The following is a 72,089-nucleotide window of genomic DNA, read 5'->3' as shown; positions in this document are numbered from 1 at the left end:
TTAAAGATCTTCCTTCCGGTTAATTAACAAAATCTATTTTGGCCGTTTATGCGCCCCCTAATTAGTGTATAAAAATTCCCTTTGGTACGATTGTATGGTATATAAAACTCTAATTTCTTGCAGAGTTTGAAAATTATATGCTAATATTATAGGGAGTTACGGAGTGAGTCGTGTGCGTAGGTCCGGAGTCGAAATTCATCCGTTTTTCAGCTATTATTCCCTCTCTCCCAAAGAAAAATAATTATTTTTATATATATAACACTTTATTCACGTATAAATATCGAAAAAAAATTTAAAAAAATAAAATAAATTAGGTAGAAAAAAAATTAAAAATTAATCTGTGACCAGTACCGAACCCCTGATCACCGAGTCTACAAACTTCTTTACCCATAGCGCTAACAACCACACCGCGACTCACAATTTGCTTCTACGAATATATAGCTAAAAGAACGTCCTTCCGGTTAATTAACAAAATCTTCTTTGGCCGTTTATGCGCCCCCTAATTAGTGTATAAAAAATTCCCTTTGGTACGATTGTCTGGTTTATAAAGCTCTAATTTCTGGCAGAGATTGAAAATTATAAGTTAATATTAAAGGGAGTTACGGAGTGAGTCGTGTGCGTAGGTCCGGAGTCGAAATTCATCCGTTTTTCAGCTATTATTCCCTCTCTCCCAAAGAAAAATAATTATTTTTATATATATAACACTTTATTCACGTATAAATATCGAAAAAAAATTTAAAAAAATAAAATCAATTAGGTAGAAAAAAAAAATAAAAATTAATCTGTGACCAGTACCGAACCCCTGATCACCGAGTCTACAAACTTCTTTACCCATAGCGCTAACAACCACACCGCGACTCACAATTTGCTTCTACGAATATATAGCTAAAAGAACGTCCTTCCGGTTCATTAACAAAATCTTCTTTGGCCGTTTATGCGCCCCCTAATTAGTGTATAAAAAATTCCCTTTGGTACGATTGTCTGGTTTATAAAGCTCTAATTTCTGGCAGAGATTGAAAATTATAAGTTAATATTAAAGGGAGTTACGGAGTGTGTCAATTGCGTAGCTCAGGAGTCGAAATTCATCCGTTTTTCAGCTATTATTCCCTCTCTCCCAAAGAAAAATAATTATTTTTATAAATATAACACTTTATTCACGTTTAAATATCGAAAAAAAATTTTAAAAAATAAAATCAATTAAGTAGAAAAAAAAATTAAAAATTAATCCGTAACCAGGACCGAACCCCTGATCACCGAGTCTACAAACTTCTTTACCCATACCGCTAACAACCACACCACGACTCACACGTTGTTTCCTCGAATATATAGCTTAAAGATCTTCCTTCCGGTTAATTAACAAAATCTATTTTGGCCGTTTATGCGCCCCCTAATTAGTGTATAAAAATTCCCTTTGGTACGATTGTATGGTATATAAAACTCTAATTTCTTGCAGAGTTTGAAAATTATATGCTAATATTATAGGGAGTTACGGAGTGAGTCGTGTGCGTAGGTCCGAAGTCGAAATTCATCCGTTTTTCAGCTATTATTCCCTCTCTCCCAAAGAAAAATAATTATTTTTATATATATAACACTTTATTCACGTATAAATATCGAAAAAAAATTTAAAAAAATAAAATCAATTAGGTAGAAAAAAAAATTAAAAATTAATCTGTGACCAGTACCGAACCCCTGATCACCGAGTCTACAAACTTCTTTACCCATAGCGCTACTAACCACACCGCGACTCACAATTTGCTTCTACGAATATATAGCTAAAAGAACGTCCATCCGGTTCATTAACAAAATCTTCTTTGGCCGTTTATGCGCCCCCTAATTAGTGTATAAAAAATTCCCTTTGGTACGATTGTCTGGTTTATAAAGCTCTAATTTCTGGCAGAGATTGAAAATTATAAGTTAATATTAAAGGGAGTTACGGAGTGTGTCAATTGCGTAGCTCAGGAGTCGAAATTCATCCGTTTTTCAGCTATTATTCCCTCTCTCCCAAAGAAAAATAATTATTTTTATAAATATAACACTTTATTCACGTTTAAATATCGAAAAAAAATTTTAAAAAATAAAATCAATTAAGTAGAAAAAAAAATTAAAAATTAATCCGTAACCAGGACCGAACCCCTGATCACCGAGTCTACAAACTTCTTTACCCATACCGCTAACAACCACACCACGACTCACACGTTGTTTCCTCGAATATATAGCTTAAAGATCTTCCTTCCGGTTAATTAACAAAATCTATTTTGGCCGTTTATGCGCCCCCTAATTAGTGTATAAAAATTCCCTTTGGTACGATTGTATGGTATATAAAACTCTAATTTCTTGCAGAGTTTGAAAATTATATGTTAATATTATAGGGAGTTACGGAGTGAGTCGTGTGCGTAGCTCCGGAGTTGAAATTCATCCGTTTTTCAGCTATTATTCCCTCTCTCCCAAAGAAAAATAATTATTTTTATATATATAACACTTTATTCACGTTTAAATATCGAAAAAAAATTTTTAAAAATAAAATCAATTATGTAGAAAAAAAAATTAAAAATTAATCCGTGACCAGGACCGAACCTCTGATCGCCGAGTCTACAAACTTCTTTACCCATAGCGCTAACAACCACACCACGACTCACACGTTGCTTCTACGAATATATAGCTAAAAGAACGTCCTTTCGGTTAATTAACAAAATCTATTTTGGCCGTTTATGCGCCCCCTAATTAGTGTATAAAAATTCCCTTTGGTACGATTGTCTGGTTTATAAAACTCTAATTTCTGGCAGAGATTGAAAATTATAAGTTAATATTAAAGGGAGTTACGGAGTGAGTCAATTGCGTAGCTCAGGAGTCGAAATTCATCCGTTTTTCAGCTAGTATTCCCTCTCTCCCAAAGAAAAATAATTTTTTTTATGTATATAACACTTTATTCACGTTTAAATATCGAAAAAAAATTTTAAAAAATAAAATCAATTAAGTAGAAAAAAAAATTAAAAATTAATCCGTGACCAGGACCGAACCCCTGATCACCGAGTCAACAAACTTCTTTACCCATACCGCTAACAACCACACCACGACTCACACGTTGTTTCCTCGAATATATAGCTTAAAGATCTTCCTTCCGGTTAATTAACAAAATCTATTTTGGCCGTTTATGCGCCCCCTAATTAGTGTATAAAAATTCCCTTTGGTACGATTGTATGGTATATAAAACTCTAATTTCTTGCAGAGTTTGAAAATTATATGCTAATATTATAGGGAGTTACGGAGTGAGTCGTGTGCGTAGGTCCGGAGTCGAAATTCATCCGTTTTTCAGCTATTATTCCCTCTCTCCCAAAGAAAAATAATTATTTTTATATATATAACACTTTATTCACGTATAAATATCGAAAAAAAATTTAAAAAAATAAAATAAATTAGGTAGAAAAAAAATTAAAAATTAATCTGTGACCAGTACCGAACCCCTGATCACCGAGTCTACAAACTTCTTTACCCATAGCGCTAACAACCACACCGCGACTCACAATTTGCTTCTACGAATATATAGCTAAAAGAACGTCCTTCCGGTTAATTAACAAAATCTTCTTTGGCCGTTTATGCGCCCCCTAATTAGTGTATAAAAAATTCCCTTTGGTACGATTGTCTGGTTTATAAAGCTCTAATTTCTGGCAGAGATTGAAAATTATAAGTTAATATTAAAGGGAGTTACGGAGTGTGTCAATTGCGTAGCTCAGGAGTCGAAAATCATCCGTTTTTCAGCTATTATTCCCTCTCTCCCAAAGAAAAATAATTATTTTTATAAATATAGCACTTTATTCACGTTTAAATATCGAAAAAAAATTTTAAAAAATAAAATCAATTAAGTAGAAAAAAAAATTAAAAATTAATCCGTAACCAGGACCGAACCCCTGATCCCCGAGCCTACAAACTTCTTTACCCATACCGCTAACAACCACACCACGACTCACACGTTGTTTCCTCGAATATATAGCTTAAAGATCTTCCTTCCGGTTAATTAACAAAATCTATTTTGGCCGTTTATGCGCCCCCTAATTAGTGTATAAAAATTCCCTTTGTTACGATTGTATGGTATATAAAACTCTAATTTCTTGCAGAGTTTAAAAATTATATGTTAATATTATAGGGAGTTACGGAGTGAGTCGTGTGCGTAGCTCCGGAGTTGAAATTCATCCGTTTTTCAGCTATTATTCCCTCTCTCCCAAAGAAAAATAATTATTTTTATATATATAACACTTTATTCACGTTTAAATATCGAAAAAAAATTTTAAAAAATAAAATCAATTAAGTAGAAAAAAAAATTAAAAATTAATCCGTGACCAGGACCGAACCTCTGATCGCCGAGTCTACAAACTTCTTCACCCATAGCGCTAACAACCACACCACGACTCACACGTTGCTTCAACGGATATATAGCTAAAAGAACGTCCTTCCGGTTAATTAACAAAATCTATTTTGGCCGTTTATGCGCCCCCTAATTAGTGTATAAAAATTCCCTTTGGTACGATTGTCTGGTTTATAAAACTCAAATTTCTGGCAGAGATTGAAAATTATAAGTTAATATTAAAGGGAGTTACGGAGTGAGTCGTGTGCGTAGGTCCGGAGTCGAAATTCATCCGTATTTCAGCTATTATTCCCTCTCTCCCAAAGAAAAATAATTATTTTTATATATATAACACTTTATTCACGTATAAATATCGAAAAAAAATTTAAAAAAATAAAATCAATTAAGTAGAAAAAAAATTTAAAAATTAATCTGTGACCAGTACCGAACCCCTGATCACCGAGTCTACAAACTTCTTTACCCATAGCGCTAACAACCACACCGCGACTCACACATTGCTTCTACGATAATATAGCTAAAAGAACGTCCTTCCGGTTAATTAACAAAATCTTCTTTGGCCGTTTATGCGCCCCCTAATTAATGTATAAAAATTCCCTTTGGAACGATTGTCTGGTTTATAAAACTCTAATTTCTGGCAGAGATTGAAAATTATAAGTTAATATTAAAGGGAGTTACGGTGTGAGTCAATTGCGTAGCTCCGGAGTCGAAATTCATCCGTTTTTCAGCTATTATTCCCTCTCTCCCAAAGAAAAATAATTTTTTTTATATATATAACACTTTATTCACGTTTAAATATCGAAAAAAAATTTTAAAAAATAAAATCAATTAAGTAGAAAAAAAATTAAAAATTAATCCGTGACCAGGACCGAACCCCTGATCACCGAGTCAACAAACTTCTTTACCCATACCGCTAACAACCACACCACGACTCACACGTTGTTTCCTCGAATATATAGCTTAAAGATCTTCCTTCCGGTTAATTAACAAAATCTATTTTGGCCGTTTATGTGCCCCCTAATTAGTGTATAAAAATTCCCTTTGGTACGATTGTATGGTATATAAAACTCTAATTTCTTGCAGAGTTTGAAAATTATATGCTAATATTATAGGGAGTTACGGAGTGAGTCGCGTGCGTAGCTCCGGAGTCGAAATTCTTCCGTTTTTCAGCTATTATTCCCTCTCTCCCAAAGAAAAATAATTATTTATATATATCTAACACTTTATTCACGTTTAAATATCGAAAAAAAAATTAAAAAAAAAAAAATCAATTAAGTAGAAAAAAAAATTAAAAATTAATCCGTGACCAGGACCGAACCCCTGATCACCGAGTCTACAAACTTCTTTACCCATACCGCTAACAACCACACCACGACTCACACGTTGTTTCCTCGAATATATAGCTTAAAGATCTTCCTTCCGGTTAATTAACAAAATCTATTTTGGCCGTTTATTCGCCCCCTAATTAGTGAATAAAAATTCCCTTTGGTACGATTGTATGGTATATAAAACTCTAATTTCTGGCAGAGTTTGAAAATTATATGTTAATATTATAGGGAGTTACACAGTGAGTCGTGTGCGTAGCTCCGGAGTCGAAATTCATCCGTTTTCAGCTATTATTCCCTCACTCCCAAAGAAAAATAATTATTTTTATATATATATCACTTTATTCACCTTTAAATATCGAAAAAAAATTTTAAAAAATAAAATCAATTAAGTGGGAAAAAAAATTAAAAATTAATCCGTAACCAGGACCGAACCCCTGATCATCGAGTCTACAAACTTCTTTACCCATAGCGCTAGCAACTACACCACGACTCACACGTTTCTTCTACGAATATATAGCTAAAAGAACTTCCTTCCGGTTAATTAAAAAAATCTATTTTGGCCGATTATGCGCCCCCTAAATAGTGTATAAAAATTCCCTTTGGTACGATTGTATGGTATATAAAACTCTAACTTCTGGCAGAGTTTGAAAATTATATGTTAATATTAAAGGGAGTTACGGAGTGAGTCGTGTGCGTAGGTTCGGAGTCGAAATTCATCCGTTTTTCAGCTATTATTCCCTCTCTCCCAAAGAAAAATAATTATTTTTATATATAAAACACTTTATTCACGTTTAAATATCGAAAAAAAATTTTAAAAAATAAAATCAATTAAATAGAAAAAAAAATTTAAAATTAATCCGTGACCAGGACCGAACCCCTGATCCCCGAGTCTACAAACTTCTTTACCCATACCGCTAACAACCACACCACGACTCACACGTTGTTTCCTCGAATATATAGCTTAAAGATCTTCCTTCCGGTTAATTAACAAAATCTATTTTGGCAGTTTATGCGCCCCCTAATTAGTGTATAAAAATTCCCTTTGGTACGATTGTATGGTATATAAAACTCTAATTTCTGGCAGAGTTTGAAAATTATATGTTAATATTATAGGGAGTTACACAGTGAGTCGTGTGCGTAGCTCCGGAGTCGAAATTCATCAGTTTTCAGCTATTATTCCCTCTCTCCCAAAGAAAAATAATTATTTTTATATATCTGTCATTTTATTCACGTTTAAATATCGAAAAAAAATTTTAAAAAATAAAATCAATTAAGTAGAAAAAAAATTAAAAATCAATCCGTGACCAGGACCGAACCCCTGATCATCGAGTCTACAAACTTCTTTACCCATAGCGCTAGCAACCACACCACGACCCACACGTTGCTTCTACGAATATATAGCTAAAAGAACTTCCTTCCGGTTAATTAAAAAAATCTATTTTGGTCGATTACGCGCCCCCTAAATAGTGTATAAAAATTCCCTTTGGTACGATTGTATGGTATATAAAACTCTAATTTCTGGCAGAGTTTGAAAATTATATGTTAATATTAAAGGGAGTTACGGAGTGAGTCGTGTGCGTAGGTCCGGAGTCGAAATTCATCCGTTTTTCAGCTATTATTCCCTCACTCCCAAAGAAAAATAATTATTTTTATATATATAACACTTTATTCACGTATAAATATCGAAAAAAATTAAAAAAAATAAAACCAATAAAGTAGAAAAAAAAATTAAAAATTAATCTGTGACCAGTACCGAACCCCTGATCACCGAGTCTACAAACTTCTTTACCCATAGCGCTAACAACCACACCGCGACTCACACTTTGCTTCTACGAATATATAGCTTAAAGAACGTCCTTCCGGTTAATTAACAAAATCTTCTTTGGCCGTTTATGCGCCCCCTAATTAGTGTATAAAAAATTCCCTTTGGTACGATTGTCTGGTTTATTAAGCTCTAATTTCTGGCAGAGATTGAAAATTATAAGTTAATATTAAAGGGAGTTACGGAGTGAGTCAATTGCGTAGCTCAGGAGTCGAAATTCATCCGTTTTTCAGCTATTATTCCCTCTCTCCCAAAGAAAAATAATTATTTTTATAAATATAACACTTTATTCACGTTTAAATATTGAAAAAAAATTTTAAAAAATAAAATCAATTAAGTAGAAAAAAAAATTTAAAAATAATCCGTGACCAGGACCGAACTTAGAGGAGATATTAGGGTAGAGAGAGTCAGTCTATTGTTTGGGCTCGGAAAACTTGTTCAAAGATGGGGGTTACCTTTTTGGCGAAAAATTCATAGCTGGCGGTCGCATCGTACAGGAATATTTTGAAGAGTACCTAAGGACTTTTCTCTTTTTTTTAATTTTATTTTGCATGCTTTCCCAATTTTATTCGTGATTGTAAGAAATAAGTTTTCTAATAAAAATACATCATAATATGTGCGCTACATATAATTATTTGCTTTTAATTGCTTAATCATAAAAAGCTAATAACATATTAGTTAAGCATGATTTTACCAAGCAATGAAATAAAAATAATGATTTTTTGAATCGAAGATACATTTGAAAGTATGTAAAATATAAAGAAACATTTGCAAATGACTATATGTATTAATTATTTTTGTCAAAAGCTCATAAGAGATAAGAATCTTTGTCCATTAAATGAATCCGCAGTAAAATGCTTAGAGCATAACACACTATTATTGGATGCTGTGAATTCTTCTCTGTGGACATTTACTTCCCATACTTTTCGTTTTATCTCATCTTTAGGAAATCTACGTCAGTTAGCTATTAATACTGGGTGGTTTTAAAATTATTATTATACAAATAAAATAATAAAGAAACATGCTGAAAAATAAGTAAAATGTTTTTTTTTAAATTAAATTAAAGTATTAACTGAAATGATTTGAAAAAATCTCATAATACACTGCACATTTAGTATCTGATTTTTAAAATGCAGAATATGTGTGAATAAAAAATTAGCAATTTTATATTTGAGTTAAATAATTATGTAAATTGTTACTAAAAAACAAAGTAATTTAAAAGAAAATGTGTGTCTTCTATTAGTACAACAAAGAATTATTAATTCAGGTTCAGATCGAATGGTCAGCTTGTCCATGAAGTAAAGGCGGGCGATACGCAGTGCTAGCCACATTATCACTCTTATGACTGTTGATCATTAAATTGTGCTAGCTTAACCTTCATGACTTTCAGGCACTCAACGGGATATCGTGGGAATGCTTTGCTTTAATAATTGTTAACACTTTATCTTTTATTTTTTCTTAATTTTTATTAGAAAAATATTTAGTTAAATTTTTAAAACATATTTCCCTAACATTTATACATACTTTACAATGAAAGCCTTTTATAGTTAATTTTAATCGATGCATAATTTTTCTTATTTAGATTACGTATAATAATTTAAAAAAATTTAACAGGGCAACTGAAATGGCAATTTTTAATTTTTTTATTAATATATATATACACTGGTATGCAATTCATCTTTTACATAACTTTTCTATGGTTTTAGTGTTATTCATAATTTTTCTGATAAAAACAAAATATTTTGTTTTATTTTTAAAATGAATATTAATATTTTTACATGCTGCACAATTTGGAATTCTAGTTTGCCTGCCTATCGATAATAATTTATTTCAACCAATTCATACAATTAAAATTTTAGTGAGTTAACATAACATAATAATTTAAATTAAAATAACAAATTTTGGTTTTGATATTCGTCACTTTATTTTATTTAAAAAAAGTATTACGAAACTCCATATAAGAACATACTATCTACCTGTTGTTTGAAATATTGATAGTTTTCGACTTAATTAACATTTTATATTAAAAGAATTAATTAATGTTCAAAAAAAAAAGAATTATTCACTTTTTATTTCTAGAAATCAAAATAAAATACATATAATAATAATAAATAGCTACTCGTTTGATAATACTATAACAATTATTTAATAATAGGGCCTATTATTAATAATATAACCTATAAAAACCTAGTTAATATTTTCCTGAACAATAAATGTACAGTAATAAATATAAAACTTCCTACATAAATATGAATATCCAAACAATTTTTCCTATATAATAAAAAAAGTGTTCTTCGACTTATAAATTTTATTTAAAAACGTAATTTTTAAAAAATAATTTTATTTTCGATCCAAAAAATTATTTTTTACATGAAATGTACTTTCATATCTTTTTAAGTCTGTACAACTAAAATATGCACTTAAATTCGCTTGAAATTATTAAAAAAAAATTATTTTAACTCAATCATTATAAGTTAAAGAGCGAAAATAAAGTGCGATTTGTTTGTAAACATTGGCGTGAAAAAAATGCGCCAAATCCGATGCGCGTGCTCATCAAAAAAGGAGTAAAAATATCAGAATATTTATATCAATATGAAATTTAATTGTAATGAAAATGCCTATAAATGTTAACTACATTATTATCTATCAATTTAAATAAAAAAATAAAAAAATAATAGTTATTTTGCTAGTTAAAAACCAATTAAATTCATTTCATAACCTGACGTGCTAACATAAAAATCGCAAATAAATGTTTATAAGTGAATATAAAAGAATAAAAATGTTATTTGTGAAATGCAAAATGTCCTCCTTTAATGAATTTTTCGTCACACCCGTATCTACAGCAGTGTACTACCATTATTTTAAAATTTTATAGTTCAAAACGCAGCTCATCAATCCACCTCCATAGTAAAAGACTGGGGATAGGGTTTACTGGAAGAAAAGTTGTCCAGGAATCACGTGACGATGTTCTTTGCAACGAGAGATGGGGGACTGGTTCTCTCTACCTAAATTACTCCTCTAAGGGACCGAACCCCTGATCACCGAGTCTACAAACTTCTTTACCCATACCGCTAACAACCACACCACGACTCACACGTTGTTTCCTCGAATATATAGCTTAAAGATCTTCCTTCCGGTTAATTAACAAAATCTATTTTGGCCGTTTATGCGCCCCCTAATTAGTGTATAAAAATTCCCTTTGGTACGATTGTATGGTATATAAAACTCTAATTTCTTGCAGAGTTTGAAAATTATATGTTAATATTATAGGGAGTTACGCAGTGAGTCGTGTGCGTAGCTCCGGAGTCGAAATTCACCCGTTTTCAGCTATTATTCCCTCTCTCCCAAAGAAAAATAATTATTTTTATAAATATATCACTTTATTCACGTTTAAATATCGAAAAAATTTTAAAAAAATAAAATCAATTAAGTAGAAAAAAAAATTTAAAATTAATCCGTGACCAGGACCGATCCTCTGATCGCCGAGTCTAAAAACTTCTTTACCCATAGCGCTAACAACCACACCACGACTCACACGTTGCTTTTACGAATATATAGCTAAAAGAACGTCCTTCCGGTTAATTAACAAAATCTATTTTGGCGGTTTATGCGCCCCCTAATTAGTGTATAAAAATTCCCTTTGGTACGATTGTCTGGTTTATAAAACTCTAATTTCTGGCAGAGATTGAAAATTATAAGTTAATATTAAAGGGAGTTACGGAGTGAGTCAATTGCGTAGCTCAGGAGTCGAAATTCATCCGTTTTTCAGCTATTATTCCCTCTATCCCAAAGAAAAATAATTATTTATATATATATAACACTTTATTCACGCTTAAATATCGAAAAAAAATTTTAAAAAATAAAATCAATTAAGTAGAAAAAAAAATTAAAAATTAATCCGTGACCAGGACCGAACCTCTGATCACCGAGTCTACAAACTTCTTTACCCATAGCGCTAACAACCACACCACGACTCACACGTTGCGTCTACGAATATATAGCTAAAAGAACGTCCTTCCGGTTAATTAACAAAATCTTCTTTGGCCGTTTATGCGCCCCCTAATTAGTGTATAAAAAATTCCCTTTGGTACGATTGTCTGGTTTATAAAACTCTAATTTCTGGCAGAGATTGAAAATTATAAGTTAATATTAAAGGGAGTTACGGAGTGATTCAATTGCGTAGCTCAGGAGTCGAAATTCATCCGTTTTTCAGCTATTATTCTCTCTCTCCCAAAGAAAAATAATTTTTTTTATATATATAACACTTTATTCACGTTTAAATATCGAAAAAAAATTTTAAAAAATAAAATCAATTAAGTAGAAAAAAAAATTAAAAATTAATCCGTGACCAGTACCGAACCCCTGATCACCGAGTCTACAAACTTCTTTACCTATAGCGCTAACAACCACACCGCGACTCACACGTTGCTTCTACGAATATATAGCTAAAAGAACGTCCTTCCGGTTAATTAATAAAATCTTGGGGACCCCCCCCCCCTGCTCCGCCTAATTCACCTATAAAAATTACCTCGTACTGTATTGTTAGGACCATGGACCTTTACTTAGTGTCCGAGTTTGAAAATTATAACTTTATATTAAAAGGAGTTAGATGGCTTCGAAATTCGAACCGCACCACACCTTTTTATTTTATTTTTCATTTTTTTTATTATAATCCATTTTCTGTTGTTTTACAAAGAAAGATGCACGATTTTAATCATAGATCACCTTACGCATGATAAACGTTCAAGTATATTGTAAAAATAATTTAAAACAGTGGGGAAAAAACCCAAATTTCCTGGATTTTTCCTGTTTTTACCCATTATTCGCTGTTTTCCCTATTTAAAAAAATTATTTCGTACATGTAGAATCCACTAAAATACAGAAAAACACAATAAAAAAATAATATAATGCAAAATAAGCAAAAGAAAATTTTTCGAGAAGTTGCCGCAGCAGGGATTCGAACCCCTGCCCTCTCACCCCTGCCGTGAATTACTAGTTCAGCGTCTTGACCACCGGACCACTTGAACACAGGAAGTCTGCCACACTTTCACTTCAAAATCCCTCTCAAGGTCAGCTGTGCAATTGACATTTGGGGACCCCCCCTGCTCCGCCTAATTCACCTATAAAAATTTCCTCGTACAGTATTGTTTGAACCATAGACCCCTACTTAGGGTCCAAGTTTGAAAAATATAACATTATATTAAAAGGAGTTAGGCGGCTTCGAAATTCGAACCGCACCACACCTTTTTATTTTATTTTTCATTTTTTTTATTATTAATCCATTTTCTGTTGTTTTACAAAGAAAGATGCACGATTTTACTCATAGATCACCATACGCAGGATAAACGTTCAAGTATATTGTAAAAATAATTTAAAACAGTGGGAAAAAAACCCAAATTTCCTGGATTTTTCCTGTTTTTACCCATTATTCGCTGTTTTCCCTATTTAAAAAAATTATTTCGTACATGTAGGACCCACTAAAATACAGAAAAACACAATAAAAAAATAATATAATGCAAAATAAGCAAAATAAAAAAATAAATAAAAATTTTTGAGAAGTTGCCGCAGCAGGGATTCGATCTCCTGCCCTCTCATCCCTGCCGTGAATTACTAGTCCAGCGTTTTGACCACCGGACCACTTGAACACAGGAAGTCTGCAACAATTTCACTTCAAAATCCCTCTCAAGGGCAGCTGCGCAATTGACCTTTGGGGACCCCCCATCCCTGCTCCGCCTAATTCACCTATAAAAATTTCCTCGTACTGTATTGTTAGGACCATGGACCTCTACTTAGTGTCCGAGTTTGAAAATTATAACTTTATATTAAAAGGAGTTAGATGGCTTCGAAATTCGCACCGCACCACACCTTTTTATTTTATTTTTCATTTTTTTTTATTATTAATCCCGCTCAAACCATTCGTACTCGCGCACTGTCCTAACCACTTTGCCACGCAATACATATCGTAACCACGAATATTTAGCTCAATGAGAACTCTCCCGGTGAGTTAAATAAAAAAGTTTTCGGCTCATCGTGGGGACCCTATTTGCTTTTCCTTTTTTTTCCTTTTTCCTTTTTTACGACTGTTCGGCCTATGGAATCCTACTTTCGGGCCGAGTTTGAGCATTATAGCTTAGTATTGAAGGGAGTTACGTGGTTTTGACAGGTGCTTGCCGACCTGGTATATTTCTGTCCTTTCTTCGGCCATTATATACATTATTCACATCTTTAACAAAGAAAGGTACTTGTTTTTATACGTAGAACCCATTTTATTAACGCTAAAATATCGAAAATATTGAAAAAGAAGATAAAATAAAAATAAATAAACAAATTATCTAGTATTTTTCCTTTCTTTCCCATTATTTGCTCTTTCCCGATTGAATTTTTTTTTATTGGCGATCGAAATGGGCTACAGGTGGCGTAGAGCAGAACTCTTTTCCTATGGCAACACTTCACATGCTTTCCCCATTAGCGTGTGGAAAGTCATAGAGGAAGGAAGTACGTTAGTTTCTCTCTTGATTTTCATATAGATTAAAATCTTTTAACTTGAAAAACTATATGGAACTGAAGACTACATTAAACATAGTTCTAAAGAAAAGTATCATGGAAATTTTAAAAAATATTTTTATTAAATAAAAAGGAAAAATATTAAGAAAGGGGAAAATATCGTAGTACATTCCTAAACAACTGAAAAGAGGAGGAGAGGGAAGGGAGAAGGGCTAAAGGCATGAAACTGGTCTCTCCCCAAATGGCGTATTCATATGTTGCGATCGCGAATATATAGAATCCTTTCAAGTATCGAAAAACACAATAAAAATTAATTTAAAATAAAATAAACAAAACAATTTAAAATTGACCACCGCCGTGATTCCAACCCGCGTAATCCAGCTCAACCAATCCTACTCATGCACAGCCTGAACCACTGGGCCACGCCATACACGGTGTTATCACGAATATTTAGCTTAATTAGAACTCTCCCGGTTAGTCAAATAAAATAATTTTTTGCCTATTGCTAATTTGCTCTATAAAAATTATTATTTGGTATGGTTGTTCGGCCTAATGGAACACTACTATCATGCCGAGTTTGAACATTAAAGTTGTTGTTGTTGTAGTTGTAGTTCATTTACGTCGCACTAGAGCTGCACAATGGGCTATTGGCGACGGTCTGGAAAACATCCCTGAGGATGATCCAAAGACATGCCATCACAGTTTCGATTCTCTGCAGAGGGGATGGCGCCTTCACTTCGGTAGCCCGACGACCTGCACGCGAAATCGAGCTCTTTACGGTAGAACAGTTTAGCGAGGACCAATACTGCACACCCTCTGTCCCTACGCAGAATGATCCAAGTGGTCACCCACCCGCACACTGACCGAAGCCAGTGGTGCTTGACTTCGGTGATCTGCTGGGAACCATGTCTTAACGATTAGTCCGCTGCGGGACTTGATATTAAAGCGAGTTACGTGGTTTTAACCCATCTTCTCCCAGATGGTGAATTTGTGAATTGTGAGCATCACTGGCCTCACTTGTGAGCTCAAGTATCACTGGCTGCTGTCAGTGCGCGGGTTGGTGACCACTTGGATCAGTCTGCGTAGGGACCGAGAATTTGCGGTATGGATCCTCGTTAAACTGTTCGACCGTAAAATGCGTGACTTCGCGTGCAGGTTGTTAGGCTACCGAAGCGGGGGTGCCATCGACTCTGCAGAGGATCAAAATTGTGATGGCAAGTCTTCGGATCACCCTCAGGATGTTTCCCAGACAATCGCTAATAGCCCGTTGTGCAACTCTAGTGCGACGTAAATGAACTAGAACAACAAATTACCTCAAGACTGCTTTTGCTGTAAAAGTCACATTTACAGCAACGCGTATGCGTTATATAATCGAAATGCTTTGGGAATTTAATCGTAATCTTATTTCCATTGAACTGTAGTTTTGATTATTTCATCCAGTTTTCCTGTTCACGTCAAAATTTATAAGTTATTGTTTGTGTTTTCTACACTTATAAGGCAATACTTGACACTTCAATTATGTCATTTCAAAATAGTGAGTATTTTTAAAATTTGACTTTCCTACATTTTGTTATAATTTAAGTGAATTGTTTTCTAATTATGTGGGTGGTTGCCGGTAATACTATCACCTTTCTCAGGTGTTATAAATAACGCAGGTCTACAACGTAAATTTTTTTGTTAAAAGTTTTGTGTCAAACTAATTGTGCAATGATGTCTGTTATTTAAAATTAAATATATTGATTGAGGAGTAAGATTTATTGTAACAGATATTTATAATATTTTTTTCTGTTTTTAGAAAATGTAAATAATTTTAAGAAAGTTTGAAAAGCATGTTCAATGAAGCATAGTTTCTTATTAAAAATGTGGGATATTTTTTTTTTTAGAAATTCGTTCTAAAATTGATTTCATTTATGAAAACGTGATGCAAACAGTGGCAAGGTTTTTGTTTGTGTTTAGCTCTAGCATCATATAGGAAGAGAGGAATCGATTAAGTTTTCTAAAGGCCATTCTTTATTTAGGTTTTACTTGTTTCTAAGATATTTCGGGGATATTTCTTTGTTTATTTAAAGAAAAGATTGAAAATCTTTGATCGAACTATTTATTTTAATGAAGCTCTCATTTGAAAATAACAAGTTGGAATTTCTTCCAGAACCAAAAAGAAGAGAAAAAAAAAAGTGTCTTGAAAATGACCAAGACATTTGTTAAGCAATATTATGAGAATAATATAAATTTAAGCAAATAAAATTTAATTTGCCGTACCAGAAAGTTTTTGAAATCTGTTTTCTTTCATTAATTTTAATTTTATGATGAAATTTGGTTTTTCTAGATTCCTTTATGTAAAATAGTAAAAAAAATCAAATATCTATTTAATTCTTAAAAATTTATTATTCCCCCCTCCCCTGATTGTTCTCCAACTGCCACCTTTTAGGCTTTCACCTATTAAAAATTGTTTTACAGTGAAGCCTCACATTGCCGAAACTCCTACAAATTGGACACCTCAGTATGGACGTATTTTTAATTTTCTTGTGGACATATTTTTAATCTTCTTTAAATAAAACATGTACCCTCCTCCACAAAGTGGTCACTCCACACTTATGTACCCTCCTTCACAAAGCGGACACTCCACACTTATGTAGCCTCCTCCACAAAGCGGACACTCCACACTTATGTAGCCTCCTCCACAAAGCGGACACTCCACACTTATGTAGCCTCCTCCACAAAGCGGTAATAAGCAAGGCAAGGGTCTTGCTGCGATCCAGGCTTTTGGACAATCTTTTACGACTCGTTGTTGAAATTGGATTTCCCACCAAATGTTCACATTGTTGTGATGAGCTGCTCTTGCTTATTACTGCGAAGTCTGAACTTGAATTGGTAATTTTTGTGTGTCAAAAATCTTGGATTGGTTGAACATAAATAAAATAACATTTAACTCAGAAAGGACTAATATCTTGCTTTTATCAACAAAAAAACGAATTAGAAGAGAAATTAAAATATATATGAATGGCAATATATTGAATAGTGTCAGTGAGATGAGATATCTGGGAGTGATTCTTCATTCTTGATAGGAAACTTTGCTGGAATGCACACATTACAAATATGTTCAAAAAAGTTAGCTACACTCTCAATACCTCCCCAGATTGGCAAAGGTGACCTGCGGCATGGGTTCAAAGACCTTGAAAATTATTTATGATGGAGCTATCTTGCCTCAGCTAACTTATGCTGCACCAGTATGGTTCGATGGAATCCGCTACAATTATAACAGGCGCAAGCTAAGAACAATCCAGAGACTTATAGCCCTACAAATTATTAAAGGTTTTCATACGATCTCGTATGAGGCTTCTTGTGTTCTAGCTGGAATTGTACCAATCTGCATTAAAATACAGGAATGTGCAGACATTTACTTTAAAGTGAAGCCAGATGCATTGAGTGATACGGAGTCAAATCTTCCCTTAAGATATTAGCGACATCCTGGAAGGGTTACTTCTACCAACTATAACTTAAATAGTGTTGACCATCTTCAAATTTACGCAGATGGAAGCAAAATCAATAATTGCACAGACTGCACTTTTTTGGCTTATTACAATGATAATGTTACCTAAAGATAATTTAAGCTTCACCCTAATTGTTCTAATAACCAGGCGGAGGCTTCTGCCATTCTCCAATCTTTGAACTGGATGAACTCCAAGGATGACTTCTCATTCAATAACATCATACTATTCACAGATAGCCAAGTCAACATATCTAAAATTCAAGACAGGAAGTGCCATGGCGATAGGTGCTACTGAAAATATCAGTTTCATGATTTGGAAACTCTCTACACGAAACATCAATATAACCATTAATTGGGTCAAGGGCCATTCTGGAGTTATCGGAAATGATAAGGCTGATGAGCTTGCAAAAGCGGCGGTCGAATCAGATCTCACCATCAGCTTCAGTAAATTGCCTAAATCTCTTATCAAAAATGATATTCTTCGAAAGACCCGGGATTTGTGGCACGATGAGTGGGACTCCGCAAAAAAAAAAAAAACGGCAATGTAACAAAGAAGTTTTTTCCATCAGCGCGAGAAAGAATGACCCAAAAATTCATTCCCAATTTTAAATTTACACAAATATTATCCAGACACGCTCGTTGTAAAGAATACCTACCTAGATTCAAGCACATAGAATCTCCACTCTGCAGCTGTGACCAAAATAAAATTCAAAATATTGAACATATTTTATTCTTCTGCCCTGAATTAAACTCTCATCGTAGTGAACTTTTCAAACATATAATCACTAGTGGATTACAATGGCCACCAAACTGTCCTACTCTGATCAATACTGACTGTCTACTAATTTTTCTAAAGTTTGTTCATAATATCCCTTTTCTTTCTTTTTGATTTTACTTGTCTGCTTTTATATTTGTATTTCATTTTGTATTTTTGATCTAAATTTGTTATTCTTATTCTTCAATGCATGTATTATAACTCTTATGGAGCATGCTGGAAATAATTATTTTAAAATAAAAACTCCACTTATGTACCCTCCTCCACATAGCGGTAACCGGACACGTATTGTCATGTCTTGATAGATTATTTTCTATAGGTTTAGGTTTAGACAGAATGGATAGGTTTAGGACAGAATGGATTAATCCACGGTTTAAACCCTGGTTTAAACCATCCTGTCCAAAACCCCTTTGCCCAAAACTGTCTTAAACTGTCCAAAACCCTTGTACTCAAATTATGTCACAATTTTATCTGAACAATATTTAAGAGGTAAAATAAATATAGAACTAATAACATATTGATAATTAAATATACCAGAGAATATTTGTTTTTAAAAGTATAATGTTTTATTAATATTGTTTGACTCTTCAATTTAAACAAAGGAAGATTAATCAGTAATCAAGTTCAATTGGTCCTCTCATTCAATAGTACATAACTGAAGTTTGGCCTAGCCATACAGGTTAAAATATTAGGGACTAAGTGCTCGGTTCGTCATAAACAGGTTTATTTATCTATAGTACTATTCAAGAATACTTTTATTTCATTGATGATGTTCAATTCTTTTAGCATTGTGGTGATACATCACCAGTGTCAGTAGCTGAAACTGATGTTATGCCCATCGAAACTGTTAATGCATTTTTCAGTTATTTTGTATTTTCAATTTAAACTAATATATTTATATTTAAAAAACATTTCTTTCTAAAATAGATGTCTTTTTTATCATCCTGTGATGCAGAAATTATAACATTTTTTAAAAAAAATAAAAGGTTGATTTTTGAACAAATTTAGTATTTTTTTTAAGAAAAATTATTATTTTTCAATATTGCCATATTTATCCTTATGCAAAAATATTATTTATCAGTATTAAAAGCATATTTATATTTAAAGGATTAGTTATTCATTTTTATTGCTCAATGAATTGTGGAGCTTCAAAAATTATAAACCGTTTCCTATTATATTATATTATTTTCTTTTAATAAGTTATAGTAAATTGCATAAAAAATATCAAATATTTATTGATACATGTAATTATTATGTGTACAATGGTTACACCTATAGAATTTTTACCTTTTACCAAATTCAGTGTTTTCACTACAGCGCGAGAACGCGAGAATCTCGCATATTTTTTTCTTTTCTCGCATTAAAAAATGATTACCGCGAGAAATTCGCGCATTCTATAAATCAATTTCAAAATTTGCGAATTTCTCGCATTTTGGAAAAAGCTTCGAATTACGCCATTTAGAATAAAATCCGTTTCACTTTTCTTCCTGGATCTTTCATTATTTTCAACATCTGCCCCATTATCTAGCTTCCCTATTTACCAGTATTGTTCAGAACCGTTTCGAACAACAGAACACAACCACGGAACCACTTTCAGAACACATTTCTCTGCAACCACGTGTTTACCGTAGGTAAGGTTTCTTCATGTAAACCGCTCAAATGTTTTATCCACTTATGTAAGGTGGACAAATACCTTGTAAAGGCAAAATCTTCTATGATGATGCACCAAAAATATTCAATGCTTTAAAATATAGAAGACATTAAAAATGTATTATAATTAAAGAAATGATTTTTTTTCCACGAGTTTTTGTGTTTTCTTAGTTTTTAGAAATCTCACTTAACTTTTTGAAATCTCACCCTGTTTTTGAGAAAGGGTGAGAAATTCTCACCCATTTTTTTTCTATAATGAAAACACTGAAATTTCAAGGTTTTGGACACTTTAAGACAGTTTAACCCAGTTTAGGGCAGTTTTACCCAGTTTAGGACAGTTTTACCCAGTTTAAGACAGTAAAACCCACGTGTCCTGTCCAAAATCAGTTTAGGACGTCCAAAACCCCAACCCTGCTTCAAACCTGATGCAAATTTTTCTAAATTAAAAAACTATTTTTTCTTTGAACTCTAAAAATAATTTGCAACTTCCTACCAGTACCAACGAACCAATCATTCTCTTGTCATCTTTCTTTATCTTTGCAAAGAAAGAATGAGATACTTTCTCAGAAGAAATATACCTTATTTTTAAAGAATTCTGACTCCTAAAATATGGGGGGGGGGGTTACACCAAGTTCCCCATAGTTTAGTCAGCAGAGCAGTCCAAAGTTTGGCCTCTTAATGTTAATTTTATATTTCGCCTCCCTCCAGAACTTTTTAAAGGAGTCAATTTGAAATTTTTGCACACAATTAAGCATTCTTTTTATCCATGCTGCATGTGAGTTTTAGTAATTATTTATCTTTTATTATATTATTTAATATGAGTAAGAAAAATTTTTTCCATCAAGTTTTTTCTAATTTCATTAAAGAAAGTGTTTATTTATTTTGGTTTATACTAATGTTCTTTTTTGAAGCAAATATTTCAGTTAATACCAAATATAAATTTTTTTTATTAAATATTGTTGTAGACATTTTTATTTCTATTTATTTTATTTCAAATAATTATATAGGATGACAAAGGGGGTAGAGCGGTATATGTGCACGAAAACTGATTCTGAGAAGAAGAAAAAAGATAGAAGCGTGTAGACACGGGAAAGTTACTTTTTTAAAATGTTTAGCAAAAGTACAAAGGCTTAAAGGAAAAGTAATGAGTAAGAAGATCTAATTCGGAAAAGTATCTAGTAAAAAGTGCAAGTATATCTGTTCCGCAAAACTAGTTACAGTACTTGACTATATTATTAGAAGACACACTATAAGATTCTGTGCAAAATTATAATTATCAAGTGATACTATACAGCTGCATTGTTTTTACTCTGGATGAAATCGGTTTGCATTTGTTTATGCTCTTGTATCAATGGGTTAACATTGTAATGCAATACGCTCAAAATGAATATAAATGGGAAGTATATAAAAAATCCTCCCAATAAGAACCCAAAACATTTATGTTTAAATATAAAAGTATTGCCTATAAATTCGTGCAAATCATGTCATTTTTAAGAAACTACAGTGCGTTTCACAATTTCATATGATTATTATAGTATACTAATATAATACCTGATATAATAAATATTCTATATTTATACTATATATCGTCTAATTTATTCTATCGTCAAATTTATATTTTATATCGTCTAATTTAACCCATTGATACACTGATAAGGAAGTGTAAACCGGTATCAGTCATATAAAAACAATAAAGCTGTATAGCAGTGTTTCCTAAACTTCTGACTTTTGTGTACCCTTCCTAAATTTTTCGTACCACTCATAAAAAAATTTATTTTTTGCTCGAAACAAAATTGTGCAAAAGTTAAAAATGACAACTGGCTGTTGACACCACTGATTATTAACTGTTAACTCTGCAAAAAATAGGTTATTGAAAAATACGTAATTGTAAATTTTCATAACCAGCTTTGTTTTTAAATAAAGTTTTTTGAAATTTTCGTTTGTTCGATCGATTTGAAAGTTTCGTTTGAATATTTCACATAAGAATGCGTGCCCCTGCTGAACTGTTCACGTACTCCTGGGGTATGCGTACCATCCTTTGAGAAACACCGCTGTATAGTATCACCTGATAATAAAGATTTTACATAGAAATGGAAGGAATCAAAGTAACCTAAACTTTTATTAAAAAATGTATAAACTGATTGCTATGTGCGGCAAGCTGTTTTTCCACACATCTATAAAGTGACTTTTGAGGACGTTATTGCCTTGTTTTGGAAATTATCATTTTTATAAGATAATCCATTACCCCTGGTCTTCATAATATTTTTCTTATGTGTTATTAATGAATTTTTATGTAATTGTCAAAATTTTTAATATTTAAAGCAGCAAAAAAAAATAATGGCGAAGGATTTTAATAAAAATGATTTGAAATGAAATGTATTGATTTAAAGATTTTAGAAATGTTTATTTATTTTCTGTCATCACAAGGCTAATATCTTATTTTTGTTGCAGGAACCATTTTATCTACGCTCCCTCGTACCGAAAGAGGGATGCCCCTTGTTTTAGGGGATGATCCTAAAGGAAAAACATTTTTGTATACAAATGGACATAGTGTAATTATTCGAGACATTGTTGTGAGTTTCTTTAATTTATGTACTTAATTTTTTATTTTGAATACATTCATAAAATTGGTCAGGTTAAAAGAAGCTCATTCTTTTTCTTTTTTGTTAAAAGAAAAAAAAATTCTTGATTTCCATAGAAATTGATTTTAATTATCATGTAGTATTTTTTTTTTTTACTGGGAAAAATGATTGTTTTGGTTTTTTGTGTGCCTTAACCCTTTGACTACTAACGGGACTCATTTGTCCCTTAGAAACTCATTGTAATATGTCCCAGTTGTAGAGTTGAACCAAGTATACATGTTTCAAGTGCCAAATATCCCCTAGATGGCACTAAAGAGTTTCTTGCATGAAATAGCATTGGGATTTTGTGATGGGACACATATATCCCACTAGTATTCTTCATTGGGACAGATATATCCCACTCGTATTCTTCATTGGGATTGCTATGTCCATTCATATTTTATTCATATTTTCTCAAATGAATATAGAAAAAAGAACAAATATGAGTTGTCCAAGTGTAATGTCGGATCATACAAAGATTGCTTCACTCTGTGTAAAAAAAGTCCATATAGTAAATTTTTCTGAAATGTATCCTACCATTAAGTATGGCCGGGACATATATGTCCCAGCCTCTAAATTGATAACCGCTTGTCAGAAAAATCCCAAATACTAAATTTGCCTTATTTGTGACCTATTTTGTCCTTTTGTATAATAAACGGGACAAAAAATCATGTTTTAAAATTCATAGTCAAAGGGTTAAAGACCTATTTCTGTTAAGATCTGTATTCTGAAATTGCAAAGGAACATGCATTTAGGATATTGTTAGAGGTAAATTTATCATTCATCATCACATATTCATCCCCTTGGCAGATTTTTTTTGGGCTTTCTGCGCCGAACTTCTGTAACACGAATATTTTGCTTTAAGATACTTTTAATTATAACAATTACTAATTTAAAGTAACAGAAATGTTGCATTTACAAAAGAAATTACAGAATAAAAATGTATAAAAATTTTTAATTGTCAAAGTAATATTTTTTTAATTCTAATAATATAGGCGATATTCTCACACTTTGCAGGTGGAAAATGCAATTTCGAATTTTGTAAATCATTACACAAATTAAAATTCGTAAATAAATTAAACAATGATAAATTTAAATTCGTTCATAAATTAAAAATTTAAAAATCTGTGCAGAACTCCCAAAGTAAAGATCACGAATCACTAGAATAGGACTCTTTAAAAAAGATACTCAAATAAGTGTACGTAAAAGAAAAAAAATGAAAGATAGAACATCATTTCTGGAGTGAACTATCTTTAAACTTTCGCAATTTCTGAATGTTTTGCTTTGTATTATTAATTTGAAATTCTAGCTGAAGCCAGTTATTACAGAATTTTTTTTTAAAAAAAAATCTCGGGTGAGAATAGAAAGATTACGATTATTTCTGTCCTCTCTGATGCGCAAGAAAGACATCCTTGAAAAAGAAAATTCTGCAGAAGAGAAAAACATTTTTCGAATAATTATGCGGAAAGGAGAACCAAAATCTTTCTGCAAAAACTATTCTGTGACAATATCTCCACAATTCTGGGGAATTCACAAATTTTAAATGTGATTACTGTTTAATAGTTAAAAAAAAATTCTTTTGTACAAGACTAATATGTATTTTTGTTTATTTAGGAGCCTCGAATATCTGATATCTATACTGAACACGCCGTTCAGACAACAGTTGCTAAATATTCGCCTAGCGGTTTTTATATTGCTTCTGCAGGTAATTTTAATAATTCATTTAGTTTGACAATTACTTTTTAAAAATTATTTTAGTACTGTACTTAAAATACGAAACATTTGCAGTCTTTAATTTCTTCATATACCCTCCTGTTTCAACTGTTTAATTTAATAAAACTTTTTTATGAGGCTATTTACTTAATTGCTTATAATTTTTTCAATCTTAATTTTCTCTTATCAAAACTTTTTGTTTCTAATCGATTCATTTTTGATTACTTGTTGACTGATTAAAGGGCCTTCTTTCCTCATGAATAAACTCGACTGCTAACAAAAAATAAAAAAAAAATGAATGAGGGGTCTTTTAATTCGATGTGAAAGTAAAGTTTAGCATAAAAGGCTACTTTTTATTCCTTAACTTGCTGGTTCCTAATAAATTTTGTAAACATTTGCATTTAATGATGTGTATTTCATGCATAAATTGCTGTTGAATATTTAGTCTACTTCACAGGGTCATTTAAAACTTTTAAAATACAAGATTGCTACCACTGAGAATACGACAAATACTTGCTGTGAATATTCTAGAATTTTGATAATTTGATTTTTGCTACGTCTTATGTAAAGACGTGCTTTTCAGATTGTTCTGTTCAATGTTTTCATGATTCATTCGACCACAATCCGTTTAGGCGTACCGCCGATCTACTTCACGTGAAAGCTGCGATATATTTACATGTTTGATGGAATACTTGGCGAGTCTGTCTACTGAGCTGGATTCGGTGAAATTATTGCACTCTCGTGTGCAACTCTGTTGCATTTTGTTAAAAATTCTCCATTTCAGGCTTTATTTTCGACCCGCTGATGTCGAGCCAAAAATACTCTTCATCTTTTAATAATGGCTAATGTAATCAAGAAAAATAGTTCTTTGTCAGGAACTAATTATTTTATCATGATCATGTAAAGTCGTTGAAAATTATTATGCCTTTTGTAATTATTAATGTAATTAAATTATTAATGTATGTAGTGCTTAAAAATATTTTTTAAGTGTTTAAGAAGTACTTAAAAGGTGCTTATTTTTTGTTAAAAGATTTGGCTACGCACCTTGTGTAGCAAATTAGCTATACAATGTAAAGTCGCGTATCCAGAATCGGTGGGACTTCCAGAAGTCCGTATAATAGATTTTTCCGTATAATAGACCCCCAAGGTAAACAAAGCTTAAAATGATTTAATAAACGATCTGAATCTAAGAAGCAAAAAATAAATAAACATTATTTTTAAGGGGAATAATGTTTTAGCATTAGAATATCTAATCAATAAAATCTGAAATATTAGAAAAAAAATATTATTCCTTAAAATATAGAAAACGAAAAAAAAAAATTGACATATGAAAATAATAATCGGCCATTTTTAACTAGAATGATTCAAGCAAGAAAGGGAAATTCCCGTCATTCATTAAAGTGGGTAGGTGGAGGAGAAAAATTCATTTCCTTCTTATCTGTGAAAGAAAATAAGTGTAAAGAGGAGATCATTTAAGTTGAGGGTGGGGAAGTAACAAATTATTCTTTTCTCTCCAGTCATTGGCTATCAATCAAGCATAAAGGCGGGGCACGCTGTTCCGGTTCTCTTTATTTTTTCTTCTGTGACTGAAAGAATCTGCTAAAGAGAGAATGTTACCCCCTTTTTCCCCCGCCTCCTAAATATTACATGGTATGGGGAAGAACAAATGTTTTGTTTCTCAAGGACATATATCCTTTTAGACCTATTCAAATTTTCCATTTTGACTCCCCCTCCACCTTAACACTTGCCTGGTTTACCCTTTTCCACAGTATTTCTTCTTTCAATAAGAAGGTTCCAGGAAATGCCTCTTTTACTAGCCACCTGCATGGGAAAGGAGGGGGGGGGGACTCAGTTGTGATCTTTTGAAAACAAATCTCCCTCTTTTTTCTACATTCCAAGGGAGGAGCGTCACTAACGGTCACTCAATGGTCTTGGTAGATCTTCACTTCCCCTTTCTGGTGATTTATGGGTTCCATGCCAAAAAGAGAAAATGTGTCAAAAGACTTCTTCTTCTTTTTTTTTAAAGGAAAGGGGATGATGGAGAGATGTTTGTTTATTTTGATTGTTAAAAAGTGTCCGGGAAATCAAATATTGGGTTTCGTTTGCAGGAAATATTTGCATGTTTATTATAGAAATTTTTACAGTATGCAAATAGTACAGGTGTACTATTTGCACACTGTATATATTTGTAATTTGTCATATTTTAGAATCAATTGCAAAATTTTTGTGAAATGATTCATTTTATGCAATTTACTTTTTGATGTGATTTCATTAGTGTTCCTAATACTATGCCATTATGTATACCATTCTGTTAGAAAGAAATATTTAAGTGGAAAGAAATTTTCTCATAATTTTGTTCAACAAAGTAATTTCAAGATAATTAATAGACCAACTCCTTGATTTTTGTTGTAATATGTACAGATTCTATGTAGGATTGGTTGCATCCACAATGTTTAATTCTTTAAAGTAAGGAAAAAAATTTTAACTATGGGGTAAAAATGCAAAAATTAGTTCAAATTTTTTTTTCCTATTCTTTTTGGAAATGATTTGAAATACGAATGCGTAAGGACATAGTGAGAGAGAAAAGGTTTCGTAATTACAATAATTTAGCCTTGCAACTTGTAAGAAAATTTTTTAGTCTTTTCATTACTGTGTGAGTGTCTGCATTAGAAAAAAATTTTTTTTTTGTAAGAATGCCAGTCATTTGAGGTATGTTCCTGTGAGAATGAAGCATAATTATAAAATGTTCTTTACCCGCTTCTTTGATTATCCAGAGTTGACTCAGTATTACATTCAAATATCTAAGCAAATATTTATTACCCTAAGAAAACTAAGACATAGCAGAATTAAAGAACATTTTATAATTATGCTTCATTCTCTCATTCCTGAGAGAATGAAGCATAATTATAAAATGTTCTTTACCCGCTTCTTTGATTATCCAGAGTTGACTCAGTATTACATTCAAATATCTAAGCAAATATTTATTACCCTAAGAAAACTAAGACATAGCAGAATTAAAGAACATTTTATAATTATGCTTCATTCTCTCATTCCTGAGAGAATGAAGCATAATTATAAAATGTTCTTTACCCGCTTCTTTGATTATCCAGAGTTGACTCAGTATTACATTCAAATATCTAAGCAAATATTTATTACCCTAAGAAAACTAAGACATAGCAGAATTAAAGAACATTTTATAATTATGCTTCATTCTCTCATTCCTGAGAGAATGAAGCATAATTATAAAATGTTCTTTACCCGCTTCTTTGATTATCCAGAGTTGACTCAGTATTACATTCAAATATCTAAGCAAATATTTATTACCCTAAGAAAACTAAGACATAGCAGAATTAAAGAACATTTTATAATTATGCTTCATTCTCTCATTCCTGAGAGAATGAAGCATAATTATAAAATGTTCTTTACCCGCTTCTTTGATTATCCAGAGTTGACTCAGTATTACATTCAAATATCTAAGCAAATATTTATTACCCTAAGAAAACTAAGACATAGCAGAATTAAAGAACATTTTATAATTATGCTTCATTCTCTCATTCCTGAGAGAATGAAGCATAATTATAAAATGTTCTTTACCCGCTTCTTTGATTATCCAGAGTTGACTCAGTATTACATTCAAATATCTAAGCAAATATTTATTACCCTAAGAAAACTAAGACATAGCAGAATTAAAGAACATTTTATAATTATGCTTCATTCTCTCATTCCTGAGAGAATGAAGCATAATTATAAAATGTTCTTTACCCGCTTCTTTGATTATCCAGAGTTGACTCAGTATTACATTCAAATATCTAAGCAAATATTTATTACCCTAAGAAAACTAAGACATAGCAGAATTAAAGAACATTTTATAATTATGCTTCATTCTCTCATTCCTGAGAGAATGAAGCATAATTATAAAATGTTCTTTACCCGCTTCCTTGATTATCCAGAGTTGACTCAGTATTACATTCAAATATCTAAGCAAATATTTATTACCCTAAGAAAACTAAGACATAGCAGAATTAAAGAACATTTTATAATTATGCTTCATTCTCTCATTCCTGAGAGAATGAAGCATAATTATAAAATGTTCTTTACCCGCTTCTTTGATTATCCAGAGTTGACTCAGTATTACATTCAAATATCTAAGCAAATATTTATTACCCTAAGAAAACTAAGACATAGCAGAATTTGTCAGTACGTTTGTTTTGTTTAATCACATTTTTACTGGGCTGAAAGCAAAATATATAAATAAATAATCTGCTGTATGCCAAGTTTTGCTGTCGGATTGTCGGTCTGCACACATAATTTTTGCGATTATATGCACCCTGTTTCTAAATTTACATTAAAAAAAAAGGGTAAGTGGCGTATCACTTCACTGGTGTTAAGAAAGTATCACTTAGTGTTTGTTGTCCCTTGTTTCAAAAACTATCATACAAGGACTCATATTTAACTTTTTTTTTATTTAACTTAGAGCTTGTGTATTATGTTTTGTTTTAGTTCCTTGTATTTATTTAATGAAATAAAAAAAATAGGTTGATTTATTTTTTTTGCATTTTTTTTCCCTTCAAAAAATTATTGTTATGGGAAGCGGTTAAAGGTTTATTTCATGTTATGTTATGTGTTTATTTTATGTGAATAACCATAGATTAACTTTCTTACTCATAGACATATCTGGCAAAGTTAGAATCTGGGACACAGTGAACAAAGAGCACATCCTAAAGAATGAGTTTCAACCATTTGCTGGGCAGATAAAGGATCTTTCGTGGAGTCCTGACAATCAACGGATCGTAGTCGTTGGTGAAGGAAGAGAAAGGTTTGTAAGCTTTCACTGCAGGTCACAAAAATGTTTTAAACCCATCATACAACATGCTGTAGGACATCTGTGCACCTGGAAAATTATGAAAAATCACAGAAAGTCATGGATTTCGGTATTGAACAAAATTTGTCATGATTTTAACTATTTTTTTAAAAAAAAAATCATGCATTTAGGTCGCCTAAAAATCTCATTTTAAAAATGGACGGGGTTTCTGTGCACCTGGAAAGTCATGAAAAATCTTGGAAAGTCAAGAATTTCAGTATCGATCAAAATTTTTTATGAAATGTCATGATTTTAACTATTTAAAAAAAAATCATGAAACGTTATGGATTTAGGTCGCCGAAAAATCAAATTTTTAAAATGGAATTCACCCCTCCCCCATTTTATGGTGTTCCGAATATCTGAATTTCTAACTAAATCCCCACTCACAGTAATGTTTGATTAAAATATTAAATGTTTTTATTGTGTTCTTTAAAAATGATGGTGTTCTTTCAAAAAAAGGAAAGAAAAAACATAATTTCTAGAGCAAATTATCTTTTAAACTTCTGTGATTTCAGAATTTTTTTTTAATTTTATCAATTTAAAATTCTAGCTGAAGCAAGCCAGTCATTGGCAAATTGTTTTTATATTCCGAAGAGAGATCCGAAAAATCAGGATTATTTCTTTCCTTTCCGATGAACAAGAAAAGTATATTTGGAAATATAATTCTGCAAGAAAAAAATTATTTGCTTTTGTATTTTTTTCCAGCTTTTTTATTGCTTCAACTCTTTCTTTATTCTGGTTTTTAAATTTAAAACCTATAAATATGAAGATGTAGAGTATACCAGTTTTGGTTATACCTATAAGTTCAATTAATGTTATTATAATGCTTTTTTAAATGTATTGTTGTGTTTTTGTCAGAGAAAATAGTAACTTTGTTAAGTCATGAAGCATTCTTGGAATGAGTCATGGAAAGTCATGAATTTGAGAATCTAAAATGTAGCAGATACCCTGAATGGAATCCCCCCCCCCCCAATATCACAGTGCTCTGAATTTGTAATAAAATCTCCACTCACAGTCACATTTTGTTAAAATATTAGATGTTTTTATCCTGTTCTTTGAAAATGATGTTGTTCTTTAAAAAAAAAATGAGCCAAAGAACATCATTTCTAAAGCGAATTATATTTTAAACTTCTGTGATTTCAGAATTTATTTATTTATTATCTTTTAATTTACTATATAAACTTTTAAAACTCTAGCTGAGGCAAGCCAGCGATTGGGGAATTTTTTTAAATTCCGGAGTGAGAACAGAAAAATTGGGAGCATTTCTTTCTCTACGGATGAAAAAGAAATTTATCTTTAGATATAATTCTGTAGAAAAAAAAAAGGGGGGGAACGTCAGCAGAAAGGGAAACCAAAATTTTTAACTTCCCAAAAGAAAAATCCCTTTTACCTTTCTGTAAGAACTCAATTAATTCATGGTGTGTAGCGTTTTTAAAAAGTACTTAAAGGTGCTCATTTTCGATTTTTATTTTCTAATAGCCCTTATAGGTACTTTTTTTATTGGGTGTTTTTAAAAAGTGCTTCATTTTTCTTTACCAAGTCGATTTTCGTCATGTATTATGCAAAAGTGTGCTTTTCGCATTGTTCTATTAAACAGTTTCCCAATTCATTCAACCACATTATATTTTGGTATACTGTCAATCTGTAGTGTATGAAAGTGCCAATCATTTTACATGTTTGATGAAATACTTGCGAGTCTGCATGTGCGTCAACTGAGCTAGGTTCGGTGAGATTCTTACACTCTCAGAGAGTGGCAGTTATCTAGTGGTTAAAAACTGATGCTGAGTGGTTTAGCAGATAAGGGAGAATTATTAAATTTTTGTTGCGTTTTTGTCAGAGAAAATAGTAACTTCGGTAAGTCGTGAAAAATTCTTGGATTGAGTCAAAAAATCATTTTGGATTCGAAAATCCAAAATGTTAGATACCCTTCACATTGCTTAAAAACGAACTAAATAACTTCACCGGGTGAAGTTCACCCACATAAAATAAATCATTTTTAAGATGTGCAATCGTTTTAACAAATTGAAGCACATTTTGATTGCACATTGCACCCCAAAAACTCAAAAAAAGCATTTGTAAACTATTCATAATTTGAAAAAAAAAAGAAAAAAGAAATGACATACTAAGCAGTTGTAATCCTCAAATAATAAAATAATTTTTCAAAACCATGGAGGTTAATTAAAATAACTAAATCAAGCATAAAGGTATAACAAATCAAAAAAAAAAAAAGTCCAAAACATATGTATGTCAAATTGAACAGTTATTGAAACATTACCTAAAATTTTCATTGGAATGTAGAAAAATAGTTGTCGGTGTTTCTGATATGATTCATTCCATGTGACATTAGTCAATGCTGCCTCACATATCATTCATTATTCTGAAAATTTTTGGTTGAATAATAATTTTTCAAATTCTTTTGACAAAAAAAAATGGTTAAGGGTTACTGCTCAGTTTTATTTTAAGTTAATTAGCTTTGTATTTAATTCTTATGACCTGTAGAGGCGTTTAATTGTGTCAGCTAGAATACCGTTCAAGTCCAAGATAAAAAGATAAAGGTTTGGGTCGAAGGTGAGAAGATTGAACGGTGTAGTTTCTACGTGGAAGGATACTTGCTAACAAACGCTACCGATGACCACCGCTAGGAGTGAACACTCTTCTCTTCGTTATTTAAGGAGTTGTTGCAGCTTCCGGAATCTCGTTCAGATACTTAGTTTTCCCCAGTGACGCTCCCCTTCAGAGGAGATGCTTGCTATCGACCCATTCAAGTTTTTAATTGTTCTTAATAACCAGTTTTATGTCTTGTTTGTTGTCAGCTTTATATAGGGTATCTGCTCACCTAGAAAGTCATGGATTTCGGTATGAAACAAAATTTGTGATGAAATGTCATGATTTTAACTATTTTTAAAAAAAAAAAAAAAATCATGGAAAGTCATGGATTTAGGTCTCCGAAAAATCGAATTTTTAAAATGGTGTTCCGAATATCTGAATTTGTAACAAAATCCTCACTCACAGTCATATTTGATTTAAAATAAAAAATGTTTTTATCGTGTTCTTTAAAAATGATGGTGTACTTTCAATAAATGGAAGAAAAAACATCATTTCTAGAGCGAATTATCTATTAAACTTCTGTGATTTTAGAATTTTTGTCATTATTCATTTTTTTATTTTATCTATTTAAAATTCTAGTTGTAGCAAGCCAGTCATTTGCAAATTTTTTTATTCCGAAATGAGAATAGAAAAATCAGGAGTATTTCTCTCCTTTCCGATGAACAAGAATAGTACCTTTAGAATGTAATTATGCAGGAAAAAAAAATTTGCTTTTGTATTTGTTTCAGCTATTTTATGGCTTCAACTCTTTACTCTGTTCTTTTTTAATTTAAAATCTATAACTATGAAGATGCAGAGTAGAACAGTTTTGGTTTTACCTATATTTTCAGTTAATGTTATTATAATGCTTTTTTAAATGTATTGTTGTCCAAGAAAACAGTAACTTTGTTAAGTCATGAAAAATTCTTAGAATGAGTCATGAATTTGAAAATGTAGCAGATACCCTGTTTATATTAAAGAAGTATTTTTATTTGACATCATTTATTGTAGTTACTCTCTCGTTTGCCATGATTGATGATAAATATTTGTTTGATTTCAGATTTGGTCATGTCTTTATGGCTGAAACTGGCACTAGTGTTGGAGAAATATCGGGGCACAGTAAGCTTATCAATTCTTGTCATTTTCGCCCCAAACGGCCCTTTAGAATTATCACTGGCAGTGAAGATAATTCTGTCGGAATTTTCGAGGGTCCTCCTTTCAAGTTCAAAACTACTGTTAACGTAAGTGTATCATCTATTCCTAGTTGACTGTTGTAAAAATCTTTCTATAAATACACATCATCTAATTGAATTGTGTACATTTTAATTTAAGGTTAGGTAACACTTATCAGGGATCTGTCTAGGTTCTTATGAGAGGTACCTATTTTGTGAAAATTTTGACATAATTTGTGATTTGTGTGAAAATTAAAAATTATACTAGAAAATCAACCCAAAAATATGGTAAATTTTTATACATTTTTCTCCCTACGTTCAAAAATAATTTTGCTATTGTAAAATTTTGGGCTTAAAATTGTATCCAAATTTAAAATTCCATAAAAATCATTGTCCTTTGTTAAATTTCAACTTGAATTCCAAAAACAAAAAAAACAACATGCATTTAACAGTACTTGCACTGAAAGCTATTTTCATAATAAGGAACATAACATTTCCCACCAGATCATATTGAAAAAGTTTCGCAAAGAAAAAAAAATGCTTCATAAAAAAATAAAAGTCTGTGAGAATAAATTTAGAACAATGTTCGAATTTTAACTTCCTGTAAAGTTTACAGAGGGAGCGCGGGGAGTTTAATTTAAAAAAAAAAAAAAACTCTGCGAAAAACCACACTATCTGACCAAACATGTGCTACCTATTCGTATCTGCTTAATTGACCCAGTATTTGTTGTTTCTTAGGGGCGGCAAAAACAACAAAGGCGGGGGAAAGAGAATCTAAGAACTTGCTTTTTTGAAAGTATTTTGTGAAATTACCGTTTTTCCTAAAGTGGAATTTGTGAAGGTAAAGGGTAGTAAATTTGCCCTGGACAAACCCCTGACTTTTGAACTAATTTTTAATTTAAAATTATTCTATTGCTTTTTGATGGATATATGTAAAGAAAGAAAAATGATTTCTGTGCTTAGAAAATTTATGAAGTTCTGATACTACTGAAATATACATGAAAAATAAATGAAGGTTTCACAGCAACTAATAAAAATTGTTGAACAATTGCAATTACCAGTATAAAAGACTTAGAAGTTATCTTGGAAGACCTAATTGGAAACAAAACTGCATTTGGGTTACTGCTGTCTTTCTTTTAATGGCATATTTTTATGCTTTGATAATTTTTACTGTTTGCAATTCAGTTATTTGGGTTATTATTTTTGTTTAAATGTTTGAGAGTTAAATTTCAATTGAAATATTTAAATTCTTTGGGTTTACTCATGCAGCTCAATTTATCTAGCAAACAAACTAATTATATATACAGTACAGAACCCGTTATCCGGAAATCAGAAAACCGGAAAACCAAAAAACCGGAACGAAATTCGATAAATTTTCTCGCAATTTTTTTTGAATAATTTTTTTCCCTCATAGGATTTTACGATTTTTCTTTCTTTTTTTAAAGATGTTTACCTTACCATCATTTTGGAAATAATCATTAGTGTATTACTTCATCGTTTTTTCTTATTTTTAAGATTATTTCCAAAATTTTTTTTTTTTTAGTTGGGTTTAACAATAAAAAAAACGGCTTTTTGTAGCGATTCAGAAAACCGGAAAAATCAGTTATCCGGAATAGCAATTGTCCCGACCGTTCCGGATAATCGGTTTCCTACTGTATATATATATATATATATATATATACAGGGCCGGATTATACCTTTCGTAGGCCCTAGGCACAGAGCTGGATTATACCTTTCGTAGGCCCTAGGCATAGCCGTTTTTGCCCCCTCCCATTCCTCCCCTCTTTCCCCGCTAAAATTTTCTTGCATATTTTTTTTTACATTTTTATTAATATGGGTTTTAATTTACGAATTTGTTTATCTAACTTTATCTGCAATACCGACATACTGCCGATATTGCAGTTGATATCGATAATACCATTTTTGGTGAAAATTTACTCTTCCGATTTAGAGGAAAACTTTGTAGATGAATTTTTACTATTTTCAAATTTGTATGAGCATAAATCTGCACAAGAAATGTTGAAGGCTCAAATTAAAGATAAACTTGTGAATACTTTTCCTAACGTTCACATTGCATTAAGAATATATTTGTCGATTCTTGGATCAAATGCAGAAGGAGAAAGATCTTTCTCCAGATTAAAATTTATAAAAAATTATTTGCGTTCAACAATGAATCAAGATCGTTTGGCATCTCTCGCACTTATGTCTATTGAATACGACATTTTGCGTAGTTTGGAATTCATATTAGATCATAAGATTCTGCAAAATAATTTATTACCGAAAAATATTATATTTTTATTTGTATCTTCATAATTTTGTGCAAAATACACTTGTTGTTTTTAAAGCTAAATTATTTTGGTCAATAAATTTTTTTCTCCCAAGTTTTTCGTAGGCCCCTGAATTTCGTAGGCCCTAGGCACGTGCCTAGTGTGCCTATAGGATAATCCGGCCGTGTATATATATATATTTATAAAAGTTCAAAATGTAGAGAAAACATGGAAAAAGAAAAATAATAATAAAAATCCGGAAAATAAAAGATATAATCCGGAAAATAAAGATATAATTTTTTAATAGATATAATCTATAATGAAAAGATTATATCTTTTATTTTACGGATTTTTATAATTTTTTTTTCCTTTTCGGATTTTTATTCTTATTTCCCCCCCCCCTTTTCATTGTTCTGTAATTTTTTCTATGTTTTCTCTGCATTTAGAATTTATTTTATTTTATGAGTTCTATTTACTTGCAGCTTATGCGCAATAAATAAAACTTATTGTTTTTCTTAATTTTCTTAGTATTTTTTTTTCTTTTTGTATTTATTTATTATGCTATATATATGTGTATTTAATATGTATCGCTATCAGTAACCATATCCCCTGTAAGATTGTCTTTACCTCGTAATTTCAAATTAAGCTCATTCAAATGCACGGTTATATCTGCCAAAAAAAAAAGTGCAAAATCCACTCAGGATCATAAATTTCTGTTAGTTTTTTTTTTCTTCTCTGCAGAAAAAAAGTTTATTTCAGAGCAGAGAGTAAAATATCAATCTAAAACTTTTCCTCGACTCAACCATTCTATCTCTGTGTGGTAAATGACATCATTCAGAATTTAAATGAAAAAGTCCTACAATTGAATGAAATTGACACATTTGACCTCAGTTGAAATCAGTAGCAAAGTTTGCTAGTGCTAGAAGATACTATTTTATTTTATAATTGTCGTCAAACAGCCGACCAAATTTTCAGTTTACGGTTACCAATGTTCAACTAAGTATCCTTTTAATAGTGAACCCCCATGCAGAAGGCACTGAACTTCTGAATGAAGTATTGGGAGAAATTTTGCCTTCTTGGAGGACTTTTTGATGGTACTAACCCACATTTACGTTACAAGTATATTAGGTTAATAAATAAGTTCTTGTGTTTTTTTTTTTAAAGTTCTGTAGAACTTTATTTTTTGACATGAAATAACAATAATTGAATCAATAACGTACTCTCTGTTGTTTACTACTTCCTCCCAACGTTCAACAAGTTTATCGATGCCTCTTCCATAGAAATCACCCGGAAGCATCTCGAAAATTCGTCGAACCAAGCCGTAATTCGACTCCATTATTGAACAAAACATTTGAAAGCGCATGGCACAAATCTCTCTAGCAACTTCTGTGGCTTTGGCACCTCGATTAAACTCTAAAAGCAGGTGGTGTCAGAAATGCTTGTTTTTGTCAACTTGACACTCCAACTAAATGCTTTAAAAAGTAACAAAAATTTAAGGCAACAAAAACTGAAATGCACTGTTTTATAGAACAAACAATTCTCTTTAGAATTTTTTAAATTAAAAAAAGAGTGGGAACTTATTCATCAACCCAATATATATATATATTGGGTATATATATATATATATATATGGAAAAAAAAAATTTTTTGGGGGGGGGGGAGGCTACAAAATGTTCGAATAAGCTACTTTCAGCGCTCCCATTGGCTACTTTTAAATCTTAGGTTTTGGCAACAGTGACTGCAGCAGTTTTTATCTCCAAGGATTTGTCCTCGCAGCCTGGTTTTCTTAAATCAATCTTGGATGTAGGCACCCAAAAATTTCCAGTCGACTTCCCGAAAGATGATCCCCCCCCCCCTGTGGTAAATCCTTAGCGCCTGTTTGACTGCATGGTATTCTCGATCATTTTTCTCCGAACGTAGAAATCAAGGTCTTCCAATAAGAGTCTGTTTCTACCTTCAGTTACCTGGCCTTGTATTGATAATTTCTTCTGATATGCCTGAAAAGAAAGTGGGTTAATGCTTCAACATAGTTATACTTTTTTGTCAATAGGGTCAAAGTTATTTTGTATGTATTAATTAACAAGCAAAGAAAAACTCATATTTTTTTTTAAAAAAATCTAATAATCCTTTCTAATTGTCTATATTTATTTTTTTGATTTAAATATTGAAGGGAAATTATATATTTTTTCTTTTATATAGGATCACACTAGGTTTGTTCAATCTGTTAGATATAATTCTAGTGGAGAACTCTTCGCAAGTGGTGGTTTTGATGGCAAGGTTCATAGTTTTATTTATTATTATTTTTTGAAGTTTTTGCTTTTATGTGTTTCAAAAAATTTAGTTATGATAATAATGAAATGTTTCATTGCAGATGTTCTTATATAATGCCAATACTTACGAAAAAGTTGGAGAATTCGCCTCTCCTGCGCATAAAGGCGGCATATATGCTGTAAGTTTTTCTTTTTTCTCCTTATTGTTGTGATATAGCTCTTTATTAATTTAAATGCTAGCTGTTATATTTTACTCTTAATTGACTTTAGTGTGATCTCCTGGATAAAGAATGAACGCAATGACATTTAATATTATTTTTTGTGGATATTGTGAACCAAAAGAACTTTTTTTCTGTCTTCATTTTTTGGTAATAATATACCGATTTTTAAAACCATCTATGTAGTGGAATGTAACAATAAACATCTTCTATCCCAGTTCCCTAAATTGTTTGTACGCAAGACGGAAGAAAAAACAAAAGTGAACACATTTTTTGTGACTACATATTGTTTTTTAATCAGTTTTGTATTTCCTTTTGTGGATCATTTATTTGAGTAATGTGAAAACAAAATGGAGCAGTTCGAAAAAATGAGTTAAAATTGTTTGCCGTACAGATATAGTGAACTGTATTATTAAAGCTATTTTATTACTCATTAAAATGAAGGTGTTTTCTTTAGCTTAATTAAATTGTTTTTCATTTAGAAAATAATTTTGATTTAATTAACATATTTCTAATTAAAAAATGTTATCTTTTTCCATGGATTGTCTTTGGAAAAGTCTCAGGGTGACCCTATCATTTTAAGAGCTAGCATTCATTTTATAAAGAGCAGTGTTTGGATAAAATACCGTATAAAATAGCTACATATTGAAATGTAAATAAATATAAAAATTTATTGATGTATAATCGCCTGGAATTATTTTCGTTTGCTTAATGAAAATATATTTAACAATACTTATCCATGATTTTTTTTTTTAGTCACTTGCTATTAGGTACATTTTGTGCAAAAATTACGTAAAACTTTAAGACATTTTTTATTCATTAAAAGCAATATATTCTATGCTCTAAACCTATTATTTTCTTCTCATCTATTCAAGATGATATATTAAAAAAATAACATTTTAAATGAAATATACTTTATAACAGTGAAATTTTTAATGGAAAAATCAGGGAAATTTGAAACCTGACTTGAGTGGCCACCCAAAATTACTAAATTATCTGCTGCAGGGTTGGGGTTTTGGACGTCCTAAACTGGTTTTGGACAGGACACGTACGTGGGTTTTACTGTCTTAAAGTGTCCAAAACCTTGAAATTTGGTAAAAGGTAAAAATTCTATAGCTGTAACCATTGTACACATAATTACATGTATCAATAAATATTTGATATTTTTTATACAATTTACTTTAACTTATTAAAGGAAAATAATATAATATAATAGGAAAAGGTTAATAATTTTTGAAGCTCCACAATTCATTGAACAACAAAAGTGAATACTTAATCCTTTAAATATAAATATGCTTTTAATACTGATAAATAATGTTTTTGCATGAGGATAAATAATGCAATATTAAAAAATAATAATTTTTAAAGAAAAATACTGAATTTGTTTAAAAATTAACCCTTTATTTTTCACAATATTTTTTAAAAAAATTTTTATAATTTCTATATCACAGGATGATAATCAAGGCATCTATTAAAAAAAATTGTTTTTAAATATAAATATATTAATTTAAATTGGAAATACAAAATAACTGAAAAATGTATTAACAGTTTTGAAGGGCAGCTTCAGTTACTGACACTGGTGATGTATCATTACTATGCTAAAAGAATTGAACATGAATGAAATAAAAGTATTCTTGAATAGTACTATAGATAAATAAACCTGTTTATGACGAACCAAGCACTTAGTCCCTAATAGCTTAACCTGTATGGCAAGGTCAAACTTCAGTTATGTACTGTTGAATGAGAGGACAAATTGAACTTGATTACTGATTAATCTTCCTTTGTTTAATGTTTAAATTGAAAAGTCAAACAACATTAATAAAACATTATACTTTTAAAAGCAAATATTCTGTAGTAGATTTAATTATCAATATGTTATTAGTTCTATGTTTATTTTGCCTTTTAAATATTGTTCAGATAAAATTGTGACATAATTAGAGTAAAAGGGTTTTGGACGAAGGGGTTTTGGACAGGACAGTTTAAACCGTGGATTCATCCATTCTGTCTTAAACCTTGACAACCCTGATCTGCTGCAAAGCTTTCTGAAGTCTCTTCATCTGATGTTACCAACTACAACTAAAGAAAAAAAGGCTGTTTAATTAAAAATATCTTATTGTCTATTTTTGATCATGGTATTAGTCAGCTTTCTTAAACTACTGCAAAATTCAATCTTTTTAATTTTAAATAATCATTTATTTTGTAAAATATTATTTTTTGCCTTTTTCGACATCTTTATTTTACTGTCTAAATTTCAATTTTGAATCTATCAAGAAATATGACAAACATGCTATAAGAAACTGTTATATCTAACACAAGTAAGTAAAATTTATTTTTTTAACAAGTATATAAAATATGGATATACCTAGTAGCTTCTAGAAAAGTCCTCCTTCCTTAATTATCAATTTGCTACCTTTTTGTAAAATCTTTATTCGACGACCAATCAAACTACAGCTTTGATGTATACGATTACATTTTCATGCTCCTTAACATTTCAGATTCAAATTTACTTGTTAATGCAGGGGTTGCCAAACTTTTTTGATCATCGACCCTTACATAATTTTTCGAAATATCCATCGACCCCCATAAAAGTAATTTTCTGTTAATTAAAATAAAACTCTATTAGATACTGTGTATGTACATTTATTTTACGATTTTGAACATTTATTTAAGTAATAGTACATAGTGTAACAATAGTTTTATGAAAAATATATTAATGTTGAAATATAAATACCTTAATATTTATGAAATAATAAGTAATTATAAGTAAGTAGAAATAATAAGTAAAGTAACTACGGATTTATTGCTTCTTAATCAATGACATGAGTGTGCCTGGTGTTTTTTTTTTTTTGCAAGGTTCGTTATATTGGGTTCAAAATTGGTCAATTTTAATCTTAAATCCCCTCGAAACTCCACATTTAATTTATTTCTGTTCTTAGTTAAGATTGAATTTACGTGACTGAAACTGGCTGCAACCATATAAGAACTTGGAAATGCTATCATAAATGGCTGAGCTATTTCGTAAAGTCTTACATATTTTTGCATTATATTTATATTTGTCCAAAATTTGCTTATTGTTAGATTTTCAAAAAGCGTCTTTGCTTCAAATCCTCATAATAATTCAGCAAGCTCATCTTGCAGGTTGATGTCCACGTTTTCAATTTAAGCAGAAAATGGCACAATAATCCAATCAGGGATGTCAATGTTTTCCAAATCAAAAAAACGCAGTTTAAAATCGTCACTCAATTTTTGAAGATTACCTGTATATATTTCCAAGTCTTCTTCTTTTATTTCTAATTGTCACATATCTGAAAAATACTGATAATCCTTCGACCCCCATTCGACTCCCTGGGTCAGATCGACCCCCGCTTATGTTAAATAGACCCCTGGGGGTCTATATAGACCACTTTGGCGACCTCTGTGTTTGTATAATTCTTTAAATATTTGAAAACTTTAATTACTGTTTTATTGTATTAGATAGTGCTATGTTAGCCACTATCGCTAGCAGCAACAAGAACACTGTTTTCAACTCTTTAAGGCACTCAACTGGCTTCAGCAAATTTTTTTTGGAAACAGCTTTAATTAAACCTTTCATTTTATTTTTGGTAAGCAGGTTCCTTAAATAATAAATCCAAAGTAAGCTTTAAATTTTTTAAAAATATTTCTTCAAAATAAGACTGATTTGAGCTTTAAGAGCTGCAAATTTTTAATGTTGCACTAAAACACTGATTTTTTTAAAAGAAGAATTCTGGTCATTCTTTTTTTGAAGCTTGAAAATAAGGAAAAATTTACACTTAGACCTCAGCTTTTAGTTCAGAACATAGCTAACACTATACAAAATCTACATACAAGGTTTCAAAATATATACTTTTTTAACTTTTTTTGTAATGTGTGTTGGCGTTCAAAATTTTTCTCAATCAATAATTTTCAGAAAATGCTTTTAATATACAAGAAAAATCTGAAATGTGACAATTCTTGCAACAAAAAAATTAATTTCTTAAACTGAAATATGTTTGCATTAAAACATGTAACATACGGAAATAAAAAAAAAGATTAAAATATTAAAAGCATATCAAAAACATTAGTTTCATTTTTGGAAGTTAACTTCTGGTTTCATCTTTGGTAACTACTGGTCAACATTAGGGATGGAACAAATAGTGACAGAATACTTCTATCTATAAATAGATCTGAACATTATTAAAAAAATAATCAAAGCTTAGCTGTATTATTGGTAAAGAGAAATATTTTCATTAAAAATGTCTATGATAGTAAAGATAATTAAGAAATATTCAAGATAAATAAAAAAAACTGAATATTAAAGGAAAATTTATCAGCTATTAAAAAATAAAAACTAAGTTGTAAAATTAAACAGAAAGAGAAAGAAACAGTTTTAATTCTTAAAACAAAAATTTAATGCCAAGAATAATATTTTCTGGAAGAAAAAAAATATCAATATGTTCAAAGTGATGTCTCTCAGAAATGCTTCTAAAAAAACAGCACTATAGTAAAAACGCCTGTCAAATTAAGAAAATTTTATAAAAAAGCAATTGAGAAAAAATAAAAACGATCTTACTTTTTGAAAGAAATTTTAAAGCTAAACAGCTGTTTTCCAATTACCATATTTTCAAGAAAAAATGAAGTTTCAAAGTGTAATTAGAGGCCCTCTTCATTACCGCATTATAATAGAAATGTCTATAAAAACAAAAGTTTTTGAAAAAGCTTGAAGTCAAGGCAAAAATAGTGCTTAAATGGAAGATTTGACGCTAAAAATATAAATTTCACTTTTTCACATTGCCGAATTTTTTTAAAAAAATGACCGTAAAAGAAAAACGTTCATTAAAAATGTTCTTTAAAATGTGCATTAAAAAAACACTGATGAAAAGAAAGGTTAGTAAAAGAAGCAAAAGAGAAACAGAAGAAAAAATATTGTTCTTAGTTTTGAAATATAACTTGACTCCCCCCTAAAAAACTTAGTTGAAAGATACTTTGCCGAATATTTGCCTAATTATTAGAGAGGTCTGGATAGAGTGATTACGGAATAGTGGCTGAATATCCGTTACGTTCTTAGTCAGCATATGAGAAAACAACTGTTACTTCCTTTCTGAAGATCGAAAAACAAAAAATTAAATGGTTTTAAAAGTAATAGACTAAAGTTCAATTATAAATAACAATAAAAAACCTATAATTTTCACCTAAATTACTGATTTTCACCCAGATGTGTACCTTAAAGTAGTGATCCTTAACCTTTGTATCATTGCGGACCGGTCGAAGTTTGATAATTTGAGTGTTTCTGGGGGAGGGACGTCAATTGTTTATAGTTTAGATCAGGGGTCTGCCCAGGGAAAATTTACTACCGTTTTGCAGTACCTTAACAAATTCAACTTGAGGGAAAACGGTACTTTCACGAAGTACTTTTAAAAAAGAAGTTCAAAGATCCCCTGTTTTTTTAATGCAAGCTTTTTATAAAAAATGATCTGACTAGGCTGTCCCTCCATAAAGTTTACGGGAAGTCGAAATTCGAAGTATTATTTTAAACATTTTCCTAAACTTATTCTAATAGACCTTATTTTCTTTTCTGAAATTTTTTTTTTCTCTATGAAACTTTTTTCTGTACAACCCAGTTAAAAATGCTCTCGTAATGAAGATAACTTTTAGTGCTAGTCCTTTTAAATGTATGTTTTTATTAAATTCATGTTGAAATTAAACTGTGGACAATGATTTTTATGGATTTTTGAATTTGATTCTAATTTTAAGCCAAAAATTTTATTATAGCAAAATTGTTTTTGAACATTTGGAAAAAATATATATGGAAATTTACCAGTCATAAATTATTTATTTTTTTTGTAGGGATAATTTTTGAAAATATTTTCTTATTTTACCATATTTTTGCATTGAATTTTTAATATAATTTTTAATTTTCACAAATTATGTCTAAATTTTCACAAAATACCAATTTTCACAAATTTCCAAATTTTCAGAGAGGGACTTAAAAAGAAACCTAGACAGACCCCCGTAGATTTAATTTAAAGATATCTAAGCATTCCTTGAAAATTAAATACAATGACATGCATGATATTGATGCTATTTTAGGCAATGACTCTCAACTCTCAGTTAAGTTTCAAGGCCGGTTCGTGGTCCTGGTGTTGGATACCACTGTCTTAAAACTGTAGCTGTAGTTATAATTATTTTTTAACAATGAAAGATTTCAGTATTAAATAGTATATTTTGAATGAAGTCTTTTAATATTTCTAATTTTATTTTTAGGTAGCTTGGAGTCCTGATGGCACAAAAATTCTTTCAGCTTCAGGAGATAAAACATGCAAGTTGTGGGATGCTTCTAATTTAGAAGTTATATCGTATGTTAGGCTGTTTAATATTTTAATTCATAACCGTTGTTGAATAGCCAATATTTATTGTAGCCTTGTATTTATTGTATAATATAATTAATATAAATTTTATGCTTGTTTAATAATGAACCAAGCTTGTATTTTAATTTAATTATGTACAAAATCAGAGAAAAATAAAAAAATTTGTTTAAAAAAAAAAAATAAGCAAAACAATTTTAAAAAAAATAGTTTTTGATTGAAAAAGAGAACAGCAAATTAATTGAATGTACATGTCATTTTTGTATATTCAAAACTGCCTATATAGTTATAGCAACAAAATCATAAGTACATCATTATAATAAAGTTATTTATATATCAGTACAAACCCTTTAGCTTTTTGTTTAGTTAAGTTTGGATGTGTGCTTGCTGCAGTGCCGGATTACCCATTATGCCATGCCTGGGGCCCCCTTAAAATGGATTTTAAAAAATTGAGAAAAGAAATAAGACATTGAAGAAAAATTAGTAAAAAATTGGAAAAAACATGACTATCAAAGCTGAAGTTATGAGGGGGTACCAGCCTTGAATTGTCATAAAATGTAAAACTTTTTCTATCGAGAAAAGCCAAGACAAAAGTCAAAAAAATTGCTTTCTCTGTACCCCAAAAGTTTTGCCCAGGCCCAGAAAAATATGTCCAGTAAAGTACAGAAGCATAAAGCAGTAGAAAAAACGAAAAAGAGAAATATAGAAGGAAAGTAAGACAGAAAACTTACTAGTATAATACAAATTAAAATATGTTTAAAAAACAGTAGCGCATACAATCATTAGAATAAAACAAGACAAATACAGAAAGAATGTCTCATTTGTTTAATTCCTCTTAGTTTTTTGCTGTTAAGCGCATTTTTCCATTTGGATGTTTTAATCTTTTTTAATTTTGATTTCTTTTCATAATTAAGAAAACAATGATTTTTTTCAAAAAAAAAATCAATTTCAAATATATATTAAAATTTGTTCAAAATGTTACAATTATTTTTTAGTACTAATTTAACAAAATAAAGTAAAATTTAATTTATTATTTATTTTTATTTTAAATATGCTTTCTTAAATGAAAAGATATATAAATATTTTTATATTTGAATAAATAAAAAATATACGAGAAAAGCAACTTAATCGATGGTCCCCAAAAATTTGAACGGCCTAGGGCCTCGCTTAATCCTGCCCTAGCTTGCTGTTGTCTTCTTGCAGGTAATGTGTTATGCTGCCTGAAAGTAATAAATTTTTATTCAGGTGAAAAAAGAATTGCAATTAATTGTCCGTAAATGTATAAATGTTGATGTTTAGGCATACTTATATAAATGAAAGGACCTACCTTAGAATTAGTGTTGAGAAATTCAAAAATATTGGGCTTTCAAATTTCTTTATTTGCTATATTGAGTTATTCATGTTATTTTGCAGTGAAGAAAAATTGTCTTTTATTAACCGCTTCCCTTACCAAATTTATTGAAAATATCAACATTTTTTTTTGTTTTATAAATAAATACAAGGAACTAAAAACAAAACACAAGTTCTAAGTTGACATTATAATTTTTTTTTATGTGTGTGTTAAGAAACATTTAGTGTACCATCCATTTACTATCCCAAATTGTCTCGGGCAAATGAACAAAGTTAAATATGAGTCTTTGTAAAAGTTCCCATCTGAAAAATGATCTGCATTACTTTCACTCGTGAACGCCCTTTTTTTTTTTACTCTCTTTTTTTTTTTTCTATGTAAATTCATCCATCATTGTATATACAATTGTACAAAATACGTCTGCAGTCCCAAACAAACAGTGGCAAACTTCCAATCAAAGCAGATTAATATTATTGCCAAACAAAAAACGTGATAACACTTGGGATAATAAATGTTTGCAATACTCAGGGAAGCGGTTGAATATAGACATTATTATTTCACCATGAATTGTAAGATTATTACATTAGTGTGTCACAGAGAATGTTTGATTATTGTAAATAGGATTAAAAGAAATATGTTTTATTTTACAGAGAATTTGAAATGGGAAATGATGTACTTGATCAACAGGTCAGCTGCCTGTGGCAAGGTTCACACATACTATCTGTTTCTTTATCAGGATTTATTAATTATCTAGATCTAAATAATCCATTAAAACCATTGAGGATAATTAAGGTGAATATAAATTTTATGTTTCTATGAATGTTAGTTATATATATATATATATTTATATTAATTACTATTTTTATATATTGAACTTTTAGGGTCATAACAAATCTATTACAGCATTGACTGTAAATTGTGATAAAAAAAAGTTGTACACTGCAAGCCATGATAGTGCAGTCAATATCCTTTTTGTAATTTTTTTTAGTGTATTAATTATGCCCATAATGTTTAAAGTGGTAGCAAAATAATTAAAATTTTAAGCTGTTCAATTGTGACTAAACTTAATAGACCTATGGCGCAGAATCAGAGCAACAGGGCGACATTGTCGCAGAACGGTACGGAGTTCTCGCAGAAAAAATTTTCTTTTAAAAAGAAAAAAAATTTACTTTTCTTTTCTACTAAATTTACACTTAATATTTAGATCATGCTTTTAGATAATCACTTTTTTATGCTCTCAATTTACGACGATAGTATCGTAAATCGACGTGACGTTTCGATCGTATTTTCGGTAGTTACTGATATTTATTTTCAGGTGGCTTTTTAAATATCCCAATATATTTCAAGTAAGTAAGTGACATGTTTGGTCGCATATAGCTTGAGAAAATTTTGCCACAGGGCTTATTAGAGTCACAGTTCGTATTTGTTTAAATTTAATGTATATAGTGATGGTTTAAAACTGAAATTTGCTTCCATTTTAAATACTTAAAAAAGAATCTCCCCTTTAAAGTGGAAAAGCATTAAATATACATGCTAACTTTTCTTCTGACTTTTGTTGTGATTTTTTTTATTTTTTTTTTATGATTTCTTAGTTCATTCTGTGTGTTATAGTTTTTATTTAATTGTTATTTGATTTCAGAAAGTTAAATATTGAAGAATTTTTCTGTAGCTTAGTTCTGGAGGTCTGAACAAATGTAGTTTTATTATCATTTGAATTAGTTTTATACTAATTCCCCCCTTATAATTTTAAAATTTCCTCCCCTATCCTGTAAACATTTCTTTTTATTATTGTTTTTTTTTTTTTTTTTGGATGAAAATATAAAATTCCGCTAATTATTAATAAAGTTCTTCTAATTATTGTTTAATAAATATTCTAACTTATTTTATAATAAAGTTCAAAATATGGCATACAAAAAAAAACTATTTAATATTAAACAGGTTTTTGTATATCATAATTAAAAATATTAAATGCTATTTAAAGTCATTGCTCTTCTCCTTATTTTGCAATGGAATTAGATACAGGGCATTTGCACATCTGGAAAGTCATGAGAAATCGTGGAAAGTCATGAATTTCGGTACTGAACAAAATTTTTCATGAAATATCATGATTTTTAACTATTTTTTTTTTTTAAATCATGGAAAGTCATGGATTTAGGTTGCCGAAAAATCTAATTTTAAAAATGGAATTTACCCCCCACCCGCAATTTCATAGTGTTCCGAATATTTGAATTTGTAACAAAATCCTCACTCACAGTCCTATTTTATTTAAATATAAAATGTTTTTATCATGTTCTTTAAAAAATTTTCAAAAAATGAAGGGAAAAACATCCTTTCTAGAGTGAATTATCCTATAAACTCCTTTGTTTTCAGAATTTTTATTATTATTTATTTTTTTAATTTTATCAATTTAAAATTCTAGCTGAAGCAAGCCAGTCATCGGTAAATTTTTTTATTCCGAAATGAGAACAAAAAAATCGGGAGTATTTCTTTTCTTTCCGATGAACGAGAAAAGTATCTTTAGACTATAATTCAGCTGGGAAAAAGATTTGCTTTTGTATTTTTTTAAAGCTATTTTACTGCTTCAACTCTTTCTTAAATTTAAAATCTTTAAATATGAAGATGCAGAGTATAACAGTTTTGGTTATACTTATTTCAATTAATGTTATTATAAAGCTTTTTTAAATGTATTGTTGGGTTTTTGTCAGAGAAAATAGTAACTTTGTTAAGTCATGAATTTGAAAATCTGAAATGTAGCAGATAACCATCATACGATTGGAAAAATCGATCTTACTAATTAAGTGTGAATTACAAAAACTATTTAATATCAGTTGTTAAAAAATATTCTAAGCTAGGTATTTCTTAACTTATTTTACTGTATTGGGATATGGAATCGGGTAACCACGATAGGATTGGAGGAATCGGCCATAATAATCAAGTTCAAAATATGACATATGATACTGATGTCATATACAGCATCAGTTTAGATGACACCATGAAGTTTATCAATGCAGAGGATAATCAATATTTGTAAGTACTCTTTCTTTTAAAGTTGGTTTTATATTTTTGAATCATATTTGCTCTTTTCTTTCATCGATGTACAAACAGAAACTTTGGCATAGCATCAAATAGTGGAATTCACCGCATCAGGGATCGCTTTTCTTATTTATAACCAGTTACAAAAATTATGAAACAGGATGCGTAGCATTTTTGAAAAGTGCTTTTTTTTTCGCTTTATAAAAGCCCGTAAAGGTGCTTTTTTCTGGTTTTTTTTTAAAAAAAGTGCTTAATATTCTCTTTTCGAACATGAGATTTATTTCTTTACGATGTATTTCATCACGTATTATGCAAAAGCGGGGTTTTCGCATTCTTCTATTTGAGCATTTTCACAATTTATTCAACAACACAGCGTATGAAAGCGTCTATCATTTTATGTGTTTGATGAAATACTTGCGAGTCAGCATGTGCGTGTACGGAGCTGGGTTCGGTGAGATTCTTGCACTATCGTGTGCAATTCCTCTGCATTTTGCAAGATATTCTCAATTCCAGGCTTCATTTTCCACCCTCTGACATTGTACCTAAAAACCTTTCCATATTTTTATGGTTGGTAATATAATAAAAAAAAAGTTTTTTGTCAGCAAGTAAATATTTTAGCAGGATTGTGTAAAGTCTTTAAAAATTATTTAGAATTTTATTAATTTATATAGTGCTTAAAAATATTCTTTGAGTGCTTAAAAAGTACTTAAGAGGTGCTTTTTTTTGTTGAAAGATTTGGCTATGCACCCTGATGAAACTCGTGAGAAAGTTAAAGTTTTTTTTTTAAACGCTTGAACGCTCTATCTCCTGAGCCCCCACAGCTCAACCTGATTATTTTATGTTATTATTATAATATTATAACCAATGTTGAACAGCCAACCCAATTTTATGGGTTTACGACTACTAATGTTCAACTCCATAGCCTTGTAATTTTTAACCCAATCCAGAAGACAAGGGAACTCCTGGATCGAGGATTTGGAGAAATTTGCCTTCGTGGAGGACTTTTTTGATGGAGCTAACCCACATTTGTGTTGCATGGAGAGGAAGACCACGAGAAACTCCCACGGTTAGCCTGATGGCAAGGGGAGTCTAACCCATGATCCGTCTACCGCTGAGGATATTGCGCGTCAGCACTGCGGTCAGTGCAAGCCGGATGCGGAATTCGATCGACTGGGATTCGAACCCGATTCGCCTCATTGGAAGGCAAAGCTCTATCCCCTCAGCCATCGTGGCTCAACCTGATTATTTTGTTATAAATCTAAAAATTGTGGAAGCTTTCGATCCATTATAAAGGAATCAAAATGTTTTTCTCTTCCTAGGCCTGAAACAATTAAATTTGATTCCCAACCTAGAGCAGTGGCGGTTAGTGAAGGCTATGTATTCGTAGCTTGTCTTAATGAGGTATTTTGTAATATTTTTTTCTTCTTCCAATATTTGTGCATTCATTTAACTAGAAGCTATGTTTATTGTTTTTGTTAGATTTCAGTTGTTCAAAACAGCAGAAAGATCAGTAGTTATCCAATAGACTTTGAGGGTTCTGCTATATCAAAGCATCCAACTGAATCTGATGTGGCCGTAGGAGGTGCTAGGGTATGTATTTCTTCTTACTTTTAATGTTATTTTCAAAACTGTAGTGTTAACTCTTTGTCATCGATAACTGTTTTTACATTGAGTAGGATTAAATTTCTCGTAACTTTCAAACGAAAAAATAGTTCCTCATAGAAAGTTACGCATTGTGTGTCTCTTTTAAGACGTTCCCAACAAGTATTAATACTGTTTTAAAAAGAAAAAACTCAAATAAAAGTTAATGCCAGCTGTAGTGAACCTTCGAGGGACCGAAATTTTAGTTCTGCACTGCATCCGTTCCGCTTACAATTTTAACTAATGGTTCCAAACTCCCCCCCCCCCTTTTATGACACATTATTTAAATAAATAACCCATGAAACGAAATACAAAGATGACTCTAAAATAATACGTAGTAACAAAAGTGTTAAGCTTTTATTTTTTATTCGTCTTCATCTTGCGTACAAAAAAAAAAAAAAAAACATAAGTAATCTTTAGCTGATGAGCAATCCTCCACATCAGATATGGAAACACTTCCCGACTCTCGGATAATTTTTCCACGATTTATGTTATCCCGCTTTTTAAACCTGTTTAACCCTCCATTCGAGCTCATAAAAGTAGTCTCCCAAAATCGCTCAGCAAATTCATCAGCTTTGGCTTGAAGCATTTGTCCAGTTACTGGATGATACTGACTGGATACAGACCCTGCCCTTGTCAGGCTCTGCATGTTCGATGCTTTTCGTGAAGCAATTTTATGTGTATTTCATAATAGAAATAAGAATTTTTTTCTTTTAATTTTAAATTTTGTTTTATCATAACTATTTTTAATATTAAAAGAATAAGCCTTATTTAAGCGTATAATTTATTATTTTCTAATATGTAATCAAATATTAGATTTAATCATACATTTGAAAATAAGAAATGATACATTTTAATAAGGAAACGAATAAGAGACAAATAAAAGTATGTTATATCTTGGCAAAAAGAGACAAATAAAGAAATTATAATTTTATTGGCACATTCATAAAATTTTTTATTTTAAAATAGGTTCGAGTTTTTTTCTGAATCATATTATATACATTTAAATTCCAAGTGGAAATAATCTAAACATGAACACTGCAATTATTTACAAATAAGCAACACATGTAATATTAAATCGGGACAAAATAATTTATCAAAGTATTTCGATCCTTAAGATTGTAAAACTTTAAAATAGTTTTCATTATTTTCTAAAAGAAAACTTTATTTTTTATTTTTTGTTAATTATAAAAAGGTTTTCTAACATTAATTTATTGACGACAATCTTTCTATAGGATTTGTTAAAAATATATTCCAAAATAGAGATTACCCTAGAAAATTATTGGTATAATATTCTGGTGCAAAAATTGTTCAATAATTAAAAAAATTATGTACTGTAAAAGACAAGAAAATATTGAATATTTTTTATGAACTTCATTTGAAATTTTCTAAAAGTTTTTGTTAAATGATAATTTTTATAAAGAAAATATTATTGTAGAAAGAATATAAAAGCATTTAATAAAATCATTTTCCTGTTACTTAATAAGATACATTTGAATGAATATGCATACATGTGTATAAACTTATGTTATTATTTTGAAGCTTGTTTATCTAAACTCTTCCAGACTTATGAGATAAACATAAAAATGGGAATAAAATGAGAATAGCTTATTTAATCTGGAGTAAACTCAAAATTTATTCATACCACATGAACAAGAGTTTCATTGATATTCATTTAAATTATAAGGTACAAAAATTGAAATTAACAATGAATTAAATTCCTTTTTTATTAATATGATTTAATGCATCGGAGTTTTTTTGCTTTCAAGTATGAATACTTCTGAAATTTTACTCATATGATTGTAAGCTATCCATAGAAGAATAAATAAGTTTCAAGTGCCAATCAACATTGTTATTAATTTTTCTTTCTTTTAAAAATATAACTAAAACTTTTTTTACTAGTTTTTTAAATAATAAAAAATTTAACTCTTAAATGACATCTGATATTTGTTTATATGTTTAAACAAGACAAATGATGTTTGAATTTGTTTTATTTCACGTCTAAAAGTTTTGCAAAAGTACAAATGCTTTGCTAGTTTTATATTCTAATATTCATTTACAATAAACAATGCCTAAAACATTGCAATTCTTAAACACAACTTCTTTTATTATGTCATTAAAAAGTCTGCAAAAACTAACATTAAAATATAAAAAATAAATAAAAAATACTCGACTATTAACAGTTATTTCATAACTGTCTCGTTTAATAGAATTAATTCATTTTCGTTTCATTTCCTCACTTTTCGGAAGCTTAAACTTATACTTTAGGCCCATTTTTGTAGTTCCCTTTGCATTTTGGAGTTACACATGTATATGGCATTGTTGAAAGCTGTAAAATAATGCTATATATATTTTTGATAATGGTTTATCCGACGGACAAACAGAACTGTTGTTCAATGAATGATAAATATTTGAAATTGGCGGTTTATCAGCTCTACACCACTGCTTGTGACGTCACTAAAAGACCTTGGTGATCTCAACAGCCTTATTTCTCAGTGGTTGAGGATTATGACAGCATCTGAAGATAGCTTGATTTTTTTTTTTTTTTTGTTTTTTATGGTGAAAAAATTGTGAACTAGTAAAAATTAAAGATGAAAAAGATAATAGGTTTTTTCATCTTCATTTGTGAAAAGTGGCAAAGAATTTTCCTTTTTCTTAAAATTTAATATCGATAACACTCGCTTTTCTGTTTTATTTGTCTGCAAAGTACCTGTACCGGTATAGTAATGAATTTCATTTGAAGAAACCTAAAAAAAAGCACAAATGGGAAAAATATTGCAATTTTATTAATTTTTTTCCTTTAAAATGAGAAGATTTTATTTTAATATCATCTGCAAGTTCATTCATTCTTTCTGATTTCTTTTTTGGGTATCTGTTTTTTCTTTTTCTTTTTTGGCTACGCTAAAGTATGGTTGTATAAAATTAAATTAAACAACAACAAAGTCTTTGTGTATAATTTTATTATATTTAGATTTTGCGAATTTTTAAATTCAATATATATGTATATATATTATTAAGCTTAATTTTTACAATAATAATCTTTGCCTGACCCCCGTGGCAGATTTACCGTTATTTATTTATTGTTTTTTTTTTTTCAGAAATTTACACATAATATTTGAATTATACATTTAGATAATAACTTTTTGGCGGACTCGATATGTGCCGATAGTATGGTAAATCGACGTGATGTTTCGATTGCATATTCGGCAGTTATTGATATTGATTTTCACGTGGATTTTAAATACCCAGATATATTTCAAGCAATATGGAAAATTGGAATGGTGCATTTGAGTATTTACTTTTTAAGGCAATAATTCTATCAAATTTTTGGCAGTTATTGCTATTGACTTCTCCATAGTTTTTAAATCTGTTAGTTTTTATACGATATTATTTATTACAACAGCTAAACTCAAAACACGCATTCAAGGAGTCCGATTTAAGTGATTTCGTAGTCTATCTTTTTTTTTTCTTCCCGTATTACTACTGTGGATATCATGATTTTTAATTATATATTTTATTGCAATGATTATTTACAAAATTCGAAGAAGAAAATAATTTGTGCATCAACCAACAAAATGCGATAATATCGCCCATATTATTAGAATAAAAAATTATTACATGTTCAATTAAAAGAAATTATGAATATTATTTCGTAAGCATAGCACTTTTGTTATATTCAATGAGTAACATATATGTTTGCTATTATTATAAATATCTTGAAGAAAGATATTAGTGCCAGAGAGTCCCATAAAGCCCTAAAAAACTCCTGCCAGAGGGATATATAGAATAAGCTTAGAACATAGTTTAAGCGTAATTCTTATACTAATAATCTTTGCCTGACTGTGTTAAAACCGCACACAAATTTGATTTTTTTTTCTTTTGTTAAGGATAGTGCTGCAGATTGACTCTTAACCGGGTATGTTTGTAATATAAAATGCCTCTTAGTGAGTCCTTTTATATTAAGTTGTAGTTTAAAATAGCTAACTCTTACTAACTGCAAACCACAGATCATCTTTTTTGAAGAACGAATTATCAAAAAATAACTTTACTTTCTGAACATCTTGTTGGAGTTGACATACAAATAGCTTACTCTGTTTTTCATCTGCATCCTAATTATAGGATGCTTGTCTGCAACTTGTTTTATGTGATTTCTGATGAATGGAAAACAGGTCAAATGCCGAGTCCGGATTTTATCCACTTACCCGGTTTTGTCTAAGTTTTTTTTTCTACAAGTTAGTTTCATAAGTATATTAAAGAACAAACAGAAACTCTCCAATATATATGGGCATTAGGTATATTTTAAATAATTTAAAGGCATAATTGTTGAAGTGTTTTATGACAAAAATTTCAAATGCTTTAAAATAAGATTAAAAAAAGAGAAAATTATCAATTTTTTAATTAATTTCATCTTTCTTTTTCTTGTAAATTGAAAATTCTAGATGCAAATTGTTCAAAATTTTGGGACTTTCGAAATACTCTATGGTGTCATTTAAAACTTTGCAGCTGGTGGACAATTTTATAACACAAAGTTGGAACTTTAAAAACATCTTACATAGCTGCCGACCCTACTGGATTTTCCAGTAGGCTACTGAATTTTCCCAGTTTAATAAAAATTCTCCAGGCTTTTGTACATTTTAGAAAATTCTCTAACATTGATTGAGTTTCCTCAAAAAAATCCCTTTTTTAGATTATCGCTTGCTTGAATATTTTAACAAGTGTCACTAATACATAATAAAGCGTGCCTCATTTACAAAATTCAACTAACAATCTTTGAATTAAATTCCTATTACTATTCAAAATTAATAGTAAACATAATACATAACATTTCAAGATCATTTAATGTGAAATAATAACTGAAAAATATTGTAGTTTTTCTATTTTGATGACTATAAAATTCCTTACATGTAAAATATTTAGTGCAACAATTATCATTCTATTATTTTGTAAAATCTACTGAATTTTTTCCAATTTGTGTTGGCAATTATGATTTTTGAAAAATGACTTGGTGAAGTAAAATAATTAATATGAAGATGTATTCATTAGGATAATAAAGTTCATATTTTTCTATCTACTCTGAATGGGAGTCCTACTTTCAGTCCTAAAACGACCTTACAGCACACAGGCGCTATAACAGATGTCAAATATTCACCCAATGGAAAATATCTAGCGGCCAGTGATGCTAATCGAAAAGTAGTCCTCTACAATGCTTTGACCTATGAGGTGAGTATCATTTTTCTGAAATTTTTTATTCCATTTTGAGGAACAAATAGAAACAAAAGTTCTCCTTATGTTAATGTTCCACTATTTACAACTTGTAATAACACAGGCGACTAAAATGCAACCATTTGCAACTGTTTTTGTCAGGGCTAAAAAAACAACTATTTTCAGAAAAAGGAGACCATTGGGAGACTTTTCTGTACTCCTAGCGCTGTTTTTTTTTATTATTATTTTATTTTTAAAAGCATAAATTGGGTGGAAAATGTGCACCAAACAAGATAGTTTCTGAACACACTGAACTTTTTTTTCTTAAAAAATAAAAAATGTTAAAAATTTTGAATTGCAAATTTGAGTGTTCACTTTTTAATTCGTTCAATCTGCACAGACTCCATTTTAAGTCTATTTCATTTCTCGATCGCCTTTTCAGTGATTATTGCTACAAAATTCAGCATGATCTTTAAAAAAAATTTTTTTGCAAAAAAAATTTAATACAATATTACGATGTGTGAATTTCGAATTTGAGTAATCACTTTTCATATATATTTATATAAACATTTATGTTTATATAAAAATTATCATATTTGCCACCAACTTGACTGACTGGATCATAGTAAATGACATTTAAGTCATTAACAAAATTTGGTCATATCTTTGATGAATTTTTGTTCTTATTTTGGCAACTATTTTCCTAGTTTTTGGCTACTATTTTCATGTTTTAGGCTACTAAAAGCAACTATTTTGTTCATTTTTTCTGTGGCAACTCTGTAATAAGCATATAACTCTTGGTTGCACTCACTCCAATTTTTGAAGATTTGAGGAGTTAAATATTTGATTAAAAAATTAAAATTTTGTTATATGTAACTTCCAGTTTTTAGATTTTTAAAAGTATTTAAACCAATGAAAGTTGTTGAAAATGAGATTAAGTGCATATGACTCCAAAAATACTTATGTTCTCAAAAATTATTAGTAATTACTGGTAATTAAATTACTGTAATTAGAATTTTTAAACTTTTTACTACTTAGAAACTGTCTGCATGAAATAATTGTTTTGTTTTTAGCCAATAATTGTTTAGCCTTTTCTTTAACTGCTTCCAATAATTTGACCATACGTTTCGTTTTAACACGTTTTTATTCGGCCGAAAGCAAAACAAAAAATAATAATCTGCTATGATTGGAAGTTTGCCAATATTTGTTAAGGAGTTTTGCTATTTGTGGGACTGCAGCCGTGTTTTGTACGATGGTTGATGAATTCACATAGAAAAAAAAAGAGTAAAAAAAGGGCATTCACGAGTAATGCAGATGATGTTTCAGATTATGAACATATACAAAGACTAATATTTAACTTTTTTCACTTGCCCGAGATAATTTGGGATGGTAAACTAACTGATGGTAAATTATATATTTTTACGCTTAAAACAGGGTCCTTAAAAACTGCTTAATTTTTATTTTGGAAAATAAGGGCCCTTAAAGTACTTAATTTTGGTACAAGGTTTTTAAAAGTCCTGAATTTTTCAGCATCACAATAGTTGATAGGAACAATTTTTCGGTTCAATTTTTTAAAACAAAATGTCATTCTTTTATTGTTTAGATCATTCATCGAGGGTAAAGCGCATTTCAGAGAGACAAAAATAAATGGGGAGGACTGGTTCTTTCATTAATATATTCAGCTTTGTGCCTAGAATGAGGAGAGGGAAGCCATCTAAAAGAAAAGAATAGTGTGTACAATACTGGGATACATGGAAAAAAAATAGTGCTTTTTTTTAGGGGGCAGTTTTAAGATACCCAAGACCCACACGAACCTTCAAAATTGACAGAATTCAAGAAATTCAGTTCTACTGGTAACGCATCTCCTTATAGGAGTTGAGTAAAACACTAAGAAATGAAGTATCAAAAAAAATTTTTGAACTAAATTCCATAATGACAACTATTTATTAAAATCTTGACGAATTAAATAAATTTGTATTATATTTCAATGTGTAATAAGTAAATGTAAATTTAAAGAAAGCAATAAAAAATTTTAAATTCGTGATTGTAATAAAAATTAAACAGATTTGTAAGAAACAGGGTTCGAAAAATCCCAACCCTGGGTTTTTCATAAAAAACCTGGGGTTTGCTGGGTTTTTGATGAAAGTTTTAGATTGTTACGCTATTATTTTTATGTCTCTAGGATAAGCAGATAGTTACATAAAAATGCAAATCTTCTCAACTAAAGGATCCTTAGATTTTAATAATCATTTTATTCAGTGAACATTGCAATTTAATATACTGTTTTTAATTTTTATTCAATTTTTGATTGCTTTAAAATTAGTTCATGTTTTTCGCCAGAATGTTTAGTAACATGTATAAAATTTCTAATAACAAGTTTGGCTGGACATAATTTAGTGTAAAGTTCATCATAAAAGTAAATATAACACATTTGCTGGTCTAGAAGTGAAATATAGAAACTTGTTGAATTAATTTTCAAAATTTTTTATTTACTCTTTTTTTTAGAAAAATACACGGAAAAAATTTCAAATCTTAATTTCTGCACTTAATTTTACAATTCAATTTCAATGAAATCATTAAAAATGGAAAACTGATTAGTTTCATAAATGCGTTAACTTTAACATTCTGAAAATATTTTTTAAAAAAAAGACCCGGATTTGCAAAAATTCTCTGATACTTCTTTGGCGAGCCCTGATAATTATTACAATTATATATCAGTACTTACATTATAATAAAATTGTTTTTTTGCTCATTGATTTTTTTTTAAGAAAGGTAAGTAATTGGCACTGACACTGGAGGTATATTCGATGATAAACAATCAGACTATTTTTAAATTCCTTCATTTCTCGATAAAGTACTTAATTTTTTCATTATGTTTTGTTTCAGTTCTTTGTATTTATTAATAAAATTAAAAAAAATGTTGATTTTTTTTTTTTTTTTTTTTTTTTTTCAAAAAAAAAAAAAAAATGGTAATGGAAGCGGTTAAATGTTTGTAACTTAAATGGATCTAATCTTTTCGAGATTCGTGTTTTGTTTATTCCTCTTAAAATAATCACACAATGATTCAGTGAAGCATTGCGAAATCAACATGTATGCACAGTAGTATATACTTAAGTAAAACTTCACAGATTAAAAAAAATGAAGTTTGTTTTTAATCCTTGCATCTGTGACTCTCAAAGGTATGCAGCGTAAATTCCTTTTCCAAATTTTTTTAGCTTTTTTTGAAATTTTGTGTTATTATGCATGAACAAAGTTAACTGTTAACCGATCTCGTAGCCACAACAAAAATACGAGACTCAATTTTGTTCGAAACAAATACTGGTTTTAAAGTGTACTTGTTCTTCTACAAGCAAGTCTTGTTACATAATGGTTGAACTTCTTTCCTGACTTAAAATATTATACTTCAATGTTTACAACAATGTTCTTATTTCACTAATGCCTTAAATTTAATCTTTTTTTTTTAAAAGTTCAAATAACACTGGGAAAACCATACCTTGAGAATCACTGATTTTAATCTATTCATTACTTAGACAAAGAATAGCATTTTCAGTTGTATTTGAAAAAGAATTGTTTGTGACTTATGAAAATCTTTTTTAAAGCTTGCTCATACACAAGATTGGTGTTTCCACACTGCGAGAATCAACGCTTTGTCATGGGCACCCAATTCATTATTTTTGGCTACGGGTAGTCTGGATACAAATATAATTATATGGTCTGTAGAAGCACCTACAAAACACACAAGTATCAAAAGTAAGTCATTAATTCTAGTTTATGTATTATTCATTTGAACTTATTTTCTGCACCACTATACATACATGATTCGAAAGTTTATATGCCACGCCATTTGTTCTAGCTCCTTCCTGACGAGGCTTTCCAAAAGTTGGCGAAATGATTTTTGATTGCCTACCACTCTCTAAAATATTTTTAGAAAAGCGTAGTTGTAGGCTGGCCTTCGGATTACAAATTACGTAATGAAATTTTTTTTTTGCCTTTCTAGATTTTTTTTCCAAGACCAAATGATCTATGAATCCAAAATGTCCAAATGATCTATGTTCTTAAGTAAATGATCTATGAATAAAGCTGTATTATAACATAAAAATGGGCCTACTGGAGTTCCAGTTCTGTGAACGAGGAAATTCTACGGTGTCGAAACCCCAACTGTTTAAATCTCTCAAATTTTTGGTTTTTTTGTAATTTCTGTTAAATGTTTGATAACAGGATTGCTTTTTTTTATTAAAGGGGAGGGGGAAACAAAATAAGGTTTTTGGGGATGCATCAACTGGCTACTTTCGAGCGAAATATAATGAGACCTATGCTATTGAGCACATGGCAGTTTCAAAATTGGCCAGTTATAACTAAGAAATCTATCCTTGGGTCCTTGTTTATAGAACTGAAATCAGAATTAGGTTTAAACCAAATATTTTTTTTTTATAAAAACCAAACCTGATTTTTTTAAAAGTATTTTATATAATTAAATTTTTTGTTATAATTTTTTTCAGTTAGTAACAAAATAAAAAAGATTTATAATTTTGAGTTTAATTGCTAATGGGGAATCTTTATTATTTCAAAATGAACATAAATCTGCATCTTCCCACAAAAATATTTTTGTTAAACTAGGTTTGCATTTCATCCAGAAGAAACCTATTTCTTCCAGGAGAATGGAGGAAACAAAAAATGACCCGTGGATGAAATATTTTAAGAATAAATTTAATTTAAGGAAATTAAATTTATTATAGTAACCAAAAGTTTCTCCCGTTTACTTTTTTTTTTAAAAAAAATATTCGTTTATTTATTAATTAATTTTATGGAGGATTTTGAAATCTATATCCAGGGGTGATTGTATTCCAGGTTCAACAGATGAATAAAACCGGAATTCCGGGGTGATTGTATTCCAGGTTTTTTTCTAATCCCTCTAGGTCTCTATATTTTTCGTATCATCCATCTCAAGACCTATTCAAACGAAATTTTTGCCGCAATCAAAAATTTAAAGTAAGAATTAAACTCTACAATTTAAAATTTAAATTTAGAAACCTTCGCCAAATAGCGTTGCCCTAACGTTTTCATAAACATGACGCTTCTGCAATTTTGAAATTTTTTTTTTTTTTTTTTTGGTTTGTCAGATTTTTAATATTTGAAACTATATTGGAATCTGCAAATATCGCAATTTATATTCAAGCGATTTTAATATCAATCATTGATTTTCATATTTACCTAGTTTAAAAGTTACTAGTTGTGAATCATATTTACGTGATTTAGAAATGTAATATTGCAATTTGTATTTACACATTTTTGAAATTGATATCACGATTCATTTTCACGCTGGTTTAAAATCCAATGTTGTTATTCGTATTCAAGGAATCTAAAAATCATGTATCTCAGTTCGTATTTACGCGACTCAGAAATTCAATATTGCGATTTGTATATTTGCGTTAAGTCCAATATCGCGATTCATATTCACGAGATTTTGTATTTTCGCCTTCTTAAAATCCAATATTGTGATTATTGTAAGAACTAAATTGTTTTCTTAAATTAATTACTATATAAAGTGATTCTTTATTGATAGGTAATTCTATTATGAATTTTAGTTAAAAATAAATATTTAATGTAAATAGTATAAAAAGTGAAATCTTGTTAATCAAGGTTTTGCACTTAAAATTTTCAGGGTTTTTCTCGTTGTAACACAATCACCCCTCATCATTTAAATATTCATACATACCATTATTTTGAAGTGCTTAAAAGGTGCTTATTTTTTGTTGAAATATTTGGCTAATGATACAGTAAGTAGCTCTAAAATGAATACATACTATTATTTAAACTACATTATAGTTTTGCACTGTTTTAAGATATATATTTCTTTTTAAAAAAGTTTCTTCCGTCAGGAGAAGCCTATTTCTTTTGAGCCAATTTTTTCCTACTATTTGCCATTCCTGATTGTTAAATAATGCTAATTTTTAATGGTTGTTTAAATAATGCAACCAAATTTTTAAAAAATAAGTCATAATGCCTGTTAAAAATGCTTATGCATTTTCTGTAATTTTTTAAATGATATAATGTTACGATTAAACGTTTATTTTTATCTACTGTAATACATTATGTATACTGCTAAATAAAGGCATTTTTGTAAATTATTACATTTTGCAAATCATTACATTTTTATATATGCTAACTATCAAGTAGGAAAATTAAATTTTACATACATGCATACACATTTAGATATTCATTGCTTATCTGCTTGCATTATTAATAACTAAGCATATTATATAAATAAGCATATTCAAAATATTGTACTTTTTTATTCACATATTTATGAACATATTTACACACGGGCTACGGATTCGCTAAGTTCACATATTTATGAACAAAAGTGAATTTTCTTTTTTGGTATTCTTAATAAAAGTATTAATGCATATTTAAATACTTTTTAATGGTTTAATTATGGGCTTAACATGTTATTTAACATTTTGTTTTAAATAAACGAAGAAAACCTGATTTGAAGAACAACAAAAAACATGTTTTAAACCCCTCCTCTCCCCCCAAAAAAGCTGGTTTTAATCAAAAGACTTTTTTTTCTTCCAATTCTGGCTGACACCATTGTTTGCTCATGTTTAGGATATTATTTGTTATTTATTCAACTCACACTTAAATGTTGTTAAAATTAACGAGGCTCAAAAATCATACTCTGATTCAAAGTAATTTTTTTTTACTTTTTATTTGCAGAAGCACATCCTCAAAGTCAAATTACACGTCTCGCATTTCTAGAAAACACAGTTTTAGTGTCAACTGGACAAGATGGTAATGTTAAAATATGGGACATTGTTTATTAAGTTTGATGTGTGATTAATGATAGCGATTGTTTTTTCATAACGCTTTTTACAAATCTCCTCTCCAAGAACAAATGCTTTCATTTTTTTTTTAAAGAACACTATAATTTGTGATAAAGTTGGATAGATTTTGTGAATAAAATATAAAAAAAATTTGACTGCATATTTGAATAAGCAAAAGTTCAGTCTGGAGCTTCATTAACTTATACGATTTTAATATCTTTTTGTTTATGAATACTGTCGGTGTAGTTCTTACTTGATTGCTTGTTTTTAGTCAGTAATTGTGCTTTTGTTTGATATTTCACGGTGTGTTCCTTTTGATATGATTTTTTTAGCATACTTTTTTTTGTTCTTATTTTTTTTTTCTTACGTTAATATTTGTTGTCATCTATTATTGCTCTGTTAATCTTTTAGTTGAACCCAGTAGCTTTTACCAAAGATGTTAAAAGAAAAATGCAAACTAACACTCTTTTATATTAATCAATTTAAATAAGAAAGATAAATGAACTGATTTTATAAGAGAAGAAAAAGATTCTGCACTCATGTGCCAAAATGTATAAATTTGAAACCTATTGATTGTGTGAATGTGAGATTCCAAAAGCCTGTCTTTTTTTACAACGTATATAATTACAGTAAATCTCAGTTTTGATTCTATACTATGTACCATTATTAGTAATGAAAATGTGTTTGTTTATTGCCTGTTCTATGCATAGAAAATCATGATTATCCTTTCAAGGGAAAAACCTCATTCTTCATACAACAGGGTGCGTAGCGCTTTTAAAAAGTGCTTAAATGTGCTTATTTTCGTTTTTTAAAAGCCCTTAAAGGTGCTTTTTTCATTTAGTGTTTTTAAAAAATGCTTCATTTTCCTTTTTTCAAAATGAGATTTTTCCTTTACCATGTAGATTTTCGCTTCGAATTATGCAAAAACACAGTTCACATTGTAATGTTCAACGTTTTCACAATTAATTCAACCCCAGTTATGGTATTGTCAGTCCACAGCGTATGAACATGCCATTTGTTTTACATGATTCAAAATTTCATGATTTTTGACAACTGTCAAAAACAATGCCAAAAGTTTTTTTTTATTTACATGACGGTTAAAACAAGATAAAACAGTTAATTGCTAGAAACTTACCAACCCTGCCTAATTATTATATTTTTTTAAAGTGCTTGAAAGGTGCTTATTTTTTGTTGAATAATTTGGCTACGCACCCTGTACAATCCCGTACATCTGGAATTACATTGAGGAGAAATGGAAAAATCTAAATTTCTAAAATATCAGGAAATTTCTAAATGCAAAAATCAACCTAAACCGAAGTTGTATAGAAAAACTGCCATTGGGTTAATATCATTTCATACAAGAAATATTTTTAAATCTTCAAAAATTTTTACTTTTGTTTTTTCATTTCAAATGATTTTTGTAGGCTAGAAGGAGAAAAAAAAATTTTTTTTTTTAGGTTCGTCTGACATTTCTTTTTAATAGTGTAAGTGAAGATTAAAATTTTTGTGCCAAAAACTTTTCATTAAGTAGGACAATTATCCTCATGGTTATTTCTGACTCATTTTGTCCTCTTTATGTAAATGTTTCAGAAACTCATTTCTTTAAGAAAACTAAGAATCTTCGCAATTTTCTAAGAAAAATAAATATATCATGATGAACTGGAATTATTGTATTGTAGAATTTTTATATGCAAGAAACAAAAGCAATCTTCTATTTCTATTAATTTTGAGAAATTTTCATTTTTTTTTTTTTTTTTTTTTTTTTTACAAAAATTTGTTAGTCGCATTTTATTTATCTGAAACCTAAAGTGAAATAGGGCGTTGTAAGAATTTTAAGCAATAGTGAAAATTTTTTTAATTAAATAATGTTTATTATGTTTTTTTTTGTATAGTACAATTCTTTGATTTACTTTTTTTTAAATACATCTTTCATCAAAATATATTATTTATTTATAAATGCTTCCATTTTTATAAATGTTACAAAATATTGACAATTTATGTGTGTATAAAATCAAAATATTTAATTAAAAATTGAAAAAAAATTTCTTTTTGAATGTGTATTATCCAAAGTGCTATTATTTTAAAAAATATTGCATTGAATAATATTTGTATGTAGAAGTAAAAGTGGTTTTTGTTTTCTGTAAATTTTTTTAGCAAGCAAATACTAAGTAATTTTTTTGTGAATCAACATTGTTGTGGAAATTTTTTTATTTGAATAACACATGAATTATTTATGTTATCCATCTGAGCTTTTTTATTTTGAAGGAAGGGGGGAACTGATTATCTTTCTATTTTATTTACATTTTTGGAGTATTGGTGAAAATCTTATTAATCTGAAGTTGCAATATAATGAGAAAAAAACTGGACAATTGGACAGTTTTTGATAAAACTCTTTGATAAATCCCTATTTTTGTATGTATGTGGATAAAAAAAAAATCTTGTTTATCTTTTTTGTGGAAAAATTTATTTAAACTGTGGAAATCTGGGCTTATGGAGCCTTGTTTGAAAATAAATGTTTACAAATTTACTGTGTCTGTCTATATCATTCTACAAGTTGATTATTTTTTACTTAATAATTATGTTTTAAAGTACAATTACAAAACTTATATTATCCCTGTTTAATTGGACCCTGATGGGATGAGAGACTGCATGTTTGAGACCCTGGAAAAGAGTATCCTAGTAGTTGGGAGGCCGTGCTTCAGCTAAACAGGAGGTTCATATTGACCTGTATGCATCAACCAGCTAGTCACGAATAATATCATCTGTTTTGTCTTGGTTACCTACTCGGGGGATGCGATTTTTCCGCTTTTTGTCTCTCGAATTTCAGCCTTTTTATCAAAAACTCCGATTCTCTGAAAGTTTTTTTTTATAAGTATACCGCTTTTTTTGAAAATTCAGCCGGTTAAATAAAATAATTATGTTTCTTTAAGATTTTCAAAGATAAACAAGAAAATTCAAACTACGCAGCTGCATTTTTTCTTATTTTAGCCATTTTATGCGCAGAAAATAAGATTTTCAGCATATTTACTTGCCCGCCGGCTAACTCATATTTTCGTAACTCAGAGGTCGCTGCTTTTCTTGTCGAGTCTTTATCACGAGATTTTAATGTGAAACATCTTTTTTTTGTATGAACTTGATTTAAAGGTTGCGATTCTTATTCACGCAATTTAACCTTTTGTTTACGGCTGGTACAACATGTCGACCACATGTGAAGGTACAACAAGGAACCCTGTAAGGAAAGGGTTAAATATTGTACATTGCGATTCTTATTGACGAGGTTTAAAAATCCAATATCGCGATTTGTTTTTACATGTTTTTGAAATCCTATGTATCGTATTCACGCGAATTTGAAATCCAATATCGTGATTCGTTTATGCGGTTGTATTATCAAACATCGATTTTTATATTTATATATGATTTAAAAATAATTATTTCAAAATTATGCATCGTGATTCGTATTTACACGATCTAAAAATTACGCATCATGATTTGTATTTTTGAAATAGTTTCATATTCATGTGATTTAAAATCAATAGAGTTTCATATTCATGTGATTACAATACTTGTTAACACTATTTTAAATGATTCATCCTAGATTGTCGCACAATATCATTGTTTGTCAACAAAGCAAATAAGAAAACGAAATTTCTATAAACAATAAGTTTATTTTAAAAAAAACAAACACATTAAATTGTTAGACAAACAGAGTGAATACAAAACAATGCTTCATGATGATCCATGCCAGAACAGCAAATAAAAAGGAACTGCAGACCCAGAGTTGGCCATCGATTACAACTGTAATTGATTACAGCTATGTAATCAAAATTTTTTGATTACATCAGAGTTGAGCGAAAATGTAATCGATTTTATTTTTCAATTACAGTAATTAATTGCTTGTAATGATTACAACTGTAATCGTGATTACAATACTCGATTACTTGTAATCATGATTACAAACATTCATAATTTCGATTACACCCGTAATCGTGATTACATAACCAATTACTTGAATCGTGATTACAAGTAATCATAATATATGATTACAATTTGATTGCATGTAATTATGATTACATGTAATCTAAATACACGATTACAAGACCATTCTATTCTTATAAATGATTATATTTTACAGTAGATAGTATAATGTATCTTATGATATATTTTGTACATATTTACATGTATTACATTTTGTACGTATTTGTATACGTACAAATGAATGTAACTAAAATATATGTACATATGATTTTATCTAATGCATGTGTACAGACATTTTAGTAACACACACACATGTTCAGTCCGCAACAAAAAAAACGAATGACCCTGAATAACTTTCGTTCTAATGATCGGATTTTCGCGAACTAAGTGTCAATCTTAATGGTTCAGGGGGGTGACCTCAAATATGCTAATTAATTAGTGCTAACTATTACTTAAGTTACGAAATCAGACACAAAAACGTACTTTCTCTGAATAAACATATACTTTTTTTTACATATTTGGAATCCTGACACTTAATTTACACTAAATAAAATTTCGAAAAAATTGGATCGCAATAAAGATTTATATATATATGGCGAAAGTTTAAAAATGTGCCAAATTACCTCGCCATAGATGGGGAAATAACTGATAACAACCATAAAGAAACTGAATGAATGATAAGACGGGAAAACATAGTGCTTCTCGTTGCTAAGCAATCAAAAAAATGTTTCGAGTTGCTTTCTGGTTAAAGGAAACAGATTGTTATTGTTTTTTTAAATCTCCTTTGAAAAGGAAATTTAAATCAATTAATAAATTATTTTTGATTCTCCAAGATTTTAGAATCTTGACGTTGAACTTTCTATCTGACATTATTTATTATTTTAAAGCTGTTTTAACGTCATTTGTATGACAATTTTGAATTAAAACCAAATTTTCATAAGTTATTATTAAATTTATGAAGAGTTGTAGGGTTAATTGCTTTTGCACCTCACTTCGAGTTTCTTAGGAAAGGAAAAAGAATGATCAAGCAAAGGTGAACCTGAAAAAAGATAGCTATTCTGATGCATAATCATAAGATTTTATGAAATTCACGGTATTTATATTCGATAAAATTGTAAAACTTAGTAAATGTTATACGGCATTTTAAAAGCATTTTGGTATATATGTATATATATAGTCAACCCTCCTATAACTCGGTGAGTGCGTACCACGTTATATGGAAATCGCGCTATAAGAAACTCGGATTTAACCGTACAAACCAGGCTAATTCGTCGCGCGTACTGTGGAAACCGTCTACCGCGCTATAAGAAACGCAGAATTAGTACAAATCACATCATTCTTACCGCGTTATATGGAGACCAATAAGGACAGGATAAATTATTTCTATTGAATTGAAGAGTTTATATAAAGAAATCATACCAAAATTAAACTAAAAAACTGTTTTCCAACAAAAACAAGAAAGACTTTTGTAAAATTTAATCTTTCAACACTCATCCTCGCTGTCAGATAATATGAGTCGCCTAACTCGTCTTCTTTTAATAGGCAAAATGTCTTCCTCACTTGGCTCATCTTCACATTGGTTTTCGATTGTAGCTTTTTTTTCTAACTCCACTAAAACCTCTCTATAGGGAGCTAAGCAATTTCTTAACTATCTTTTAAACTTTGCTCTACGCACCGTTGAATGATCAGTTTCAATGAAATGGAGTTCTAATTCTTTAGCCAAATTTAGCCCTTTTTTCACATCTTGTAAATCGACATTTGGCACCCATTCGTTTTTCTTATTTTTGTTTACCAATGGATTTGAGGTGGGTGCATCAATTAAATCCATCAGTTCATCCTCATCTAAAGTTTCTTCCCCGAGTACGAGTTCTCTTACATCCTGATGGTTTGTTGTAAATTCTTCATCGCCTAAACGAGAAGCAATGTTTATTATTTCTGTAACTGGGAGTGAAATTGTAGAATCATCTTGTATTGCTTGAACCATTTCAGGTAAAAGGGGTTTCCAACACGCATTAAGCGTTGATGGTTTAATTTCCGCGCAAGCCGATGACACGGTTCTAATACAATCTAAAATAGAAAATTCCATCCAAACTTGAGTAAGGGTTTTATTTTCACTACTTTCTAATCTGTCGAAAATGGTTTGGAAAACTTGGCGTGTGTAATACATTTTTAAAGTTTGAATGACTCCTTGGTCCAAAGGTTGTATTAATGACGTGCAGTTAGGAGGAAGGAAGACAATTTTTATATTTGGATGATCCAGTTGTATGTTGTGGCAACCAGCGTTATTAAGAACCAATAAAACTTTGAAATACAAATTTTTTCTCCATCGTATGGGTTTCCACTGCCGGGATAAAACAATTATAAAACCAATCCTTAAATAAATCTTGGGTCATCCAAGCTTTCTTATTAGATCGCCAGAATACAGGCAATTCGGTCTTACTAATGTTTTTCATAGCACGGGGACAGGGCCGGATTTAAGCTTGGCGGGGCCCTAAGCTACTGAAAATGATGGGGCCCTTTTAAGTTCAATTCTATTTCTATACACCTAAAGTAAACTGTCGTATTTTTTATTGCTGAATATTAACATTATATTATTAAAAATTTGATAATATTGCTTGATTGTTAAATATATTGATTGTGATGGGACTATAATGTAGAGCCTTTCTATTATTACACATATTTTTTGAACGAGGAAAAAAACGGAAACTCATTTTAAGAACATCAGAAGCACAGAGTAAAGATTTGGTATGTTAGAAGAACCATTATATGTTTAACAGAGTTTTTTTTTTCTTGAAATTCCGAATCTATGTTATTTGGAATTTTAAATGATTTTTTTTTTTTTTTGCGAATTTTTTTTTCTAAATTGTTTCTTTTTTAAACGTTACATTTCGCTTTGCTGCTCTATGACTTAGAAACATGAAATTATGAAGGTGTGTCAAAAATAAGCAAGGAGTTAGAAAGAACATAAGAAAATACAATTTGATTATTAGTTTTATTTTTTTTATAACCGCCGTTGAACAACTGACTTAATTTGAGTTTACGACTACAAATGTTTAACTCCGTATAATATTGAATAATCACCTTATAATTTTGAACTCAATCCAGAAGACAAGAGAATTGGATCAGTACCCAGAAGTATTGATTTGTTGTGAGAACTTAGAAGTCTTTGTAACCACGGCAGATTTAACATGCACCAGTAATGATGATGTTATACATGGGTATTCTTCGACCGGCTGGATTCGAAATCCCATTCTCACAAACACGAGTTCAACGCCCTGCCAACCAGGCTATCCCGGACAAATTATTAGTTTATTTTACAATAGTCATTGAACAGCCAACCCAATTTCGAGTTTACGACTACTAATGTTCAACTTATTAGACTTCTAATTTTAAACTCAATTCAGAACACAAGGGAACTCCAGGATCAAGTATTGGAAGAAATTTTTGTCTTGGAGGGGGACGTTTTGATGAAACTGACCAGCATTTAAGTTACATGATGATGAAAATCACAAAAGCTTTCCACTGTCAGTCTGACAACAAGGGGACCTATGATCCGTCTACCACTGAGGATATTTTACTTCGGCACAGTGGCTGGTGTAAGCCGGGTGTAGAATTCGTATCGACCAGTCAACACTGGGATTCGAACTCAATGCCCTTGAGTCCATCTTCACTGGGTAATAACTCTGCAGGGGGTACCAATTTTATTGATTTGCCAAATTTTAGTCATTTTCAAAATGTAAATAGAAATTCAATCGTAATTTTTGTAGAATAAAAAGATGGAAATAAACCGTTTTTCCTCTTAATCTGCAATGATTAATCAGAAGCAACCATGAGGGTTAGTGTGCAAAATGAACAGGGGGTGTAGCTTTCTAGTTTTTTAAATACTTGTTAAATTATTAATTTTTAACATGCATACTTAAAAAAAATAAGAAATACATTTTTCAGTATTAAGAAATAATAATTAAAAACTGTCATCAGCTGGAATAGAACCCGCGATCTCACAGTTTTGTGTTAGATTTCATAATCATCAGCCCCAAATACACACACCTGCCTTGCGGATATTTATTATTATTATTATTTTTTTTAAATTTAATAAATGAAGTTATTTGGATACTTGACATTCTTGAACTGGATACTTTAAATGCTTGACATTCGTTATTACAGAATGAAAAGCTTGGAAAGACAAATATTAGTTAATATTTAATTAAAGAAAAACCCGTATTGAAATCTAACGAATTGTCCCTGATAAATTTTGTGGCAGTAAGGAAAATATTGAAGCCTGATACATGTCCGGATTTTTGAAACATTTTCTAGTTCTACTATTTAATCAAATTGGTTTCGATGTCTTTCATCCCGCCTGTCTCATTAGTGATTCAGCATATTTCGATATCATTTTTGATTCGTTCTTACTTAATATTAATTTGTTTGCGACAATTAATTTGTATAACTTTTTTACTACATTTTTGCAAGGAGTTTAAAAATATAATATCGAGGGCATTAACTGAAGTTAAATTGGCTTTTTTTGTATGCCTCTTTTACTTACATCATCCACACAACCACACGCGACCTACTGCTTCTTAGAAACAGATATTAAATAGTCTCTTGATCAAATGATGGGACAAAATTTGCCTTTTAAACAAATCAAAAAACTTTTCTACCTTTTAAAATTGTTTATTTTTAAATAATTTATTAATACTCAAATTGTTTAAAAGATATACTTCTTTTCATTGACAACACAGTTTTATATTTAAGCTAGCCATTTATTTATATTTCTTAAACTTATTTTTTATTTGTTTTTATTTTATTAAATTAAATGCACAGATTCAAAATAAAAACAAATATGCCAAAATCTTATAAATAGTTTCAATTTGCAATTTTAAGAAGTTATTTCAACTTTGCTTGAAAAATTTAAATCCTTATAAATTAAAAAATTTAGATGCCTTATTAACCTTAAACACATAATAACAACAAAAAACAGGGAGTTAAAAGTAGAAACAAGTATGACCAATAAACAATAAAAGCATAAGCTAACTAAATAAATGAATTTTGTGTACCAAATATCATATTTTACAAATTAAGCATAATTCATATTTCGGAGATACATGGAAAATTTGGTCAGACAGGAGGTTTGAACAATATTTTTTACATATATATTTAAACATTTGTTTAGCTGATGATCATTTGATTTCAATGCTCTATCAAGCAATATCACATGTTGCTTCTGTCCATTAGCAGTAACTAAAATTAAAGTAAAACCACATCTGTTATCTCAATTCCATCCAAAATAAACCAAATCAAGAATTTTGGCAGATGGGCCTGTCAAAGAGGGAATTGAATGGTGGCCCACCATTTAAATAAAGAAAGAAAGGAGTTCACGGATTCATGTACGATTAATTTGGAAAATAACAAATTAAAATCAATTACATTAAGTAAATTAAACAATTAAGCTAGTTAAAACATTTAGGATAATTAAAAGGAAAAAAAGCTTTTGTAATAAATTGGAAAACATACATTTCGCAAAAAAAAAAGTTAAAATGAAACGAGAAGCTCTTTAACGACAATGAGACACAACGGAAATCTCGAAACAGAGTGACCCTAAACAAGATTCTCCCACAGCCCTAGAAATTTTTTGCCCAGAAATCAGACAAAAGGGTGTTTCTGTGGACAAAAGAGCCCACACGAATTTAAAGAAGCTGAAAACATTCCCCACAGTGTAAATTGAGGCGGCTATTTGACAACCCCATAGAGTACCGCTTTTTAGGATCCATGGACTACTCCCATCACTGGTAGCTACGAAAGCTACAGGATATTTTCATCAGTCAAAAGGAATTTTTATTGCTCTTTTGGTTAAAAAAGTGAAGAGTAACAATTATTTTATTCTTGTAAACACTTCTATTAGATTTTGAAAAGCGTTCACAACTGTAAAAAAGAAAAAGAAAAATGTATTTTAGGCTTCAGAGGGCTCCAGCTCCGAATAAAACTTTAAAAAAAGAAGGAAAAAGTTGGATCTGGGGGCCCTTGCCATCTCGGGGCCCCAAGCTACAGCTTATTTAGCTTATACGTAGCTGCA

At 30.1% G+C, this 72,089-nt stretch overlaps 1 protein-coding gene across 1 annotated transcript; it reads left to right on the top strand.

Annotated features, from left to right (window-relative positions):
- The first annotated feature begins 15,335 nt into the window (after window positions 1-15,335).
- On the top strand, window positions 15,336-64,571 carry flr (actin-interacting protein 1 flr). The gene is made up of 16 exons (XM_087152610.1): window positions 15,336-15,545; window positions 22,378-22,499; window positions 24,162-24,252; window positions 28,929-29,076; window positions 32,768-32,948; window positions 37,346-37,423; window positions 37,518-37,595; window positions 43,896-43,987; window positions 45,995-46,136; window positions 46,226-46,307; window positions 48,218-48,371; window positions 49,697-49,778; window positions 49,857-49,967; window positions 55,062-55,238; window positions 58,820-58,970; window positions 61,938-64,571. Exons 1-16 carry the CDS (start codon window positions 15,530-15,532, stop codon window positions 62,042-62,044), a joined length of 1,812 nt encoding a protein of 603 aa, XP_087008736.1. The 5' UTR covers window positions 15,336-15,529; the 3' UTR covers window positions 62,045-64,571.
- Window positions 64,572-72,089: the final 7,518 nt, after the last annotated feature.

Source organism: Parasteatoda tepidariorum, chromosome 1, assembly GCF_982258835.1.
Source record: "Parasteatoda tepidariorum strain Cologne lab strain chromosome 1, Ptep-v5.0, whole genome shotgun sequence".
Taxonomy (NCBI): domain Eukaryota; kingdom Metazoa; phylum Arthropoda; class Arachnida; order Araneae; family Theridiidae; genus Parasteatoda; species Parasteatoda tepidariorum.
This window is presented reverse-complemented; position numbering and strand designations above follow the sequence as displayed.

What these genes read in the sequence shown, in the direction of transcription:
- flr (XM_087152610.1), top strand. An exon ending in GTTGGTGAAGGAAGAGAAAG is followed by an intron (nt 29,077 to 32,767) that starts GTTTGTAAGCTT and finishes GTTTGATTTCAG; the next exon opens with ATTTGGTCATGTCTTTATGG. An exon ending in ACAATGCTTTGACCTATGAG is followed by an intron (nt 55,239 to 58,819) that starts GTGAGTATCATT and finishes TCTTTTTTAAAG; the next exon opens with CTTGCTCATACACAAGATTG.